Genomic DNA, 71124 nt, shown 5'->3' on the forward strand with positions numbered 1-71124 from the left:
ATGGATCAGACCAATGGTCCAGCTAATCCAATACTCTGTGTCCAACAGCGACCAGTATCAGATGCTTCAGAAAAAGGTGCAAGAAAACCCATAGTGGGCAATTCTGAAATAACCTTAACCTGTCCATAGGGCAAGTTTCTTCTTAGTCTCCAATTGTCTTATGTCCTGATTGGGATGGGAGTCATGGCCTCAGTGATACCTCATGGTAATCAGTTCCACATTATGTAAAAAAGTCCTTCCTTTAGTCAGTTTTTAAAGTACTGCTGTTCAATGTCTCCTTGTTCTTATGTCCTGGGAGAGAACAAATAGGACTGCCTGATTTACCTAATGCATAAGGAAGATTTTCCCAGCCCCTATATGGGTTTTTCCTGCACAGAGAAGTATGTGGCCTGCATTGTATTATGTATCCTACTTAAGCTATATGGTTGACAAAGATTAGGTTGAGGAAAGGATGTTTTTTCAATTCCCATATCATACTTCTGTTGTTGTTATACTTTTGCACTCCACATCCTATTGAAGTCTATATACAATCTCCCATGTGCCCTAAATATTTGCCATTAAAGAAATCACCATCATAGTTTGTTCCAAACACATAAGAGTGCACATCAGTGGTCCACATAGCTCCAAACAGGACTGGGCAGTCACTAATTTTGGTGACTTATCAATGGTCTCGAAGTTATGTGGTGACATGGCTTTGCATCGCCTCGTGGTGATGGGACACAGCTAGGGGAAGAGAATGGGAACAAGAGAAGCAATGTATATGAAAGGAGTTCCTGTTGCCAGTCAGATGTCTTGCCAGCCAAGCAGAAATATGTCTAGCATGTTGCGTGTGGAGCTGTGCAAGGCCACGTCCCTGTTGCAACTCCTACACACACACACACACACACACACACACTTCCTATAAATCTCATTGTTTAGACTTGCTTAGTTTGAAAAATTGAATTACTGAGTTGATGTAAAAGACAATAAAGTTTCCAGGGGGCTTTCCCTAAGCAGTGTCCAGCACAATTTCTTACACTTTAGAAGATTTAAAGCCACTTCAAAAGAGATTTTATGGCAAATCCCTGTACTATATATTATGCATTGCCAGAGGAAAAAAGGAAGCTGGCCAGGGGGAGAGGGTGGTTTGGCATCTCCTCCTCCCCCTCTCCTGTAAGCAGGGAGGAGATAGTATTGGGGAGATCTCCTTTAAAAGGAGAGAAAGAAGATAGGAGGACTCCTTTCATTCCCTGTTAGGTGCTGTCATAGGTGCTGGAACTAGGGATGCAGGGGGTACTGCCACAACCCCCTGGCTTGCAGTGAAGTGGTTTCCATTATGTACAAGGTTTACAGTTTGGTTCAGTGGCTCTCAGCACCCCCCACTATACAAATTGTTCCAGCCCCCTTGGGTGCTGTAGCTGCTTCCCTCATGGGCAGGAAAGGCTGGGGTCACCACCAACAGCCAGGCACCAGTTCCTTCTGCTGCTCCCACTTCAGGTTCCCCTGCCTGGTAAATCCTCACCTCATGAGCCCAGGCAGTGGAGCAGCACTTCCCAAGGCCAGGGAGAAGAGTGTGAGCTGTCTCTTTGCAGTTGGCAGAGGAGAGGGAACTCCACTCCCTAGTGCTCTAGCCTCTCCTTCCCTATTTCTATAAGTACCACTATGCAGTGACTTTAACCCCATTATGCCATTTATATGTTTTTTCTTTAATCCACGCAGTATTGTTCTGTTGAGTCAGAAAGAATAGCAAGTCTCATTAATGCTGTCAGTCACCATAATACTTAGTCCTGCCTTGAGTGCAGGAGACTGGACTAGATGACCTCTCAAGGCCCCTTCCAGTTCTATGATTCTACGTTTGCTTGGTGTTGTGTTTTAACAGATTATCCACCAGGAGGAGCCAAATTTACATAGACATCATTAAGAAAAAAATAACTTTTTACTAGACCATATCTAATTCACACAGGACAGTGAATAATGACTTGTACTGCATAAGGCAGTGTTTCTACCAGCCACTTTCCCGTCAGGAAGACAATTCATGCTCTAGAGTGTGTTTGCCTAATTGCATTATCTGGCCTGTTCCTAATTATGTGGAGAACAGATGTTTTATGACTAGAAATAAACAAAAAAGAGAAAGAACATCAAAGACAAACTATCTATGACAAAGAGCTATAAAATGAAATAAAGAAACCAACAAATTAAGCAGACCAGTCACTGTAATACTCCAGCCTGCCAAGTCTTAAACTCAATTAGCTGTGGTTCCAGACACATTCGCTGACATTTTCCAGGGATGAAGGTGTGATTAGCTCCATTTGGCTCCTGTTATGGCTGCTGCATAAATGCTGGGGGGAAAGTACAATTAACTACAATTCTTGACAGAGCTAAAGGCATAGCTGTTAAATATGTGTGTAAAAACAGGTTTTATAGCAATATTTTGAACTTTCCATGCTAGGGTCTCAGAGTGGCCCACAAACATTCATTTAGTGTCATACTCAAAGTGGTATTATCAGTATTTTATGGATGAGGAAACGGAGGCATGGAGAGACTTAGTCCCAAGTTTTCAGAAGTGTCCACTAATTTCAGGAGCCCAACCTGAGTCACCAGGGGCCTGATTTTCAGATGTACTAAGTCCCCAAAGTGCCAATTGGTGTCAATGGGGTGGGCATGTGCTCAGCAAATCAGGGCCTAGGATTCTCAGGTTGAATATTTGCCAAAAGCTGGGAATAGGCAACAGGGGATGGAACACTGGATGATTACCTGTTCTGTTCATTCCCTCTGGGGCACCTGGCATTGGCCATTGTCAGAAGACAGGATACTGGACTAGATGGACCTTTGGTCTGACCCAGTATGGCTGGTCTTAAGTTCTTATAGTATTCAAAATGGAGTCATGCAAAATTAGTGGATATGTTTTCAAATGAGTGACTTGTCTATGGTTACACAGATATATGTGACAGAGCCAGGATCAAAGCCCACATCTCCTGACTCTGAGACCCATTTACGTTCTACTTGAACAATACATTTACTGTGTCTTGTGGCTTTAAAGCCAAGGGGTGAAATCTTGGCCCCACTGAAGTCAATGGTACATTTCCATTGACTGCAAAGGAGTCGGATTTCATCCAAGATTTGTTTCATTGTATAATCACAAAATGGGTTTTGCTTCATTTTCAGTTGATTCGCTTTCTGTAGCAGAGGTGTGGTTTTTCCTCCAGGTATGCAGATTAGTGCACGATTGCCCAAATATAAGGTTCTTCTTCACTTTCAGACATCCGTTACTATTTTTGATTTGTTCTTTGCGTTCCCACTTGCCTGCTGATACTGTGGAATAAAACTGGTTGAGTTGTTCATTAAGATTAATGATCCAATTAATTTAGCCCTTGTTCTGTTACTGAATCATGCATGAGCAGATGCTGGTTTCTGTGAATGTATTTGTTTTTTAATAGAGCTGGTCAAAATGTTTGAATTGTGAAATTTCAACAAAATGTTGACATTCAAAAAATTTGATGAAATTTGTGTGGAATTTCCCACATTTTCAACCAACTATAGAGCTGATCTTTTTTTAAAAAAAGAATTGACATTTAAATAAAATGTAAAATGATAAAAAGGAATTTTAAAAAACCTCATGATTTTTCCCCTTTCCTCAAACTGCTCTATTATCCACTAAATAATGTTAATAAATCATTTTAAGTCTGTGAGTTGTTCATGTCAGCCACTTGTTATTCACTGTTTGTGATGTGTGATTAGTCACTGAAGTCACATGGTATCGTTTCTGTTCCCTGAATGGATGATTGAAACTTTAAGGTACAATAAATGACAAATAACAAATAATTATCAGTGAATGGCAAATACTCTTGATCACGCACAGACTTTTGTCCTCTTACATGGGTATTTGCATGGAATAGAGCGATTCTTCAGATGTTCATGTAAAGAAAAACATTCATGTGAATGTTTGAAAACACCAGGTAATAAAAGGTATAAAAATGGTCATATCCATTTGGAACTCAAACTAATGTTCTCTCACACTGTATTTGCTGCATTGAAACAGTTCTAATGTAGACTTACTATCACATACAGAAAGTCACAGAAGTCTGCAAGTTGTCTGAAGTCTTGACGGACAATCTGTGTTCTATTTTCAGATATTCACCTTTGGAATACCATGGCTGGTAAAGATAGACACTTCACGTGGAGCACTAAAGTATTAGATGAGGAGATTTTTAGAAATGTTGCCATTGGCACATTCAAATAATAATCCATGAGCAGCAAATACTCCTTGTTATTGCAATGAAAAAATTATTTCCTAACCCTGCATTCTGGAGGTTGTAGCATTTTTCTGGAAATGAATGGTTCCTTTTGGTGCTTTTTTTGTTGTACACTGCAAAATTGTTGGTTTCTCTTATTATCTCTCTTAACATAGCTGGCCACTCATACCTTTATAGTAGTATCTAGAGCTGGTCAGAAATTTACAGGCAAAACATTTTTTCATCAGAAAATATCAGTTTGTCAAAAGCAAAACATGTCATGGAAACATATCAATTAGGTAAAAAAAGAGAATGGAGCATTCTGATAAGGCTGAAACAGAACTTTTCAGAATGTAACCTTTCAGTTTTCTGTTTAAAAACCTTTTATTCCAATATTTTTATAAACTATAAACATTTCAAAAGCTGAAATCAGGAGGACATTTTTCAATTTTATCTAAATAAAATGTCTTAATTCATCCAATACTGATTTTTTAGCATTTCATTTAATGGGAAATCTTATATTTTTTAGGTTTTGTTTCATTTCAGAATGGAAAATGTTTTGAAATTGCAGAATTTTCTGTGAAACAGAAAATCCAGTGCCTGCCTAGCTCTATTAGTATCTCCTCTCAGGGTTCTTAGTATCACACTTTTACGTGCCATTAGGAGTAGCCATCTCAACAAATTCTAAGTTTGCTTAAAACGTATAGTCCTGTGGACTGATTTACTTTTACTATACAACAGTGGTGCTGGAACAATTTGTGTAGTGGGGTGCTGAGAGCTACTGAACCAATCTGTAAACCCTGTATATAGGGCCCTACCACATTTACGGCCATGAAAAACGCACTACGGACCATTAAATCTGGCCTCCCTGTGTGAAAGCTGGTCTTTTGTGTGTGGAGAGACCAGCATTTCTCAAATTGGGGGTCCTTACCAAACGGAAGTTGCAGGGGGGTTGCAAGGTTATTTCAGGGGGGTTACTGTATTGCCACCCTTACTTCTGCAGTACCTTCAGAGCTGGGCAACCAGAGAGTGGCAACTCTTGGCCGGGTGCCCAGCTCTGAAGGCAGTACCTCTGCCAGCAGCAGCGAAGAAGTAAGGGTGGCAATACCATACCATGCCACCCTTACTTCTGCTCTGCTGCCCACAGAGCTGGGCAGCTGGAGAGTGGCAGCTGCTGACTGAGGGCCTATCTCTGAAGGCAGTAGTACAGAAGTAAGGGTGGCAATACCCAGGGCCGGTGCAACCATTTAGGAGACCTAGGCAGTTGCCTAGGGCACTAGGATTTGGGGGGCACCATTTTCTTTGGCAGCGACCGCAGCGGCCGGATCTTCAGCTGCCCTGGTCGCCGCCGGCATTTAGGCGGAGGGAACTGGGGCAGGGGAGCACAGGGAGGGCCGACTGCAGCAAGTAAGGTGGGGTGGCACGCAGGGGAACTCCCCACCCCAGCTCACCCCTGCCCCGCCTCCTCCGTGAGCACGCCTCCCAGGCTTGCGGCGCCAATCAGCTTAGGTGCCGCAAGCCTAGGAGGCGGGAGAAGTGAAGCAGCAACAGTGTGCTCGGGGTGGAGACGGAGCAGGGGTGAGCTGGGGCGGGGGGGGGTGCCTCAGGGCAGAGGGTAGGGCGCAAGGTGGAAGTTTCGCCTAGGGCACGAAACATCCTTGCATCGGCCCTGGCAATACTTTACCAGGCCATCCTTACTTCTGCCCAGCTCTGAAGACAGTGTTGCCACCAGCAGCAGCACAGAAGTAAGCGTAGCACTACCGCAAACCCCCTACAATAATCTTGTGACTCCCTCACAATCAGGGGCGGCTCCAGGCCCAGGGGCAGCTCTAGGATTTGCGCCGCCCCAAGCAGGGCGGCACGCCGCGGGGGGCGCTCTGGTGGTCACCGGTCCCGCGGCTCCGGTGGACCTCCCGCAGGCACGCCTGCGGATGCTCCACCGAAGCCGCAGGACCAGCGGACCCTCCGCAGGCACGTCTGCGGGAGGTCCACCGGAGCCGCCTGCCGCCCTCCCGCGGGACACCGCCCCAAGCGCGCGCTTGGCACGCTGGGGTCTGGAGCCGGCCCTGTCCAGGTCCCAGCCCACCAAGCGCGTGCTTGGGGCGGCATGCCGCGGGGGGCGCGCTGCCAGTCGCCGGGAGGGCGGCAGGCGGCTCTGGTGGACCTTCCGCAGACGTGCCTGAGGAGGGTCCGCTGGTCCTGCGGCTTCGGTGGAGCATCCGCAGGCGTGCCTGCAGGAGGTCCACCGGAGCCGCGGGACCGGCGACCGCCAGTGCGCCCCCTGCGACATGCCGCCCTGCTTGGGGCGGCGCAAATCCTAGAGCCGCCCCTGCTCACAATTCCTTTTTGAGTCAGGATCCCTACAATTACAACACTATGAAATTTCAGATTTAAATAGCTGAAATCATGAAATTTACAATTATTAAAATCCTACGACTGTGAAATTGACCAATATGGACCATGAATTTGGTAGGGCCCTACCTGTATATAATGGAAACCACTTCAAGCCAGGGGGTGCGGAAGCACCCCCAGCACCCCTGGTTCTAGCATCTATGCTATTCATTGTATCACAGCAGCCATTGAAACTGAAGGTACTTGCTAATTTCCTCCACTATCTGTGTTATCATTAATATCACTTTAATTGTGTGTACATGATTTGCCCATCTTTGTGGCATAGTTGTTACTTCTTGCCTCTTGGTCCAGTTCTTTATAAAGCACCGATATTTCTCTACACACTAACATACACACTAACATGCAGCGATGACATACTGAATCTGAGGTGAATCTGAGGTGACATACTATTGAAATGTTGTTTAGATATTGCCAGTAGTGACTTACGATCAGTTTCTAGTTCTATTTGTGGCAACCTGAAAACACAAGAGGAAATTTTTCACAACCAAAGACAAGGCATAAACTACTATCAACTCGAGCAAATCTTCACTCTGTCTCACTCAGTAACCCTCCAATGTATCTTCCTTATATGATGTTATAATAGGACCACAACCCCATCTATTTTTGTTTGCTTCCTGATAATCTGCAGAAGTGCAAACATTTCTGATTCAGCCACTGAATAGTTGCAAGCAGTTAAAAGCTTCCCAAAAGAGGAATCCTGACAACAGGATAGTGTGTGACTGGAAAATCATCTGGCAAATATGGCCTCCCTAGAAGGTAATATTTCCTCAGAATACAACAGTAAAAGCTTTTTGGTTAAAGTAAGAAAGCTTGAAAGTTAAAGGTGAAATATTGTCTAGCAGAAGGGAAAAATTAGTGGGTGATGGGCACAGATACATTGAATATGAAAGTTCTGAGGTTATGTTATGATTTTAAAACGACTAAATATTTTGAGGTTGCAAAAAGCTTAGCCAAGCTAAGGGATCACTTCCATTGGGTAAAATGCAGGCAGGATGTAGAAAACTGGTACAGGAAAAATGATACTTACATTGAAAAAAAACAAAAAAAAAACAAAAAAAAAGCAAGCCTCCCCTAAGATAGGGCGAGCCCCTATGCAGTAGAATCTAATGGGGGCAGCAATGGAGCATATTACTATTGATGAGCTTAGGCCTCTGCCTGAGACACAATCTGGTAATCAGTATATGCTTAGTAATCAATATGGAAACCTTTACAAAATAACCTGAAGGTTACCCAATAGGGAATCAAGAGGCTGTGAGAGTAGCAGGGGTCCTAGTGAACAAATTCTTCACCAGATTTGGGGTCCAGAGGCAGTTACACAAAGCTCAAGAAGAAGCTTTGACTCCAAAGTGTTTTAGCAGATTTGTAAAAATTCTAGGCCTCCATAACCTCGCACCACCCCGGCACACTCGCAATCTGATGAAATGATGAAAAGGAGAATTCAGGGATTCAGCTGATTACCTCTGTAGAGTAGCACCAAAGGGACTGGGCCTGCATATCCCATTCCTTTGGATGGTTTATAGCACAGCAGTCAATGGGAGTACAGAAGGTGGCTGCCCTAAAAGGGAAAACATTGTGTCCTGGAGCGGCTATAGGCTGTAGAACTTGCCCTGGGGTCGGGGAAGGCTCAAGAGAAGGTAGGTATGATCTGCCCCTTGAAGGGCCATGGGCCTGGAGCCAGCCAGCCCTGTCTGGAGACAGAGACTCTTTAAGAACAATTGTTTGGGCCTGGTAGACGGGATCCTCAGCCCCACTTGGGAAGGGGTTGGCTGATTGCCTGATGAGCACTTGATTCCTGTAAAGGCTGGAAGAGTTCAGTTGAGGAAGAGGAGTTACAGGAAGCAGGTTAGCTGCTGTGGCAGGTCCCGGAGCAGAAGAACTTGTGGGAAGATAGCCTACAAGAGAACTGGAGCAGGGAGGCTCTGATAAGGAATCCCTGTGTCAGGGGGAAATAAGCTGTTGGGTTTAGGTTGAATTGTTTTATTGTGAGGTTTGCAGAAGAGTGTTTGTGCAACCGATACATGGTACCCTGAAGAAACAACCTGAACAGACACTGGGTGTGACATTAACATACCTCCCAAAGTTTCAGGTGGCTAAAGTGGAACACAATGCACTCAGGTTTGGCTTGTCTGCCCCTCTGTAGACAGAGACAGAGACAGAGGCATGGCTGGGCAAAACCTGAGTGGTGCTGTGACCCCGTGCACTGGGTCACAATGCTACTCAGTTTGGGGGCCCTCTCAAAGGAGGCCCAGGGAAAACTGCCACTTCCTCCTCTGGGCAGCCTTGAATGCAGGAAAAGTTCTACAGCAACCCTGGCAAGGAGTTTTGGGGCTCAAAGCGAGACAGTCCCACAAAACCTGGGACTGTTGGGAGGTTTGTGTTGATCCTTTCTGGACTGGGAAGACAGGCCAGCAGCCTACACCTTCCTACATAGCTTCCCTTTATGAGGCTATCAACAGGATCACCACCCAGTCTATTTTTAGTTGCTTTCTTTTTATTTAGACTGGAAACACTGGGCATGTAGCAAATAGCTGTTTTAGTTGATTCTACTCCACACGATGAGTTAGAAGCCCCACCCATGCACTGTTTATATTAAGTCATATCCTGAGGACCAATATTTTAGCTGTCAAATTAGGGATAAAATTGCCCATATAATTATCACACCTACACCTTTTTATTTTCTGGGTTTGACATTCCCTGTCTGGCTTTGCAGTCAGGCCCAGCTATACTACTGCTGCTATTAATCTGTCTTTCAGGAATTTCATTGCCTGCTCAGCAAATTATTACATTGGAACTGCAGCTCATAAAATGCACTAACTCCAAGACTATGTGCATGCTGGGGTTATGCCCCTTGCAGGTTTTGCCCAGATGACCACATCATCAGCATAGACTCAGACACAATCTGTCCATAGCTCTCACTAGTGGAATATTTCTGGAACTAAATATATCTCCAAGGAAGTCTCTGAAAACTTAATCTGCCATAGAACCTATGAACTTTACAAATATTTGCACATCCATGATGTGCTCATGTGATGCATCCAATTTTTGTAAACAGCTCTGCCTCTGCCATCTCGGTAATTAATTCCTTTTTGGTATTTAATAATGCACTTAGCTTATGTTCTCAGTAGGATCTTTAGGATCCATAAGTATTCTGAGGGCCCTCTTTAAAAAAAGGCACAGAGAAACACAGCTCATCCCTGTAATGGGCTTATCTATTGGCTTTATGACACTTAATATAACCATTCATAATTATTTTCTGAACTTTAGTCTTAAGAGCACCAGTGCTCACCCCAAAGTACAGAGACCTGGAAAAACTGTCTACCCAGTAAATGCCGCACAGTAATGCTCCAAGCCAGCAGAGAGTGGTGAGATCTGTAAGTATGTGGGCAGACTTATAGGGAGGGAATGCCTCCCTCGTCTAACATTTTTATGATTATTCATGAAGATAGCAGAACATGATTCATTATAACCATGCCTGAAATCCAGACATGTCCTCCCATCATTATGTAAACCTAGCCCAGGGCCACAAAATTTGTGAAGAGCCGCATCTCAGCCTGATTGAAGAAGAAAATGAAGTGGCAAATATAGAAGCCAGAAAGAGTCAGCTAGAGAAAAACTTAGCAGCAGGAAACAGAAAGAATACAGGAAACATAACAATGAATATTCATTGCATATTATCCCCCAACAGTGTACTAAACAAATGAACAAAACTAATCTCAGTTGTAACGTTTCAATTGTTTTCTGTACATATTTTTCTATTTCTCTATTCTTTTTGTCCTTTTTCCATGTGTGCCTCTCATTTGCATCCTTATTGTCATCCCTATAGTCAGCCTCTTTCTGTCCCCCTTTTCCTTTCCTTCCCTTCCCACAGCCACCATCACAGAAAAATTGTCCCTCATATTGTATAATGGGTGCTGGAACTAGGCGTGCTGCTGTATCCACTGGCTTGAAGTGGTTTCCATCATATACAGGGTTTACAGTTTGGTTCAATTGGCTCTCAGCACCCCCATTATAAAAATTGTTCCAGCACCCCTGTATTGTATATTTAATTTACCCAGGGGCTGATTTTTTAAAGCTGAGTCTCACTTCCTGCACTCACAGGAAGGCTGTGGCATGTTCCCATTTGTGTACAGTTATTTGTGGGTGCAAAAGAGAGACTAGGTTAAGGTTCCTTTAAAAATCATAACAGTAGAGTCTGTGTCTCAGTCAGTTTTTCAGGATTACCTGTTTCTTTATGATCTTTGTCTGAAACTTTAACTATTTCAGATCCCTCTGTGTAGTCTGGTTTACTTTTGCGTTGTGTCTGATCAGTACTGTGCCCTCAACCATGAGTGATACACTCCAGCTGTCTTTACAGCTCTCTCTTCTGATTTCTTTTGCATTGCAGTTTATTGTGCTATCTCTGCCGGTGTGGTCCCTATAAATGTTATGACTTGCCCCACAGCTTTCTGTGCATACGTGCACTACCACAGTTTTAAAGCATATTCTTACACAATGATTTTTCCCTATATATACTTGACTACACGCAGGACATAGTTTTAGGGATTGCTTCGCAATTTGTCTCCCTAAGTATTGTTGAGAAAACACCCAGTACAGTGCTTTTCCCTCTTTGTGATTGTGTCCCCCCTACTGCCATTTCAGTCTGTCTGTGGTTTTGCAGGGTCTTTCCCAAAGGTCATAATATGTTTTTCTCTCTGTTCATAAGCTTGACAGATTTCTTAGTGAATCTTCCAGCGTTAGCTGATTCTCTAAGCAAGTGCTCCCAAGCCTCCTTTCTGTTCATCCCCGAGAACACTTGATCTCATATCAAAAAGGCTCTCATGACTCCATTACTTCAGGAATAAGCTTTTAATCTCACATCTGTGAAAAGCATCAAAGGTTTCTGCAGTCTGCTGCATCTGGAAGCAGAGCATTCAGCATTCTGATGTTTCTATTTTAGTGCCGGTTAGCGAGAACAGCAGGCATCATGTTTGCTCAGGATGACGTCTAAATTGGCTGGACTGTATCTATTAGCAAGTTCAAGAATATTGTATATTCCAATTGTTTGAAACCCTGCCACAGTTAATGATAAGGCAACTGTTAGTTTACCAAACTTCTTGTTTGCTCCGATGGCTGTAAAGTAATAATACCGGTTTGAATGCTTGCCAGCTGCTATCCTTATTTCCAATTATTTTCAGGGCTGTTGTGGGCTCTTATCATATCCATGTTGTTCTATTTTTCTCCTCTCTTTACTTTATGGTCGGTTGGGTTGTCACTATGGAGTTCTCACACCCTTGTAGTACCATGTCATGGGTAGTCAGTAGTAATCCAGAGCTGTAAGAAATGGAGGTCTGAGGATTCAGTTCAACTCATTAAGGCTCATTTGTCATGAAAAGTGACACAAGCATTGCCAAAACTTAAAAAAGAGACATACCCCTCGGGTCTCTGTCAGAGGCAGTTGTAATCCATGCAGGCTAAGTCTGCATGAGGTGTTTGATCTCCTGTGTTCATTTGTCAGCAGTGCTCATTTCTGTACTGCTGGCATGTTGCTACATTGCATGATGCCATCTCTCTCCTTTCTTCCAGGGTCAGACACAGGCACTTTTTGATGAGATGTGTCTTATACTATGTGAATGTTTTTCTTGCGCTTGTTTGTATTTCTGATATTGGAGTAGAAAATATATCTCTGTCTCAGTCTGTCCTTTGTTACAGGGGACACACAATCACTCTTCTCTGGGTTCAGACTATGCATTGTACCTTCCTGTTTCTGCTTCCAAATTATGGTGATTGATTCTGTATTTGGTGAGAGTCTGCCTTCGTTTTACATATTTCTCTCTAAAGGGTTGTCTGCTACTGTGATAGTTCTGTGTAGCAGTTTAATATTTTGCTGTTTTAGTTCTTCCTCATGACTCATATTTTTGTGTTTTAAGTGCTGTTCTACCCTCTTGAGCAGGGCCATTTGCTTCACCAGTCAGGCAATTAGCACAGTTGAGTTTGGGAAGCAATGGATCATGTTTTTACATAGACTTTATTTTGAATCCTCTAGCATTTTGTGGTGGAAGGAGCAAGGGAACATACAAAGTTGACTTTTATTGATGGCCTTTAGTCATTATGGAGCCTTACTAGTTCCAATGAGCAGTAATGGCTAACTCTGTTGTAGGATTGTCCTTGGAGGTTATGACAAGAGAAATGTAGCTCACCATGGATGAAATCCATCCTGCGCAGACTGCCTATGCAAGATTGGGCAAGAGGGATAGAGGGGAATGGAGACGCAACACCAGAGGGCTTCTGCATCTCTTGAGGGTGAAGCCTGAGAGAAAGTCCCATTTGTTGGGGCCACTTTTGTCAGCTGGTATAAAGAGTATGTAACAAGGCATTGAACATTGGGGTGCATATGTGCATCCCAGTGTGCCTACTACTGCCCTTGGACCCTTTAAAACTGGGAGCTGTAGCCTCAGGGTACATGGTTAGGACCCAAAATGTGACCAGTTATAAGACTTTTTTGCCTCTTAGCTGAGAGCAGCAAACAAGAGAGACCCAGGGTCAGAGCAGCCCTCATGGTGGTGATGGTGCAGGGGAGATGTTTACTGTAGACAGAAAAGGCTGCTAATGTGTCTTCTCTCCCATGAAAGCTGGGGCTACCACAGGGGAAAGGTGTGTCCTGTCCTGTCCTCTCTCAGCTGGCTGAAGCTGGTAAGGCCTCTGCTAGTTATTACTCAGTAGTTTCGGCTGATTTGTTCTGGTTTTGAGTTTGTGTTTTGGAAATAAAGCAAGCCCTGAACAAGAGGACATGGAGACCTGTAGCTGGGCTTTATTTTCTGTCCCTGCCTGGTGAATCAGCACACTGGCCTAGAGAGTGGCATTGAGGGTGAGCCAGGGCAGGAACCAGGGAATCCATGATTAGGTGTTTGCAGTGCTCCCAGCATAATACAAAAGTGGTATGGGGGACCCTCATCCAAATCACCAATACAGTTTTTGAATAAAACTGGGCATCACACAACCATTGTGTCAGCTCATTGCTCACCTTCCTCCTATCCCAACCCAATGCTTTCCCTATTTCTCATCATGCTTTCTTTTGCTGTCCTTCTGGTAGCTTTCAGCCCATCTGACAGTGTGCAGGGCCAAGTCAAATTGGATTAATTTTGTAATTAAGATGTGAGGAACAATATCAGATTCTTTCCTAATGAGGAAATATCATATATTACAGCTCTTGCAGCCCCTTTGATCACAAGTTTTGCAATTTCCCAGTCTTCCACTGACAAGCTGTGGTAAGCTCGATGTGTTGTCTGTGTGTTTGTCTGAAATTATGTGGGGATATATGCCATCCTGGAAAGTTTCATTTATGTATTACAGTTAGGCAAGAGTGGGTTAGTATAGACAGAGAACCTGTGGTATAGTCAAATGACCTTCCTGCATCAGACTGTCTCACTGCACTGTGAAGTCATTACAATGGATGACATACTCCTTTAGGGCTGCATTAAGCCATAAAGCTCATCCCCGAGTAAGGGGCAGAAGGAGGAGCTCTGGGGAAAAAAATACCTCACAGTCATCTTTCCTTCCCTGCTCCATACTTGTTTCCAGGATAAGGGAGAAAAGGAGAGAAAGTAATTACTGCAGCTCATAAAAAGCTTTTCTTCTCCTCTCCTGCTAGCTAGCATGTATGTTGGGTGGGTAGGAGGAATCCTCATTCTTCTCTGGCCACCACCTCAGGGGAAACATCAGGCATGCAGCACCTACTCTTCCCTGCTGCCCACAATTCAGGGAGCCTTCTTTAACTTCTTTCTCTGCATGGCCACATTCTGGCATGGCACAATTGGACCCTTATGGAAGGTTCTGTGCTTTGCTCAGTTTGCTTAGTCATCCATAACTTGAAAGAGCTTAAACTGAGCTGTTTGACCTATCCCCATAGTTTCTCAGAGCCTGCCTTGCCACTGAATTGCTAGGTGAAGCACTGGCATTCATGTTTGCCTCAGGGTATTGAAAGGTAATGGAATTTATTTACAAGTAGAGCTGTGTGAATAACTGATTTTTCAAACCAAAAACATCTTTTCTTTCAAGCTGACCCCAAAATAATTTTTTCAGTGGACCAAGAAGAAAAAAAAATCATTTTGGTCAAACAAAACATTTCATTTTGTTTCTGACGGGGTTTTTACCTTTTAATATTTGTAAATTTAGAAACTGTCTTTTTTTAACAAAAAATTTGAAAAATTTCATTCAGAGAATGTCAAAATGTAATGTTTTGATTTTTTCAGAAAGTTTTTAAAGGTTTTTTTCCAGCTTAAAGTGTTCAGCAAATTGGACGTGAATTCGCAAAATGTTTTGGCCAACCTCAAATCTGCATTTTTCAGTAAAGAAAAGTTTCTCCTCTATTGACTATTAAGATTGCCAGCGTGGCCCCTTGTTCTCAGCTGGTAGAATGGGCATTTCTGGATACCCATCTAAGCACAACAAAATTGTTTGTTAAATGAAACATGCAACCATAGAATGTTCTAGAAACATTTGTTACTACTAAATATCTAGTTCAGGCACTCCTTAAATATTCCCGTGTCTACCCCTACCCTTCAGCTGAAGCAATTCACATAGCTTCTGTGCATAGCATAGTGTGATTATAAGAATATAAGAACATAACATAAGAACGGCCGTACCGGGCCAAACCAAAGTTCCATCTAGCGCAGTATCCTGTCTACTGACAGTGGCCAATGCCAGGTGCCCCAGAAGGAGTGAGCCTAACAGGTAATGATCAAGTGATCTCTCTCCTGCCATCCATCTCCACCCTCTGACAAACAGAGGGTAGGGACACCATTCCTTACCCATCCTGGCTAATAGCCATTAATGGATTTAACGTCCATGAATTTATCTAGTTCTCTTTTAAACACTGTTATAGTCCTAGCCTTCACAACCTCCTCAGGTAAGGAGTTCCACAAGTTGACTGTGCGCTGCGTGAAGAAGAACTTCCTTTTATTTGTTTTAAACCTGCTGCCTATTAATTTCATTTGGTGACCCCTAGTTCTTGTATTATGGGAATAAGTAAATAACTTTTCCTTATCCACTTTCTCAACATCACTCATGATTTTATATACCTCTATCATATCCCCCCTTAGTCTCCTCTTTTCCAAGCTGAAGAGTCCTAGCCTCTTTCATCTTTCCTCATAGGGGACCCTCTCCAAACCCCTAATCATTTTAGTTGCCCTTTTCTGAACCTTTTCTAGTGCCAGTATATCTTTTTTGAGGTGAGGAGACCACATCTGTACACAGTATTCGAGATGTGGGCGTACCATGGATTTATATAAGGGCAATAATATATTCTCAGTCTTATTCTCTATCCCCTTTTTAATGATTCCTAACATTCTGTTTGCTTTTTTGACCGCATCTGCACACTGCGTGGACATCTTCAGAGAACTGTCCACGATGACTCCAAGATCTTTTTCCTAACTCATTGTAGCTTAATTAGCCCCCATCATATTGTATGTATTGTTGGGGTTATTTTTTCCAATGTGCATTACTTTACATTTATCCACATTAAATTTCAGTTGCCATTTTGTCGCCCAATCACTTAGTTTTGTGAGATCTTTTTGAAGTTCTTCACAGTCTGCTTTGGTCTTAACTATCTTGAGCAGTTTAGTATCATCTGCAAACTTTGCCACCTCACTGTTTACCCCTTTCTCCAGATCATTTATGAATAAATTGAATAGGATTGGTCCTAGGACTGACCCTTGGGGAACACCAGTAGTTACCCCTCTCCATTCTGAGAATTTATCATGAATTCCTACCCTTTGTTCCCTGTCTTTTAACCAGTTCTCAATCCATGAAAGGACCTTCCCTTTTATCCCATGACAGCTTAATTTACGTAACAGCCTTTGGTGAGAGGCTTGTCAAAGGCTTTCAGGAAATCTAAGTATACTATGTCCACCGGATCCCCCTGGTCCACATGTTGGTTGACCCCTTCAAAGAACTCTAATAGATTAGTAAGACACGATTTCCCTTTACAGAAACCATGTTGACTATTGCTCAACAGTTTATGTTTTTCTATGTGTCTGACAGTTTTATTCTTAACTATTGTTTTGACTAATTTTCCCGGTACTGACGTTAGACTTACCGGTCTGTAATTGCCGGGATCACCTCTAGAGCCCTTTTTAAATATTGGCGTTACATTAGCTAACTTCCAGTCATTGGGTACCGAAGCCAATTTAAAGGACAGGTTACAAATCTTAGTTAATAGTTCCGCAACTTCACATTTGAGTTCTTTCAGAACTCTTAGGTGAATGCCATCGGGTCCCGGTGACTTGTTAATGTTGAGTTTATCAATTAATTCCAAAACCTCCTTTAGTGACACTTTAATCTGTGACAGTTCCTCAGATTTGTCACCTACAAAAGCCAGCTCAGGTTTGGGAATCTCCCTAACCTCTTCAGCCGTGAAGACTGAAGCAAAGAATCCATTTAGTTTCTCCGTAATGACTTTATCGTCTTTAAGCACTCCTTTTGTATCTCGATCATCAAGGGGCCCCACTGGTTGTTTAGCAGGCTTCCTGCTTATGATGTACTTAAAAAACATTTTACCACCACCTTTGGAGTTTTTGGTTACCTTTGGAGTTTAACGGGTGTGAACTCTGCACGGACTCTGATCATGGAATCACTAGTGCTATATCATCATAGGTAAAACAGGCAAACACTGCTTTTTCAGAAGCTACAATGAGTTTCATAAGTACAACAAGCAAGCAAAAAAACCTGAATAATGAAAAAAAGACTCAAGTTAGCACCATATTCTATATCTGCCATTTATTAACAGAGCTGCCCACTCCCGTGTCTACTCTTTCATTGAATTTTAGCCATCACATTGTTTGCTTTGCACCAGGCTGACATAAACCAGCTTCCTCATAGGAACATTTGGGCAATGCCCTTGGCCATAACAGAGTGGCCAAACTATTATCTGGCTCCTGATACTGCTTCCCTTCAAGTCTGTTTCTTCCTCTCTGGTTGAAAAGAGCTTGTTCCTTGGGTAAACAATACAAAAGGAGTGGAAGTTAGCAGATGAGCATTCCGCTCCATTTAAACAGCATAGGATAGAGCATTGAAATCGGAAAGTTGTGAATGAGAGCTGGAGACGATAAAGTGTTCTGCCAATAAGGAGACGCGGGGAGAAAACAAGCAAGCAGGGAAGGAATGGCAGTGGGAGGCAGGGAAGGGTTTTCCTCTCCTAGCAGATCTGCATAAGAGAAGTGGAAATGAGGTGTAGAAAAGAGAATGCCTAGAAAGGGGGAAAAAACCCACAAGAAGGAACAAAGAAAATTACTGCCATGGGCTGCCCCAAGAGACAGGTGTTTACGTAAAGGTGCGTTGAGGTGGGGGGAGCAACAAACACAACAGCACTTGTTTGGGAATTTCATTTTGAGTTAGAAGAGGAAATATAAGAGGGGGATGAGAGGGAAAGTGATGCACATGATGTGGCAATGCAAAGGTAAGAGTGGTGCTGAGTGAATGGGAAGGTGGTACTTGCACTCTGATACTTAAAGGATTACCCTTGCTATGGGGAGAATAGGGCAGGGGAGTGGTACATCTTTTAGGTGACAAATCTGAGGAACTGTCCCAGATTGAGGTGTCATTAGAGGAGGTTTTAGAACAAATTGATAAACTGAACAGTAATAAGTCACCAGGACCAGATGATAATCACCCAAGAGTTCTGAAGGAACTCAAATGCGAAACTGCAGAACTACTAACTGTGGTTTGTAACCTATCATTTAAATCAGCTTCTGTACCAAATGACTGGAGGATAGTTAATGTGATGCCAATTTTTTTTAAAGGGCTCCAGAGAACACCCCGGTAATTACAAGCTAGTAAGCCTGACTTCAGTACTTGGCAAACTGGTTGAAACTATAATAAAGAACAAAATTGTTAACACATAGATAAACATAATTTGCTGGGGGAATAGTCAACATGGTTTCAGTAAAGGGAAATCATGCCTCACCAATCTACTAGAATTCTTTGAGGGGGGGTCAACAAGCATGTGGATAAGGGGACTCCAGTGGATATAGTGTATTTAGATTTTCAAAAAGCCTTTGACAAGGTCCCTCACCAAAGGCTCTTAAGCAAAGTAAGCTGTCATGGGATAAGAGGGAAGGTCCTCTCATGGATTGGCAACTGGTTGAAAGATAGGAAACAAAGGATAGGAATAAATGGTTAATTTTCAGAATGAAGAGAGGTAAATAGTGGTGTCCCCCAGAGGTCTGTATTGGGCCCAGTCTTATTTAACATATTCATAAATGATCTGGAAAAGCGGGTAAACAGTGAGGTGGCCAAATTTTCAGATGATACAAAACTACTCAAGATAGTTAAGTCCCAGGCAGATTGCGAAGAGCTACAAAAAGATCTCTTAAAACTGGGTGACTGGGCAACAAAATGGCAGATGAAATTTAATGTTGATAAATGCAAAATAATGCTCATGGGAAAACAATCTCAACTGCACATATAAAATGATGAGGTCTATGTTATCACTCAAGAGAGAGATCTTGGAGTCACTGTGGATAGTTCTCTGAAGACATCCACTATCCATTAAGAAAGAGATAGATAATAAGACAGAAAATATCATATTGAAATGGAAAGCTCACTCTCCCATTGAACCTTTTCTGCCAATGGACTTTGTTTTTTGCCCTACCTGTGGTTTCTTTAGTGAAGATAACACAACGCATCTGCTACAGCTGACATGGAGCTGGTTTCAGCACCTGGACCAACAAAGCATTTAAAAGAGCCCAAAACACACAGCATCATCCACTTTCCATTAATGTAATGCAAAACAAAGACATTTTAAAATTGAGATGTTTAAAAAAAAGAATCTATACATGCCAAGGAGGAAGGTAATTTTCATCATTGTTTAAAGAGATCAGGAACTAGTTTCAAACTTTGGCTTCTATAAGCCAGTAGTTAAAATTATCAGTTGTTATTATTAAGACAATGTTGTTTATTGACAATTCTAATTTACATATCACCTGATAAAAGCCTGGTGGGATAGAAGGGGGATGGGAAGTGAACAATTACTACTTCATCCATTGGGAAAGTTTTCTATAACAGAAAAATTAAAAATCATCGATAATGTTAAACTAAAGAGTGTAATAAGTACTAGCAGTGTTAGTATTTTACAACAGTGGGGAAAAAAGTTGCAACTGCAATGTGTGTGTACATAATTAAAATTAGAGTACAAGCTCTTACAGGGAGGGGCAATAACGATTTGTTTGCATGGCAATGAAACATGCTGTCAGTGCTGAAAAAATAATTTACCCCCGAACATACTGGCTAGCCAGTTTCCTGGGTTAAAGGTGAACATCTAGAGATGTCCTTGCTGTAGATGAGAAAGGATGTGGTTTCGTAGGAAGTGGGACTTATACAGAATTCAGACTCACCCCGCTTTACCCACGGAATGAGAAACAAAACTTGGAGAGTGACAGTAGCGACTCTGTCCTGGCACAGATCCCAAAATTTGGAGGCTCTGCATTTGGCAGTTAGTTGGGTGTTTTAAAATGAAAATAGGGCTGTGGAGAAAGAAGGGTGAGAGACAAGAATGGACTTCAATGCAGAATTCAAAGGATGAATAAACTCATCCCAAAGTATGCTTCCCTTTAAGCAAGCAAACTTTAAAGAAGAGGAACTGATAACTGTTCAAAAGAGTTAAGTAGCAGCCAATAAGATTATTCAAATTCTCCATTAACATGACTAACCTTTAGCATAATAATAATGAAAAAACTCTGATCCCTTAGTCTTCCAGACATTTAAAAATATTTTAAACATAAAAAAAAAGCAAAATACTGCTGAGAGAAAATGTTATTTCACTTCAAAGGCCTGGTATTTAGAATGGACCTTGCTTGGCCTCCTTTTTTTGCCTAAGCAAATGCCTGAAAGCCAAAGTGAGGACACAAATTGTCTGATGTCTGAGCAGATTCACTTAAGGCAGTGGCTCTTAACCTTTCCAGACCACTGTACCCCTTTCAGGAGTCTGATTTATCTTGTGTACCCCAAGTTTCTCCTCACTTTAAAACTACTTGCTTACAAAATCAGATATGAAAATACAAAAGTGTGATAGCACACCATTACTGAAAAATTGCTCACTTTCTCATTTTTACCATATTATAAAAAATAAATTGGATTTAAATATTCTACTTACATTTCAGTGTATAGTATATAAAACAATATAAACAAGCCATTATCTGTATGAAATTTTAGTTTGTACTGACTTCGCTAGTGTTTTTTGTATTATCTAGATTAGTTGATGTGCCCCCGGAAGATCTCTGTGGACCCCCAGGGGTATGTGTACCCCTGGTTGAGAACCACTAGCTTAGACCATGTCTACATGAGATGTTAAACTGGATGAGTATGTTTGCACTAAATATAGCAAATTAACTAATCGAACTGAAGTGTGGCCCACACTGCTTTATTATACTGATGTAAGGTAGTTTGTTAATCACTGTGTCCACACAGCTCTGCACTTCTCTGAATTAACCGTACAGCCTTCTGAGCAGATATCTCATGGTGCATGATCTACCACTTGCCTCTATGCATTCTGGGATTTTCTTCCATTATATTGCATTGCATTATAGCAGGGGTCCCCGCCGTGGCGCCCGTGGGGGCATCTTAATGCACCCATGTCATGGCCCCCGGGAGAGCACCCGCCGAAATGCCGCAGCAGCATTTTGGCGGGGACGCCTCTCAATGACGACGCTTGTCGCCGACAAGTGACGTCATTGAGAGGCGTCGCTCCCGAATTTCAGCGGGGACGCCTCTCGATGACATCGCTTGTCAACGGCAAGTGATGTCGAGAGGCATCGCCGCCGAAATGCCGCCGAAATTCGGCAGTGGTCCTTTGGCTGGCGCCCAGCCAAAAAGGTTGGGGACCACTGCATTATAGAATGCCTACCAGAAGCTACAGGAATTCTGAGACTTCGGGACAAATTAATAAACTCTCATGATTCCTCCCCGGTATTCCATAATTCATCTGTATTTTGCTACCACCATTTTTTATTTGCTGTCAGGCAGCATGGATGACACATTGCTGAGCACTGTGATAATGATAGTCATTAGAATAAACAGGATGATGCACATATTGGCAAATACACAGCTGACTGGATTTGGGTCAGAGGGTTTTGGATGCCATGGAAATATGACTACTGGTGGAGGAGGGGCAGAAGGATGAAATTGAGCAGTTACTTCTGCAGCTTTACTCAGTAGAGTACTACTTCTTGGCTCAGTCAACTAGCACTGACTGGGGGAACAGGATAATGATACAGAACTGGGATAACCAGCGGCAGTTGCATAACTTCAGGATGTGGAAGACTATTTTCCTACAGTTCTGTGCAGAGCTCACTCTGGAGCTGCACCGGCAGAACACCAACATGAGCTTTCCCCTCAGTGTGGAGAAAGGTGGCCATCACAACTGGGAAGTTCACCATGCCCGCTGGCTCCTGGTCAGTAACTAATCAGTGTGGTATTGGTAGATCAACAGTTATGGGTGTTGTCATGGAGGTGTGCAGTACTATTCACCAGCAACCACACACTGCACCATAGTAACTCTAACTCAGGAACCAATCCATGCAACAAACCTCAATGCCAACTCTGCCCACATATCTACACCAGAGACATCATCACAGGACCTAACCGGATCAGCCACAACATCACCCGTTCATTCATCTGCACATCCACCAATGTAATATACGCCATCATGTGCCAGCAATGCCCCTCTGCTATGTACATCAGCCAAACTGGACAGTCCCTACGTAAAAGGATAAATGGACACAAGTCCATATTAGAAATGGCAGTATACAAAAACCTGTAGGAGAACACTTCAGTCTCCCTGGACACACAATAGCAGATTGTTTATTGCCAACGAAGCATGGTGCTAGTGCCCCGGATCAATGGTTACAGGTACACTTACACATGTATGCCCATGACAATAGACACCTGTAGCTCAGCCCAACATGCACAGCAAAATAAACCAATGTTTGCATCAGCCAAGTTTCTGAAAAAGTTTAACAATGCTGAGGATGTGATTAGAAATGCCTTGCAATCTCTATGCATTTTGGAATTCCTGTGGAGCCTGATTTTGGCAATTTACCTTAACAGTTAACTGTACCTAAAATCTCATTTGTAGCAATGTATTATGACCCAAAATACATTTTTCTACTGCTGTTTTTGTCTGTTGCTACAACATGCTTACCATGCAATGTGTTTGAGTTGTTTTCATGCACTGTGATGCTGACATGGGTGGAACAATGATAGACAAGGAGGGAAAGGAGTGAATAGCATGCAGTTCTGAAAGAATGGGATAGGGGCAGTCCAGGTGGCTGATGACTGGGGGATTAGGCACTTGAGGGAAAGCCTTTATAGCTTTAACACTCCAGCCTGGATGCCAGTTTTTTGGGGGGTGGGGAGGTTGCAATTAAAAGCAGAGCAGGCAAAACATGGAGACAGACTGTCGGAAGCTGGACGTGATCACTCAATAATTGCCTGTTTTGTTCATTCCCTCTGAAGCACCTGGTGTTGGACCCTGAAGACAGGATACTGGGCTAGATGGATCATTGGTCTGATCCACTATGGCCTCTCTTATGTTATTACTGTAATTAGAAAAGCTTAAATCCCCTCTCCCTGTACAGCTAATTGTAATACAGCACAATACTTACTAGCAGAGGTCCCCTTTGAAGTATTTTCAGGGTGGCTGTACTTGTGGGACTCTTATGCAGTCTGAGTTCACCATGCCCTACAGTTCCTGGCTGTCTGGAAAACTGTGCTCCTGCTCAGACCCCATACTATATGTGAGGTCTAAAGACACTTACTATGCTGTCCTGGGGTGCTTGCACTGTTGTCTGGTTTGCTTTCTGGAAAAAAAATGTCCACCACATCATTCTTTGGGGGTGGGGGAGTGGAAACAGTCAAGCTGCTCATAATATGGACAAGTAGTAGGAGCATTACCAGAGGTCCTGTTCTTGTCCCTTGTCTTCAAATACTTCTGCAGAAGTTCCTTTGTTTTGACTTGGTACTGGGACAAGATCTGGGAGCAGCCACTCACCTTCATTTGCTCTGACAGCATCTTGTAGATGACTGCATTCCAGTTACACTTCTCTCCAGCTAGGACTGGATATGCAGCTCCCCGTAGGTGGTAATCAAGACCAGGAACTGTGAAGGGATCCATGCCAAAGTGGGCAGCGTTGGGGCAGCAGCATCACTACTATCCTGGGAATACAACTGAATGTGTTAACTCAGCACTACGTGGTATTGAAGCGCATGGTGAAGATGATGCTCCCCCTCTGGCGGTGGAGACACAAAGGTAAACTGATTCAGGCATAAAGCAGTTCACTATGGGATAGCAGGGAATGCTTGATAGAAGCTAGGTAGTTAGGAATGTGTCCACATGAACCTTAGAGGAATTATATCCTGAAGAGTTACTCCTGTTTCAAAGAGGATTAATTACTGTTACCTAAGAAACCAATTTTGATTAAATGATACTTGTACATGGATACAAAGCACTTAAAAAAAAACCAAAAAAACAACAACCCCAAACTAAAATTAATCTTATACAACTTCCCAAAGTAAAAGCCCATAGAAATGTACATCTATACCTGCAAAATGGCACCTCCAGGCAGTTGTGGTTATAAGGGAAACTGAATACAAAAAACCCCATCAAATCCTTAAAACCACAACCTTAAGTATCAAAGTAGACACCGTAGCAAGTGTCATAATTTAAGATTAGTGCTCCTCTTTTCCTTCAAAGAATCCTGGCCAACAGTGATTATATTCACTTTAACATGGATATATCTTCAGAATATGAATTAAATATAAATTGTAAAGTTGAACTGCTTAACTTCTATTTAACAAGTGTTGTGAAAAGTTATTCAGGGCAGCTTCTACAGAATTAGTGTGTTTTCTTCAGTACCTCCATCTAGGAGGCATTTATTTTTGTAGTAGAAGCAGAAGTGGTGGGGTTATTATATACCACTGCTAGAGAACTAACCACAGTGCATTGGGGCTCACATCATCTATCCCGTAAGACAGATAGAAGTAAACACCACACATTTGAAGGTTAGGTTGCAGCAAGACAAACTATAGGAAGGGTATATATTTGCATTAAAATGCAATGGTACTGTGAAGTTGCTTTAGGCAAGTTAGGAAGCAGGAGTGCCTCAACAAGTATCAGTTACTATTCTACAACAGTGTTCTCTCCCACAGCACTTAAGTTTAAATGTGGTCTTCACTTAACTTCAACTATAAACAAAATTTAGGCAAGAAGTTAGTTCTACCTGACTTCGGAAATAGTTCCTCCCATCTACTCCTGGGGGAATTCTGGGCCACTGTGGATGCACAGACTTTATGTCCCCCACAGATTTCTTTGCTTCTCTGCAGAAAAATGACTCTCTGTTGGGGAAGCAAAGGGAAGTCACAAGAGTGGTCAGGCAAGCTCCCCCTCCCCCAAGCAGTATGTTTTGGGTGCCCAGGGAAGCTAGCAGAGCAGTAAATCACTATGGGGCAAGGGGCAGGATGGGAAATACCTGGCTGGTAGCTGCTACCCTGCACTAGGCTCAGCTGCTAGTCCCAGCTAGGCTGGGGAGGATGGGGCCAGGTGAGACCCATCCCCAGATTTCTCCCCCAGCTGCAGGAAGCTCTGCAAACTCTCCCCCCTCTTCCTACATCCATCACTCCACAGCTGCAGGGGGAGGGATCCAGGTACAGGGAGCTGCTCCCCCATCCATCCAGACCCCCTCATACCCAGACTCTCCCACCAAGCCTCACCCCCCCACAATGGGCCCCCCTGCCCGTGCACCTGGACCACCCTACCAAGCCACCCACACCCAGATCCCCACTCCACCCCACCAAGCCCCACTCCCCCAGCATCTGGACCCCCCTGCCAAGCTCTATCCCTCCCACACCCACCTGCTGAGCCTCAAGCACCTTCACCTGGACTCCCCTGCAGATTCCCATTACCATTGCACCCAGAACTCCCTAACAAGGCCTTGTGCATGCAGATTGCCCCACACAGAACTCTCTCAACCCACACCTGGATCCTCCAAACTAAGTCCCTCCACACTTGCATCCTGCCTTGCTGATCATACCCACCCACACCTGGCACAGAGGGGCAGGGCCCTGGGGTGTTTCTGGGGCAGGCCTGGTCCTTGCGCTGTGCCAGGGTTGGGTACAGCCTTACCACTGAGTCTGTGTCCCAGGGGTAGAGGGGAGCTGCACAATGATCTCCCACCTCTGTGCCGCCAGTGGACTGTGCTCCCCATGGCTATGCTGGAACCTCCACATTCATTTGACAAATAAAATTTGCAGAATTTTAAAATAGTATGTGTAGAATTTTTATTTTTTGTGCAGAATTTTTAATTTTTTGGTACAGAATGCCCTCAGGAGTACTCCCATCCTCTTCTTCTACATTCTAAATCCCACCACCAAAAAAAAAAAACCTTGGGAGTTCCACAGTACTGATTTATACCATTGCATCAGATATTTGTGCATATTAGACACATTCATTTCCTTATTTCAGATTGAGTATGGTCCACTGCATGTCATATTCATAATAAAAAAGGTGCAGGCCTCAAATTTAATAGAAAACAGTTTGAGCTTGACAGTTGGTGTTACCCAGGCTCACCCCTCTACCATCCATGAAGATTAATAGGAAGATCAATACAGGATATATACGGTAATAATAATAAAATGTACAGGAGAGACAAGCTTCAGGGTAGGTAGGATTAGAATTAAAGACAGCAATGTAGTCTAGTAGCCAAGGCCCAGAACTGTGAGTTGAGACCTGCATTCTCAAACTGGCTCTAACTTGGTGTATTACCATGGCAAAGAAGTCACATCACTCCTGTTTTCCTACCCAACCTTTTGTCTGCCTTGTCAATTTAGAATAATATTTTCAGAGCAGGGACTGTCTCACTAGACAGTGTTGTACAAAGCCTTACAGAATGTAGCTTCAATTCTGGCAGTACTGTAATGTGTTAGAACTCTCTCCCGTAGCCAGGCTTTTAGGGAAAGAAAGACAAAATAACGTTCCTTGTGTGCTGCAGAACAAAGTGTTACCTTATACCAAGTGATGTCTGTATAACTGATTTTTTTTATTGAAGTCTATTAGAAGACTGTTGTAGATTATGTCATATGGCGTTCAACAAGTACAGTTATTCTGCTTCAACTCACTGCATACATTTTGAGTAAATCTCCAGCCTCTACATAAATCCTGGTTCATTTGATCCTGTATATGTGCATCTTTTATGAAAGAAAGATCTTTTTTATAACTGAATATTGTACACAGAGGATCAGTGTTAGGTTTAACGAGTTAGGATTGTACCAGACCCCTATTGAGAGACATACATTAAACATTTCAATATATATATTATGTTTAACAGTAGAAAAGTGTAATGAAGTCTAAATAATGTAACAGCTTAAATACATTTTGTAAGGGAACAAAAGACAGCATAAGAGAGGACAAAAAGAGCATACTGACCTATCTAATGACATTTAGTCATTAATATGCAACATACAAAGCCAATGATGACTAACAACCAACACTTGTTTGGGACATTATAATTTGTTCTCTCCTCCCCCAAGGTCTAGTTTGCCATTCACATTCCAGACAACATCCTCAATGTGGGGTGGGGTGGGGTAGGGAGGAAGGAAATGAAGCAAGCTCTGCTGTAAAGATCAAGTTTCTTCTACCCACAGAGGGAAGACCAGCATATTTTGTTAAGGCTGCAGGCAGTTAAGGCTGCACAGCATTTATACAATGAAAATAGTGTGTACTATAAACAAATTCAGTGGTTGTAGTAACCTTACTTGGTAGTATTAATGTTTATTGGAAAACGCAAGTAGCTTAATGACCAACCAAGACAGGAAACTATGTTTTTACAACATATATAATATTAATTGGACTCAGAAGATTCCTTAAGTAAGTTAGTTATAATGGAGAACTCCAAGTGGGAGTTAAATACCTTCCTGACTTTTTTTATAATTATAATGCAACATAGAAGATATTGAACATGGTGACCTAAAACTGCTCCAGGGCCTCTAGAAACAAGATCACAACAACAACTAATTACTAGGCGAACACATGTAATCAAGAAAGTTTCTACAATAAAAGCCAGAATGGTAAGTTTTTTAATTCAAGGAATACCACTAGGTGTATAAAGGGCCACTGATGCTATTTGAGTTGAGAAAGCCCTCAGTTTCATGTTCTGCTTATTTAGATATAAAACGTTAAAGAGGGACTGAAAATGTGATATGATGGCCTCTATGCCAACTTTAGTAATGTGTTCAGCAGTTAGTTGTCTAAAATTTAGTCTGAAATACCACCTCATCTCCTTTTAACTTTGCAATTCAGTTATTACAATACAGAGAAACATTTAAGAGACTTTCTTCTATCATAAAATTGTGGATGCAAGAGAACATGCATTCACTGATTGAGTTCTTTCAAAGGATTTACAGTAATTGATGTTGTAATGCCAAGAAAGCAACTATTGTTATGCATACAACATGCAGGCCAGTTAGTTTTCTCTATTAGTACACCTATTTACAAGCTACCTTAATCTTTATGATGTTTTCAATTTACTAACCTATATAAAACATGAATGAATTTCCCCTGATGTTGATATTTAAGTAATCCAGTACATGTGACCCAACTGAAACTACCACAACAGAAGTTAACATGAGTGCCAATTTACTGAGCCACCAAATAGCTAACAGTGATTTTCTAGTCTCTTCAGAAGTTCATATTAGAATTCATCATGTGATTAGAGGAGATTTTTGGTACCAGACAGTAGTATTGCCTGCCAAAGATGTGACCTTTTGATCAGGCATCACAGTTCTGACTGAAAATACTTCCATGCTTTGCAAAAGGCAGAGTTATAGTTTCATACTGCAAGCTGAAGTCTTCCATAATGGAATTTTCTTATGCAGTTGATTTTTCAGTGATGGCAGAAAGATATTATTGCCCTTAAAGTTGTGCAAAAAAATCCCCCCCAAAAGCAGAAGACTGTCAACATGAGGGAATTGAAGACTGCATTTGTATAAGTTACGATGATATCCCAATATGCTTAACCAAGTTATCTTAAGTTCTGGTTGATTATGGCTTAAAGAGTTGCATTTGAAAGTTAAAAATACATATATATTTGCCTAGAATGTTAAGTGAAGAATGACATTGTCTAAGCAAAATTGGGAAAACTCAAGGATAAGAATTTATCAAGTTAGTTTCCTATTACTTAAAGCATCTTCCTTCCCCTAGGGAGGAAAAAAAAAAAGGTCAAAACACCACACATACATGCAGAATAACCGTATCTACTTTGCAGACAAAAATTCATTTTTATCAATTCTGATATTCAGCAAGATTCCGATCTTTATCTAGTAAGATAGCCATATAGATATTTACAAGCAGGCTTTGTTTCATGACTAGTCAAAACAATGTGATGATTAATAGAGAGTTATCTATCCCTCCCTCTCACCTACCCCTACCAAACCCAAAATATTGTTCTAGCAGCATTCATTGATTCAATAGTGCAAACTTGTTTCAAGTCCCTCTTTCCATGTTGTGCCATCTTCTTGGAAGACTTAGTTCAATAGCACTTTCCACAGTTAATAAAACTTTGGGCAATTGAGGGAGAAATTTACTTGCACACATTTTAATTCCTATAAGCAGACACTCTGGTTTGCTCACCAAAGTATATTTTCGTCTTCTGATCAGACTAGTCATTGTTATGACAACTTTGGTAAACTGTACATAGATTTAAAATTCAGAAATCCTCATTTTGACATGCACCTACAATGTGAGAGTTGAACTGCACCACAATAATTGTAATGTCATCTCTGTACATCCTAGCCAACTCTTCTGGAAGACTAAGCATCTTGGACAGCCGTTCATGATCGACAGCGCCAAACTCATTATTTCCCACTGCATGACGTATCAGATGAGTTGCTGCATTCTGATCTTCAAATACCGAGGAGATTCTGGCTCTCCTTTCTGTTAGAAGACCGTGCATCTGTCCCAGAGTTACCTTATAACCACCAACAGCTATTGGCTGTTGGTGATGAACTCCAGTGAGATACTCTCCTACAATTCTAACCACATCCTGCCTATGCATGGTCTCCCACAGGCCATCTGTAGCCAACACCAGGAATTTATCCTGAGGCCTTAATTTGTGATGTATGACCTCTGGCTCAGCTGTGAGATATGGAGGAGTGTGATAGTTAGGAGGGATAAATTTGGTATACTCATTGTCATTCAACTGATCTGGTCCCGATTCTATAACTCTCTTCTGAAGTTCAATGCTCCATTTGAATTTCACATCACCAAAAGCTCTGAAAGGCATCAATAAGCCTAACAGCCTATCTTGTTTTACAACACTTTTCTCTTCAGACTTTGGGTGCTCCAGTTTTACTCGTTCTATTTCACTTTCATTCTGTGCATTATGATCATAGGACAGAGTGACTGCCGACCAAGATCCATCTTCTTCTTGAACACCAAGCATTGCCCTGCTGTCACCAGTATTAGCAATATGCAAATCAACACCATCTACGTGAGCCACGCAGGCGGTTGCTCCTGAAAAGGCCACTCGCAGTACCAAGTAATTGAGAAAAGAGTTTGGATCACCCACTTGAGCTTCTAATGAAATATCATTATCAAGCCTCTTGAAAGCATTAATTAAAGCCTCTTTTACATCAGTAGTCTCTCCAGTGTTGAGGTCTATGAGCTCCTGCCAGTAAGTTCTTAAACTGTTGAAATACAGTTTGGAAGCTTCCTTACTAAAATAATCATTGGGATGTTTGTGCCACTGTAGGATGGGCAACAGGGCACGGCCACTCTCCACTGCATTTTCTATTTCAAGTAGAGTCTCATGAGGTAACAAAGAGACAGCAATGTAGTAGAAGAGTCTTTCACTGACAGCCTGAGCACAAGCACAGCCTGCGTGGCCATCAAATACACCTAGAAGCATTCCTCTTGTTTGTAAGCATGTTGCCGCACTCCTCCTGTCTTCTATTGGAGCATTAGCAGGCAACTGGTTGCTATCAAAGCCAAGAATAGAACTTACATTTTTGCCATCAAATTCTGGGACTTTAAAGCTATATTCATTTGCCTTCAGAATGCTGTTGACCTGTGGAGGAGTGAGGTAAAATCTCTGTGGTGTGGAAACATAGCTCCTTGCATGGATAAACTGATGAAAATTCTCTTTTGGACAGAGTGTTGCAAGTTTCTTCTGAGGTGCACATCTCAAATGATTGTGAGCCAAATGAGGTGACAAACAACAAAGATGTTTGTGATGGCAGTAGCACACTGCATTGTATATCCTGCCAATCTCACAGTTACGAATCAATGGAAACAGTTGAGTTGGTGCTGGCATGGCATCAGAGAATAATGGCAGTCTGGAGCTTCTGACAGGAATTGCTGAAAGACAAGAGGGAAAAACCACACACTAGTAGGTTTAGTGAAGTAGTTAGCTTATCTATGCTAAAGCTTTCTATGATACAAATCTATCTATAGAACAAAATAAGTTAGCGTTTCAAGACAGTGAAGAAAATAAAGTTGATGAAATTGTACACCATTATACACCCACACCCGGAGTCCTTCTAGGGAAGGAGAAGAGAGAAAGGCAGTATAACAAAAATGCTTGCAGAAGTGTATCATCTTGTTCAAGAGCAATGTGAACTATACTGTACTTAAATATTTGATTTAGATATTTTGGTCTTTGATACCAGACACAAGGTAGGAAGTTAAATGAGAACCATCCTTGTATGGTTAGGAGGGTTGCCAAAATAAATTCACAAAGAAATTGGAGGCTAGCAAGCCATTCCTTAGAAGTCTGCTTTCATTTCCCAGTCTCACTTCCTGGGCCACAGGATGCTGTGGAGGGAGCAAAACTAATCCCAAGTTAGAAGTGCTGAGGTAAGAACAGTGCCTCAATGCTGGCAGATACAAGGAGCAGCTCTGAAATTCTTCAAACTGAGGGCACATCTACACTGCCCTGCAATTCGGATTAAGGGGGGCACAAATAGCAGTGCACACCAAAGTGCTGCGCTTTAAGTCACCCATGTGGATGCTGCAGGTGCAAACTGAGTCCGAGTCCCAAGTGCACACTAAGTAGTCCTCTTTGAAGTTTCTACAGAAATAGAATTAAGTCCTGAGAGCATTAATTAAAGCCTCTTCTACATCGGAAGCCTCTCCAGTGTTGAGGCTCCTGCCAATAAATTCTTAAACTGTTTAGATTAGTTTGGAAGCTTCCTTATTAAAATAATTATTGGACATTGAAGGGAACATTAGTGCAAATGTGAGACCTTTAGGTTTATGCCCACAAGGGAGAGTTACAGAGCAACACTTAGGCCACATCTACACTACCTGCCGGATCAGCGGGTAGTAATCGATTTATTGGGGGATTGATTTATTGCGTCTCATCTAGATGCGATGAATCGATGCCCATACTCCACCTCAGCAGGAGCAGTAAGCGGAGTCTACAGGGGAGCTGCGAAGGTCGACTTGCCGCCGTGATGACAGCCAGGTAAGTCGAACTAAGATACTTCGACTCCAGCTACGCTATTTGCATAGCTGAAGTCGAAGTATCTTAGATCGATTCCCACACACACACACACCCCTCCCCAGTGTAGACCAGCCCTTAGGTGCACACCGTGGGGCAGTACAGTAACTCCTCACTTAAAGTTGTCCTGGTTAATGTTGTTTCGTTGCTGATCAATTAGGGAACATGCTGGTTTAAAGTTGTGCAATGCTCTACCGTCATTTGGCAGCCGCCTGCTTCGTCCACTGCTTGCAGGAAGGGCAGCCCATTGCAGCTAGCTGGTGAGGTCTTGGAACCGGGGTGGACCGGCAGCCCTCCCATCAGCTCCCCGCTCCCCTAAGTTCCCTGTGCAGCAGCTGCCCAGCAGGCTAGCAATTGCAGCTGTCCCTCCTCCCACTGCCACGTGCTGCTCCTGCCCTCTGCCTTGGAGCTGCTCCTCGAGAATCCTGCTTGTTGTGCGGGGGTGCGCAAGAGGGGGACTAATGTCAGAGTGTCCCTCTCCCCCCTGCTCCTGCACCCCGCTTACCCTATCTTCCATAGAGCAGGGGGGACACAGGGCAGGGCTTGGGAGGGAGGGAGCTTGCTGGCAGCAGTTGTGTCTCAGCAAAGCTGATCTAATTAACAACGCAGCGTACATAAAGGGGAAATGTGCATCTCTCGCTCACACACATGGTGTGTGTGTGTGTTCAATGTTGTCTCCCCTCCCTCCATTCCTGCTGCCTTTTAGAGTGTGAGAGTTAACCCTTGAGGGCTCAGCCAATTGCTAGTTCATTTTGCAGTAAGGCATTCCCTAGGAAATATCCCACCCGCTGACTCCTCCACCTCAACCAAGCTTCACAATCATCACCACCACATTATATATATATATATATATAAAATCCATCCTAACCCTCTCATTTACATTAATTCTTATGGGGAAATTGGATTTGCTTAACATTGTTTCGCTTAAAGTCACATTTTTCAGGAACATAACTACAACGTTAAGTGAGGAGTTATTGTATAGACATAGTCCCCTATCTAAATTAGGCCTTCTAGAGGAGCCTACACAAAAAGTTATGTGCACTGACAGTTCTATTAACTTTAGGAATGTCCCCTTAAATTGAGAGTTTGAAAACCAAAGATTATAGCATAAATGAGCCAAGAGATTCATACCTGGAAATTAGGTCTTATAATAATGGCCTTCTGCCTTGTAGAAACAACTTGAGCGCATCTACATTTGCAATTAATAGAAACTATATTTTGTTCCAGTGTCTTATTCTCAGGGGAAAAGTGTCCCGAATAAGATGTTAGTGTTCTTTATAAAAAAACAAACAAAAAAACCTCATTACAAAACTAGTGTCTCACTTATAAACTAAAAAGGGATTTTTTTTTAAGTTAAGGCTTTTATTTGCAAGCGTTGTGCAAGAGGACAGGATGACAGGTTTCAAATCCCCACTCTGAGATTAATAAAGTGGCTTCTTGCTAGAAAAGTTCAAGACAGGAGATCTACTACAAAGGAATCAAGAATCAAGCAAAAGTATTCTACATAGCAACTGAATAGATTACTCAAGAATATCTCCCCTATGAAGAAGCTAGGTTGAAGATGCACTGACCACCACCACATCCCTCCAGATAATGGTCTCTGCTAAAGTCATCCAATTAAAAATCAGTACATAATTAGTAATGTTACTAATCAGAGTTGTGTGATGCAACTAACTTCAACAGTATTAAAGAATACATTTGCCCAGCTGCAAAGCTAGTCACATAATGAACCAAGTATTTGTTGAATAAACTGACAAATACCGATGCCAATATAACATTTGGTGATTACAATTCAATCAGCTCTATTACTTCTCAGTTTCATTCTACTTTTTCTTTTTTCTATAAGATCATGGTATCCTCTTCATGTGTTATCAGCACATTTCCTCTTCCTTCTCTCCCTCCACACTCTCCTCTCTTCCTATTTTCCCCTCAAAAAGTTCCTCTCTCTCTGTCTGTGTATTTTTAATGAAACACACACACTTCCTCTTTTTAGCTTCAGTCTCTCCCACCTATCCCGCTCCCAGCCACATAGCTCAGAAGTTTTACCAGAGGCCTAATAAGCTGAACACTATTCCTCTTAGTAACAATAGGCTGCCACCCCAATCCTAAGTGAACGTGCAGCAGAGCAGCCAGGTCTCTCTCCAACCACAGACTACTTTGAAAGGGCAGGGTGCTAAAATTCTTACCAGCATGTTGTCCCCAGACTCAGCGCAAGGGCTCCATCATTTAGGTCAGCCTCCAACTAACAGACATCTGATAAATTTGAAGCTGCCCTCCCCCACAGGCTTTAGAAGGGATAATATTCCCATTATTTTCTCGGCTCTTGCCATAAGGTAAGTTGGTGTGAAGGTCTTCACTACTCTACCCCTCCTTCAAATTTCTGTATACAGCTATGGTGGTGGTGGTCTCTGATACTCTACTTTTCTAATTCTGTTTTTGGATCTTCATTCACTGTGAACAGCTTTAGTGTCTGCCTCAGTGAAAACTGACTCAATTATTGTCTGTTTCCATTGCACCTTATGAGGCTCCTAAAACCAGGTGTGAAAACTCAAAACTTCTGTTATTGTTCCCAGCTTTCCCCAGCTTCAGCAGATGTACTGAAACACACTTGTCTGTAGACTTAATAAAAAAAAGCACTGCACTGGTTTACACACAATTCATATCTGGACCATAATATGGTCTAGGTTGCTTGATTTATTTATTTTTTAAATTAAAGTGAAAGCTTACAAACTTGTCAAAGTTGACGGCATTCACCCAAGAAAACTTCCAATCTGACCTGGGCAAGTAGGTTGGAAAGGACAGGCTTTAACACACACACAAAGCATTCCATTACCACTTTGCTAGCTAACTCTAATAGTCCCTTCTACTACAGAAGTATGCAGAAAGTTCTATATATGTATTACTTTTGAGTGTCATGTTCACATAGCATCTTTTTTAGCAAGACAAAAAAGTCTCAATAGGTTCTTTAGGTATACTTATGGTCAGAAAAGTGGTATGCATTTGTTCTTCATCAGATGTTTAGTGCATCAACATTTTATGATTGCTAGTTTCAAAGTCAAATTGTGTTCAGTTTCACAGATCACCCTACCCTAGCAATTTTGTAGAAAGAACTCTGCTAAGTTTTTGTTGTTTGATCCATGATGAAGCAAAAATACAAATAATGTTTTGCAGCTGTATTGGCTCTGCAGTGCCACCAGAGGTTAAGTTAGTGAAAACCTTATCTGTATCAGTTGAAAAACCTCACACCCATCAACAACACAGGGAAAACATATAGAGAGAAGATGTGACATTAAAAGAGAAAAGCATTGAGAGGGCAGGCCCACGTTTTTCTTTTTTGTTTTTGTAACTACAAACATACTTAAGCTTTTCCTTGCCCTGTATGCTTTACAGCAGATCACAGCCTATACTGACATGTGCATGAGCAGCCTATTTTGAATGTTAGCATAATGAGCCAGGATTTATTAAAGTTAACGGTTAAGTGATGTGCTCAATTCACTGATAAGGTATAGAATTACAAGTCTGCTCAGTTACCCCTATAAACACTGATGCAAAGTATGGCCTCAGACCACAACTAGGCAGCCTACTTTCATGATGGTCCTCACAAAGTATTTTAAGAACCAAGTAGTGAAAATTTGGTACAAGACAAAGAAACAGGAAGAACTCAAAGGCAAAATTGGTTGGAAATATTACTAGTCAGCTTGTCAAGTGATCAGAGCCAAGCCTGCCTTAAAAGAGCCTCCAGGGCTTAAATGGCCTGGAAATAATACTTTTCAGACCATAAATGCTTTATAAACATTGTGTTTATAGCTATGCAGATTCTGGATTTTTTGAATAGTGCTTATCACTACAGTAATGTACTATTTAGGTATTAATATATAATTTTATAACATTTTAAAGGCACTGGAACATTTGTTTTAGTCAATATATTAAAAGTCACCATATTTTGGTGCTACATAAAAAAAATTGGTTCCTCCCTAAAAAATACTAATGATTAATTAATTGCATCAGAAACTCCCATATCTTACAATATGAAACCAACCCCAAGCCAGTTTCAAAAGCCAGTCAGAGCTGTTCAGGAAAACAAACTGATCAGTCTAGTCTATTGAGAAGGGATGTTGGGGAGAGAAGAACCATTAGGCAGGAGTTTTAGCTGGTCAGGTGTCAGCTAGCCCTTCTCTCCTGCAGGCAGTGGTTCTCAAACTTTTGTACTGGTGACCTCTTTCACATAGCAAGCCTCTGTATGTAACCACCCTTCTAAACTGAAAACACTTCTTTACATACTTAACACCATTTTAAATGCTGGAGGCAAAGTGGGGTTTGGGGTGGAGGCTGACCGCTCCAGACCCCCCATGTAATAACCTCATGCCCGGAGTGGTCCCAGCCCCCAGTTTGAGAACCCCTATCCCTTCCCTAACTCCCACCCGACCCCACTCCCAGCTACTCAGCAAGGATGAATGCGATACATACCGATCCGCCTGGGCCCAGGACACACACACATTCTCCTGTCACAACAAGAAGCCGCCAACATCCACAAAGCAGCAGGAGCAGCCCAGGGAAAGCAAGGCAGAGAGGTTACCAAGGAGAGCGCGGAGAAAGGAGCAGCCGCCGCTGTCCAACGTTGAAGGGAGACACGCGAGACACGCACAGGCGGTTTGTGCCGCCAGCGAGCAGCCTTAGCAGCAGCAGCAGCCGCCGCCGCCGCACATCCTTGAGGATGGAGCGCGAATAACCCTACAGCGGCCCCCGCACCACAGCCCCCGCGCACATCAGCCTCCCCCGCCGCACCGGGAGGCAGCGCGCGTCGCCCCGCCACCCACCACCCGGCGCGACGGCACCCGTCCCGTCACGCACACCCCGCCCCCGCCCGGCTCCGGACGAGCGGCACAGCGGCCCCCCGGCCCGGGCACTCGCGCAGCCCCCGGCACGCCCTGGCCCCGGGCTGTGTGGACACGCACCTGGCCAGCTCTGGGGACCCTTCCCGCGCAGCCTACGCGCCCAGGAGCGGGCGGGGGGATGGCGCGGAGCTGCCAGACCGGCGCGGCGCGCCCAGCTCCCGGCTCCTCCGCGCACCCAACCGGCAGCGACCGAAGAACGCCCCGCAGGCGGCTGTGATGACGCGCCGCGGATTATAACCCCCTGTTGCTAGGGCCGGGCCGCCCATTGGCTGTGGGGGGAAGGGGCCACATGACGCAGGAGGCGCGGAGGCCCGGACTCACCGGCGGTGCCGCGAAGCGGTCCCGGCGCAGCGGCCCGTCCCCTCCGAGCTCCCGGGCGAGACCCGGCCAGAGCGCGCGGGGCGGCGCGAAGGGGGAGGGGCGCCCACAGCTCTGCCCCTTTGAGGCGGGCGCCCGCCGCGCGAGAGCCGGGTCCCTCCCCCTGAGCCGCCGCCTAACGGGAGATGGGGTTGCCTCGCCTCGGCCGCCCTAGCGCGGGCCCCCGCCCGACCTCTCGGCAAGGGCAGCGGCTGGGCCGGGCGAGCCGTAGCGCCTCGACTCGCTGCCTGCGGGGAACCCCCCCATGTCCCAGGGCCCTTTTCCTCGCACGCCTGCCGGAGTCCCGCTGAGGCGCAGCCCTGCAGCAACGTCCCTCCCCGAGGGCACAGGCGCGGAGAGCCCGAGCCTCTCCCGCTGGGCCCCTCGGAGCTTGCCCGCTCTCCTTCCTCAGCTTGGGGCAAACGCAGCCTTGCCGCCCCCTGCTTTCACCGCGGGGAGGGGGTTCTTGCAGTGCTCCCCCAGCCTAGCCATTTTCTTCTGGCCATTTACTAGCGATTTGGCTGGAAAACTGAGCTACTCGTAAAGCAGCATTGAACATCTGCCCTTCCGTGGCCCCTATTGTACGGGCCTATTTTTAAATACCACCCTGCTGAAAATCATCAGAAGGTACCTCCTGGGCTGGGCAGCAGACTGGAAAACTAGAGCGTATTGCAAATTAGAGAAAACTCCTCTTCCTTGAGTTTGCACTTCTGGTTTATGGACTGGCCTCAGACTTCCTGCTGTAGTCTTCTCACATGTGTCTAAACCACTGTGCTCTTCCACAAGCTGCTAACGCACTCGCAACAGTCAGCAAGTGCAGAAGTTTGGGGGGGGGGGTATTTTTTCCCTCTTCACAGATTTTATGCATAAGGAGAGAAAGGGAGAAAAATCCTTTCCATCAACTTTCTCCCTCTTTGTACAACATTCCAATTTAATCAAATCTATTCGGAATTAAATTTTGAGTTTACAGAATTAGAGATGGTATGTTTTAACAATAGATGTGTAAAATTAGGATGGGCAGATATTAGGAGGATCGCTTCTGGGATTTCTACCAGCCACAAAAATGGGTGATGTGAATAAGACTGAAAAGTTAAAGCTAAGGAAATGTCTGGCCATGTCTATTTGCTTGCTAATGTGAAAGTGTCCACGTCGAAAAATCTCGAGACACAAAATTATCTTCTCAACCCTGGAAGCTGCTCCTCTTGATGTGATTGAGGAACAGAGGGGAAGGTATGGGGAACTTTACTCAAAGCATTACCGTTACTGCAGCTGTCCTTTGAGGGGAAAGCAGGTGTACTGTTTGCGAATTATAAATTAATTTTAAAATTACAATGCAATTTTCCTGTGGTCTTCACAAAATACTTTTTTAATAGGAAAAAAGTATTAATGCTCACCTTAACATCACAGCAGACTATTGGAGCCTGCACAATAAAGCTTGGATATTCTGTCTTTTTATTTAGCTTATTCTTGTTTTGTCCTCAGTCAGGACCAGAGACTTTTAAGTACTTAACATGAGCAAAGCTTTTGTTGACTTGCTTACCTCTATACACATACATGGTCTTTTCACTGTCTCCACCCATTCCTATCTTTAGGCTGGCAGAATGCCCACTCACAAGTTTGAACCTTTGCTCTGGCATACTCTGGATGCATTTAAATAACTAGACTGTGCAACGTTAGAAGTAACATTCTTTTTGCAAATGAAGTGCTTCTATGATAAAATTAAAACATTGGCACTACCTGCATTTTTATCCTTCCTTGTATCTGTTAGTATATTAACATTTGTGAAGTGAAAGCAGTAAATTAAATGACAGGTTGTATTACTTAAGTCCCTTTGAGATGTCAGAATGTATGTACTTGGAAACTACTGCTCACTAACACTTTGTATGAAGGTCAAATAGTAGAATATAATGGAAAAATCCTTAAAAATACTGCAATTGTCCAAAACATTACAGTTTAAAATAGTAATATTGTGGTGTGCTGGGTGATTGTGGCATAGTATCTATGTAGGAATTTATGCCATGTCCATTACTGTGGTATTATTGGATTGTATGTTTTTTAAAGCACATTTACTGATCAACAGGATGACCTTTAAGGTGAAGATTATTATAGGAAACATATATGAATAACCTAGCTGTGTCTGATAAACACCTCTGTACATGAAGGATTTCATCAAAGAGCATAGAAGATTAATCATTTATATTATTTCTTTGTAGCACATAGATAAAAGTAGATTAGCAAAGTGTGCTATGACTATGAGGGATCAGAACTGATTAGCATATAGGCAGGCACAATCAAGACATTAATTCCCCCCTATCAATGTGTGAAAAGATGAGAGAATGGAGTCAGACTGCCTCTGAGTGTACTTGATTGATGATGATAACTACATTCTTTATGGGCATGCAGAAATGGGTTAGTATAAAATCACCACTGATCTCATGCTATACATGGATGGAAGCATGAATTTTGGTCATGTAATGCCCAGCGGGCATTAGTTACTGAATAGTTCATTGCTGCTTCAGCAACTCAGACAGCCAGTATCTGATAAATCCTTTGAGATACAAGAAGCATCCAAAAATCATGGCTAGTAGCCACAGAGCAACATTGCAGCAGCAATGGTCCAGTTGTCATTCTAAAATGTTCAAGGTAGGAGCCACCATCGTGTTAGAGGTAGAAATGGGCCAAAATAAGTGTTACTGTATTTGAGTATGTTCCTAAATCTCCAAGTCCATTCCACTACAAATTGGAATATGAGAGGGGCAGTCTTGCCCACTTCACAGTGGCAAGATAGTTTCCTTCTGGCTGTAAAATTGGCCCACCAGCACAGAAGAGGCTAAAGAGAGCCTTTGGGCCCAGCTAGCCCCTGCCTGTTATAGCAGCAGCAAATGCCAGGCCTGGAGGGGAGAGAAAAGATGGGAGCCTGGTTCAGTTTGTGGCTGACTTGTCAAGAGGGAGGAACTAGCTGCTTTCCTACCTGAGGGAAGGTTCGCTAGCCTGCCAGCAGAGGCAGCCACTAGGAACCAAGCGTTGTCTTTCTAGCCAAAAGAGAAAGAGACCTAGAAACACCCGGCCTAAGGGGAACCTGGATGACCGAAGCATGGAAACCTTGTGGGGGTAATGACCCCATCAAATTTATGGCTGCCCCACCCCGAGGAACCTGGGACCACAGCAGGCTGCTGCCTAGGGTGCACAAGGAGGCACTACTAGAGACAAGCCAGGAACTTGGACTGTAGGGGTCATGCTGCAAACTGAAGGGGCAACAGTAGAAGTAGCACAGGATAGTGAACGTAGACTCGCTGCTGTGAGCTCCCCAACTCAGGAGTTGATTTACTCAGGGCCCTGAGCTGGGGCCCAGTGGAGTAGGAGGGCCTGGGTTTCCCTACCCCTTGCCGTAAAGACTGAAGCACCTTGAGCACAGAAGTAGGTGCCAGAAAGTCAAGCACTCCAACCAGTAGGCCAACTGGCCCTTCAAGCCCTCTATTACAGAGGTACATAATCATCAGCCCTCTCTAGCCATGTGGTAGTTGAAGTCTGGTGGTGCCATTTGGGCTTATCGAAAACTGAAGGACTAGATGTTGAGAGGTCCTGGCTCAAATTTCTTTGCCATTCTCCTTCCTCTTTTGTAAGTAATGTACAGAAGCAGGGGCAACCTACCAGTTGAATGACTCGTGTCAATGTCATACAGGAGATCAGACTGGTTAATCATAGTCATCTTGAACTCTGTGAATTAGCTGAGCTGATATTAATTAATTGTCAGTTTGGGGAATGTGGAGCTCTTGCAGCCTTGGACTAAGGCCTGGTCTACACTAGGACTTTAATTCGAATTTAGCAGCGTTAATTCGAATTAACCGTGCACCCGTCCACACCAGGAAGCCATTTAGTTCGACCTAGAGGACTCTTTAGTTCGAATTCGGTACTCCACCCCGATGAGGGGAGTAGCGCTAAATTCGACATGGCTATGTCGAATTAGGCTAGGTGTGGATGCAAATCGAACTTACTAGCTCCGGGAGCTATCCCACAGTGCACCACTCTGTTGACGCTCTGGACAGCAGTCCAAGCTTGGATTCTCTGACCAGCCACACAGGAAACGACCCGGGAAAATTTGAATTCCTTTTCCTGTCTGGGCACTTTGAATCTCATGTCCTGGTTGGACATCGGGGCGAGCTCAGCAGCACCTGCAACGATGCAGAGCTCTCCAGCAGAGGAGTCCATGCAATCCCAGAATAGAAAGAGGTCCCCAGCATGGACAGACTGTGAAGTCCTGGATCTGATCGCTGTGTGGGGCGATGAGTCTGTGCTTTCGGAGCTGCGCTCCAACAAACGGAATGCAGAGACCTACGAGAAGGTCTCCAAAGCCATGAGAGACAGAGGATACAGCCGGGATACAACGCAGTGCCGCGTGAAAATCAAGGACCTGAGACAAGGCTACCAAAAAGTCAGAGCGGCAAACGGACGCTCCGGAGCACAGCCCCAGACCTGCCGCTTCTACGAGGCACTGCATGCCATTCTAGGTGGGTCTGCCACCACTGCCCCACCAGTGACCGTGGACTCTGAGTATGGGATAGTGTCGAGGGGCAGTTCCTCGGCGATGTTCGCCGATGGGGAAGATGAGGAAGGGTTTGTGGAGGACGACGCAGGCAACAGCGCTTACAATACCGCTTTCCCCGACAGCCAGGATCTCTTCATCACCCTCACAGAGATCCCCTACCAACCCTCCCCGGCCGTTAACCTGGACTCAGAATCATAGAATCATAGAATCATAGAATTCAAGATCAGAAGGGACCATTATGATCATCTAGTCTGACCTCCTGCAAGATGCAGGCCACATAAGCCGATCCACCCACTCCTTAGCAAGCGACCCCTGCCCCATGCTTCGGAGGAAGGCGAAAAACCTCCAGGGCCATTGCCAATCTTCCCTGGAGGAAAATTCCTTCCCGACCCCAAATATGGCGGTCAGCTGAACCCCGAGCATGCGGGCAAGACTCTCCAGCCAAACCCTCTGGAAAAGGTTACATCATACCATTGACCCATTGTACTATTTACCAGTGTGGCACTTAATTGACCTATTGACTAAGCCCGTTATCCTATCATACCATCCCCTCCATAAACTTATCTAGCTTAATCTTAAAGTCATGGAGGTCCTTCGCCCCCACTGTTTCCCTCGGTAGGCTGTTCCAGTATTGCACTCCCCTGATGGTTAGAAACCTTCGTCTAATTTCAAGCCTGAATTTCCTGACTGACAATTTATATCCGTTTGTCCTCGTGTCCACATTAGCACTGAGCTGAAATAATTCTTCTCCTTCCCTGGTATTTATCCCTCTGATATATTTAAAGAGTGTAATCATATCTCCTCTTATCCTTCTTTTGGTTAAGGAAAACAAACCGAGCTCCTCAAGTCTCCTTTCATACGAAAGGCCTTCCATTCCTCGGATCATTCTAGTGGCCCTTCTTTGTACCCGTTCGAGTTTGAATTCATCCTTCTTAAACATGGGAGACCAAAACTGCACACAATACTTTATATAACGGGACTAGCACCTCCTTATCCCTACTAGAAATACCTCGCCTAATGCAACCCAAGACCGCATTAGCTTTTTTAACGGCCACATCACATTGCCTACTCATAGTCATCCTGCGATCAACCAGGACTCCTAGGTCCTTCTCCTCCTCCGTTACTTCCAACTGGTGCGTCCCCAGCTTATAACTAAAGTTCTTGTTAGACATCCCTAAATGCATAACCTTACACTTCTCACTATTGAATTTCATCCTGTTACTAATACTCCAGTTTACAAGGTCATCTAAATCTCCCTGGAGAATATCCCGATCCTCTTCCGAATTGGCAATACCCCCCAACTTGGTGTCATCCGCAAACTTTATCAGCCCACTCCTACTCTTGGTTCCCAGGTCAGCAATAAATAGATTGAATAAAATCGGACCCAAAACCGAGCCTTGAGGAACTCCACTGGTAACCCCCCTCCAACCGGACAGTTCCCCCTTCAATACTACCCTCTGCAGTCTCCCCTTTAACCAGCTCCTTATCCACCTCTGGATTTTCATTTCGATCCCCATCTTTTCCAATTTAACCAGTAATTCTTCATGCGGTACCGTATCAAACGCCTTACTGAAATCCAGATATATTAGATCCACCGCATTTCCCTTGTCTAAAAAATCTGTTACTTTCTCAAAGAAGGAGATCAGGTTGGTTTGGCACGATCTACCTTTCGTAAATCCATGCTGTAATCTATCCCAGTTGCCATCGGCCTCATGCTCCGGAACCACTCTCTCTTTTAAGATTTTTTCCATGACTTTGCATACTACAGATGTTAGACTAACAGGCCTATAATTCCCCGGGTCACTTTTTTTCCCCTTCTTGAATATAGGAACTACATTAGCTAATCTCCAGTCAGTCGGTACAATCCCCGAATTTAGGGGAAGGATCAGTCGGTAAGTGCTATAAACATGGAAACATTTATTTTTTAAAAAACAGGAATAAAAAATATGTAAAAACTATATAAAACCTTTTGCTTAAAAAACTATATAAAGAGAAGGTCCACACAGATAGGGATGGAACAGAAATCCTCCTGGGACAGTTCCACGAAGCTCTCGGAGAGCAGCTCGAAAAGTCTCCGCAGGAGGTTCCTGGGGAGAGGTGCCTTATTTGGTGCTCCGTGGAAGCACACTCTTCCGCGCCAGGCCATCCTAATGTACAGCGGAATCATTGCCTCCACCAGCATTGCAGCGTACGGTCCTGGTCTGTGCAGGGATTTGAGCAGCATCCTCTCTCTCTCTCTCCGAGCGACCCGCCTCAGGCTAATCTCGTTCAGCGACTGCTGCATCTAATTAGGGCAATTAGTGTACTGTTACTATTGTGAATGCTTGACTTTTACTTTGCATAGCAATGACCTTCGCTTAACAGCCACGTGTTGGAGGCCACAGAGGAAAAGCATACAGTGATCTTTCCCGTGCACAGCCGCGAGGGGCTGGAACAGGGTCAGACTTTATGCTTTACAGATTGCCTTCAGCGGGAGGGCACAGCTATCCATTAACTGTTAAGCAGCCTATAGTGTAGTGCTTACCAGGCCTGGCTGCTACACGGATTCAGCTGTACCGCCCCGCTTGTCCGATCTCCTGTGCAAGACCGCAGCCAATGAAAGCGTATTCCGAAATCTCGAACTTGTCCTGAGAGCTCGTGAGACTAGGTGCCCTGTATGGTCTTGTTCACAGAAACTGACTAGACTGTGTTCAGTGTTCGCAAACATGTATCTTTTCAAGGAAATCACTTCCTTTTTCCCATCACACAGCTGCGGCTCTTTCACGAACTGCCCCGGCATCCCCCTCACAGAGGCTGGCGCAGATTAGGCGGCGAAAGAAAAAGACTAGGGACGACATGTTCTCGGAACTGATGGCTTGCTCCAGAGCCGAGGCGGCCGAGCAGAGACAGTGGAGGGAGACCCTGTGTCAGCACCAGCGCTCACACAGCGAACGGGAGGACAGGTGGCGGCAGGAAGACCAGCAGGCGACTCAAACGCTGCTTGGGCTAATGAGGGAGCAAACGGACACGCTCCGGCGCCTTGTAGATGTTCTGCAGGACCGCAGGCAGGAGCAGAGAGCCCCCCTGAACTGTATCTGCAACCGCCTTCCCCCGCCACAAAGTCCTGTCCCCCCCTCACCAAAAATCACAAGAAGGAGGGGCGCTAGGGGCCGTGAAAACTGTCACTCCACCCCAGCAGAGCGCTCATGTACCAAACAGCTCTCATTCCCTAAAGTGTGAGAAGTGCTTCCCTTCCTGGATCACCCAGTCCCAAATCCAAGTTTCATCCCCCCACTGTGTAGTTGAGTATTAAAAGTAGTTTGTTGTTATTCACTGTTTCCGTCACGTTTTCCTTGTCAGAAGACTTTGTGTGAAGGGGGGGAGGGGTTTTTTAATTGCATAGGACAGCCTCCATTACCAGGTTACAGACTTGGGGGCAGGATCAACAGCAGGACACACAGAGACTGCAGTCACTAGGCACTAGGGTCATTCTGGGAGGTGAATGCTGCTCCGGGTCAGTCTGTGAGGTGTATGCCGCCCCAGGGTCCTAGCGCCTGACATCCACAAATGGCAAGGCAGGCTGCCCTTACCATGCCCTTCCCCCCTAGCCACGAGCCTCTCCGATGCCCTGAGCCCCAGCAAGAGCCCTCATCCACGGACACATACTCACCCTTCCCACACATCCCTCACCCCTTCCTACGCCCCAACCCCCAGTCCAGAGCCTGCATCCAAACTCCGTCCCAAAGACGGCACCCCTCACCCCTTCCTGCAAACCCACCCCTTCCTGCACACCCACCTGCAACCGTCCTGCCCCCAGAGACCGCTGTAGGAGCAGGAGCCTGTCATTCCTCTAGTGTAGAAGCGGTCTGGACATCAGTGCACACCGTACCCACCACAGTCCGCGTCCATGTTTCAACCCTTGAACAGGAATTCATAATTAAAGAAAACTTTATTAATAATCAGTGTTCCATTAAAGTTATTTTAAAACGTGTGTTGGAAGGGGGGAAACCTGGAGAACGGGGTATGTAACCGCAGATCGAAGTCAACAGTCACTGAAACAGGCTCAGGTTCAGCTTCTCTGTAAATCAACTGGAGAGTCATAGGTTACCCTGCTCTCCGAGGAACCTATCTTTCAAAGCCTCCCGGATACACAGCGCTTCCCGCTGGGATCTTCTATCGGCACGGCTGTCTGGCTGAGCGTAATCAGCAGCCAGGCGATTGGCCTCAACCTCCCATCCAGCCATAAAGGTCTCCCCCTTGCTCTCACAGAGATTGTGGAGCACACAGCAAGCAGCAATAACAACGGGGGTATTTTTTTCGCTGAGGTCCGAGCGAGTCAGTAAGCTCCGCCATCTCCCCTTGAGACATCCGAAAGCACACTCCACCACCATTCTGCACTTGCTCAGCCGGTAGTTGAAGAGTTCCTTCTCACTGTCCAAGGCGCCTGTATAGGGCTTCATGAGCCAGGGCATTAGCGGGTAGGCTGGGTCCCCGAGGATCACTGTAGGCATCTGCACATCCCCAACTGTTATTTTGTGGTCCGGGAAGAAACTACCTGCCTGGAGGCGTTTAAACAGACCAGAGTTCCTGAACACATGCGCGTCATGAACCTTGCCCGGCCACCCCATGTAGATGTTGGTAAAACGTCCCCTATGGTCCACCAGTGCTTGCAGCACCATAGAAAAGTAGCCCTTTCAGTTAATGTACTCGCTGGCCTGGTGGGCCGGTCCCAGGATAGGGATGTGAGTGCCATCTATAGCCCCACCGCAGTTTGGGAATCCCATCGCGCCGAAGCCATCTATGACGACCTGGATGTTTCCCAGGGCCACTACCTTTGAGAACAGTTGCTCAATGATTGCGTGGGCTACTTGAATCACAGCAAGCCCTACGGTAGATTTGCCCACGCCAAAGTGGTTCGCTACTGACCGGTAGCTGTCTGGCGTTGCAAGTTTCCAGAGGGCTATGGCCACTCGCTTCTGCACAGTCAGGGCTGCTCGCATCCGGGTGTCCTGGCGCTTCAGGGCAGGGGACAGCAAGTCACAGAGTTCAAGGAAAGTGCCCTTACGCATCCTGAAGTTCCGCAGCCACTGTGATTCATCCCAGACCTGCAGCACTATGCGGTCCCACCAGTCCGTGCTTGTTTCCCGGGCCCAGAATTGCCATTCCACACCATGAACTTGACCCATTGCCACCATGATCTCCACTGCGCGGCGTACCCTGCTTTGTGAGAGGTCTGCGCCACTCTGTGACTTCCTGTCCTCACCGCGCTGCCGGAGCCTCCTCGCCCGATTTCTCAGCAGCTGACTGTGGAAGAGGTGGACGATAAGGTGCGAGGAGTTGACAACGGCCATAAGTGCAGCGATGATCGCAGCGGGCTCCATGCTCGCAGTGCTGTGGCGTTCGCGCTGTAACCGACCAGAGAAGGGCGCGAACAGATTTCCCACCGGCGCTTTCAAGGAGAGAGGGCGGGAGTGACGGTTCAATGATGACAGTTACCCAAAACCACCCTCGACACATTTTTCCCCCCAGCATGCATTGGGGGGAAATCCCAGGATTCCAATTGGCAGCGGGGAGTGCGGGAACTGTGGGATAGCTTCCCACAGTGCACCGCTTCCAAAGTCGACACTGGCCCCGTTACTGTGGACTCACACAGTCGAACTAGTGTATTTAGTGTGGATACACAACTTCGACTTCATAAGGTCGATTCCACAAATTCGAATTAAGTTGATTCGAAATAGTCTTGTAGTGTAGACGTACCCTTAGTCAAATGCAAAATAACAATTAGCTGGGAGTACAGAGTGGGATTCTCTTCCTGACAACCATACTTCAAATGTGAGGGTTATAGTCCTAGAGCAGCTATTTGAAAGGGGTTCTTGTCTCCACCTCTGAAGAAAATGATACCTCCATAGTCTGCTCAGGAAAGATGAAGTACAAAATAAGAGATCATCATATATAGCACTTTTACTCTTCAGATCACTTACAGCCATTAATTCTTTTGAAGTAGCAAGATCGATATTATCTAAAGCTGATCAGGAAATGTTGATGAATTATTATTATTTTTCAGAAAATGCCACAAGTTTGATTAAGGTTTTTCAGGTCCAGAATGGAATTTCTGGTCAAACTTAGAGAGGGAAAGAATGCCACCCCCAAATAACCAAAAGATCAGTGGTTAGGGAACTCACCTGGTATGCGGGAGACCCTGGTGAAAGGTCCTGCTGTGCTCAGTTCAGAGCTAGGACGTTAACTTGGGTCTCTTGCATCCTAAGTGAGTGCCTAACCACCTGCCTTCAGCCTCTTGTTTTCTTTTAATCTCTCATATTGAAGCTGTTCCACTGTGTATAAATAATTAAATATACATTGGGCCAGAGAGAGACCAACTCTAGAGCACTGACTCAGGCAGAACAGGGACTTGAATATCAGTCACCTACATGCAGTTGATTGCCCTATCCCCTGCACTATTGGCTGTTCTGGGACAGGAGCTTGCTTACTCATTTTTTCATGAAAAGTTTCAAAGTCTCATTTTCACTCTGCATCAGAGCACACAAACTTTTAAACCTCAGCTTTTTTGTGCATAAAACAGAATTCATATTTTCTGGCCAGCCAGAAATGGGTGGGGAAATTAAGTCACTCCACCTCTCTCCCTCATTCAAGGCCAAGGTGGATACTAGCATGAGCTGTCAGAGAAGTGACGAGTCTCTGACTCCCACTGTTGTGCTCAAACTACATATCTCGCTGAGAGCAAGATAGTAAGTGTCCAGATAGCAGTGCAGGTAAAGTGTGATGTAGACTGGAAAAGTTTGATAGTTAAGCTAGCAAGAGATAGAAAAGGATTTGACCATAACAGTCTAATATAAATTCTACAAACAATAGATAATCTGTGGCCTTCAAATTCATGCTAGTTTATTGGCTTGCCAAGAATTGAGTTTCTCTGTGTGAATGGAATGTTAGATTTTCCCCTCTTTTGTATTCTGGCTGACCAAAACATTTTGTTCTCTTTGAGCAATGCTCATTTTTGTAGGAAATGTGCCAAAGAATAAAAATATGTTGTTCTATGATTGGTTAGCATTAGATGTCACTTACTGCTGGGGATGCAAGATCCCAACACTTCTTATTACTTAAGACATGGAGCATCTAGCTGTTTCTCTGGATGAATGATTTATCATCCAAGTATACTGAAATACATCAGTTCCTTTCTATTGTGTCTGCAGCCAACAGTGGATTGATTCTGCAATGCAGAATTATAGGCAGCGATGCATTATTACAGCAGTCAGAGTGTTTCAGTATTCAACCCTGAAGCCTCTGACACAGATTTCCTGAAGAACTTTAGTGTAGCTCATCAACACATGTTTTCAGTCAGGTGTTTGTAATAAACTTCTGGTTTAAATATTCACATAATTTTACTGAAAGTAAGTTCAGGAACACTGGGTGATACTTCAACTGATTTTGCATCCCCTGCCTTCTTAATATTGTTGCAATATCCATCTTTGCATAGAATAAGAGGCACTATGCTTAAAAATATGCCAACTTGCTCCTATGGCTTCCATGCCAAAAAGCAGAACAATCTACTATAAAATCTTTCTCAAAATTCTGTGCACAAACCAAACTTTTCTACTTAGGCTGTCATACCAACTGACAGCCCAAAAATGGTCTTACGCAGAGGATCCATAAAATATTTTGTGGGGAGTGGGAGTGGATGTCTGTGTGTGGCCTGAGGAAATATGGGAGAACAGGGCAAAGCCAAATACCTTGGCTACTATCCTGGAAAAAACAATGCATAAAGATGCAGTAGCACCTCCATATAGCATATTAATTAATATATGCAACTGTGCAACTAGGGCTGAGAGTCTTGCCCAGATAATATTCCTGGTTTTGGATGGGAAGGAGGGCTCTTTAGCTGCTGCATTTTTTTTTAAAGTTGACAGATATATCGTATCTGTGGTTTGTCCCATTGCCTTTTATATGATATAATCTTTCAAAAAAAGTTAACTAAATTTGCATCTACTACTAGCTACTATCCAAGGGAGGGATTTGTTTGCATTTTTCCTAAGGAAGATTAATATTATGCTTAGTAATAGACAAAATATGTTGCGTTTATCTAATCCTCCTAAGACTGAAAAACATCCAATATTTAATCATTGTGACAGAGACCCCTTAATGGTTCTCTACTTTGTCAGCAGCTCATCTGGCCTCACATACTGACTGCACCTAACACTCTTGTTATAATCTGTCTCTAAAAAGTATCATGTAAGAGATAACTGGAAAATTAATAATTCATCGATAATTAATATTCTTGTGTGATGTATGTATGGGGTATGTACGAAGAGTTATGGATAGGTACTAGACTTACAGTTTAGAATGTGTTTGGCAAGCAATTCATAAACCCACTCTGCCTTAGACAATGGAATGTATTTGCTTGTCTGACTAGCTCGGTTGTCAGGCACAGACAATGAAGGCATATTTACATAAAATGTAAACAAAGCCATCAACCATGTGAGTAGGAGAGAGAACCTCAACTATAAAGATGGTATCTGAACCTCAAATGATAAATAATTGAATTGATTGTATACAATATTACTGTATTATAACAGTGTATCATGCAGTCTTTTATGAAAGCTAATGACATTAATGGTGATTAATAGCATTGTAAAATGTATGTATTAACACTATATGAGGAATTGTGGATACTTGCTGAAATTATATTTCAAAGTCTGTGACCAAACAAAGAGAGAAACAGGTTCTCACCCAGACAATATAAATTAAGTATTATGGAATCAATGGAAGCCCTATTCATATATGAATCAGCATTGAGATGGGATCCACAGGAAGGGAAGAACAGCATGAGGTCACTCTGCCTCTTGAAACTGAGTCAATGAACTCAGCGATATGAGGGGACCCAAAGATTTTCGTTAACTTTCACCTAGTAAGATGATGGAAACCAGCACCGTGTACTGTTATGGAAGGTCCTGACTTTGACAAAGTCAGCCCTGGCTGGAAAGAAGAAAGATTCGTAAGAAATCAACCTTGAACAAAGACTGTAACTTGTTAAGTTAGTTCTTAGACATTAGAAAGCATATTTTATTTTTATTTGCTTGTTTTTTACTTTTATTTGCATTTTTGTCTTTATCCCTTGTACTTAAACTCCCTTAAAGCCCGCCTCTTTTTGATTAAATAGACTTGTTTTACTTTTCATCTAAACCCAACCCAGTGCTGTATTTGAATTTAAGCAATTGTTAATTCCAGTAGAAGTAATAAGCTGTGCGTTGCTCTCCTGTAACTTTAGCGCCCTTGTGGCCTTAAAGGCGAACGTAGGAATGCAGCAGTCAGGACTGGCTCTAGGCACCAGCAAAGCAAGCACAATTCCAGGGGCGGCATTCTGGCCATTCTCTTTTTTTTTGCTTGGACAGCATTCTGGCCACCCATTTAAAAAAATTTTTTTTTTGCTTGGGCAGTTGCGCTCTTGGAGCTTGGGGTGGCAATTTTTTTGCTTGGGGCAGCAAAAAACCTAGAACCAGCCCTGGCAGCAGTGAAAGTCCCTTTCACCCCAGGAGCACTTGTTCCAAATTCCCCAGAGTGAACATACATACACACACACTGGAAGAATACAATGAATATAGGAAAGGGAAATATTTATTTATGGGGGAAAGATAGGGAGAGCGGTAAAACAGGATTGCATTCAACACAAGGTCCCACAGGACCAATAAAGGAGGGTTTCAGGGCAGGTGGTGACACAAACCAGCAGAACCCCAAAACATCACTATCGTTATCTTGTTATTTTAAAAATTGGATGGCTCAATTGGACATAATCTTTCATTTCTACTCCAGATCAGTGTAATCAAGAGTTGTTACCATCTGGAAGGCTGTTTGGTGGCCTGTGTGGAGTGGTTTGTTGGTATTAGTTTAGTTCCCTGTGGACAAGTATACCTATTACAGAAACCACCAACATAAACGGTACCACTATGGACTTGCAGCAAGGGCAATCTAAGGAATGAGGGCCAGAACGTGTCTGGCTCTTATATCAGTCCACAAGGGGAAGAGATGAAGAAGCTACCCCAAAGTGGGAAAGGAAGAGGTGGCCATGACACCTCATCCTTGCATTGACCCAGAGAGCAGAATCAGTACAGCTCAGTAGAATACCCTGTACTTAATGAAAAGGGATAGCAGTGGATGTCCTCTTGCCCCCATGGACTGGGGAGTTCAAGAAAGAATTTTTCTTCCGCAAAATATGTGTGGCTGCAATCCAGAGCTCTTTCTAAATGGGACAACTAAGGCCTAAATGAGCATGGAGACTGAAATATCCTCTCTGCTAGACCTGGTGCTCCCAGTCAGGCTAGAGGCACATCGGTGGGCAGTCTGAGGAGGCTCACATTACTGCTGCACTTCAATTTGTTCTGTAAATAAACAAAGGATTTCAGCATTCAGGGGCTGAGCACTTTCAACTTCCATTGAGTTGAATGTTAGGTGAGGGCATTCAGCACCTTGTGGGGCTAGGACTCCAGGATTCACCAGTAAAATGCTATCTGAGCCTTTTCTAATAATATGTGTCACGGACTCATAGATCGTGCCCACTTGTGGCCCCATGCGGTCCATGGGGGGTGCCCCTTTCAGTGAGCAGGGGCGGCTCCAGGCCCCAGCAAGCCAAGCATGTGCTTGGGGCGGCATGTCGCGGGGGGCGCTCTGCCGGTCACCGGGAGGGCAGCAGGCGGCTCCGGTGGACCTCCCGCAGGCTTCGGTGGAGCCGCGGGACCAGTGGACCCTCCGCAGGCATGCCAGCGGGAGGTCCACCGGAGCCGCAGGACCGGCGACCGGCAGAGCGCCCCCCCGCAGCATGCCGCCATGCTTGGGGTGGCGAAATGTCTAGAGCCACCCCTGTCAGTGAGACAGCCCTTCTCGGGGGTCCACTCTCTCCCGGGGTCAGGCCCCTCCACCTCCTGGAGCCGCACCTCTCTGAGCCTTAGCTCACCTGTTTCTTGGCGTGGGCCCTCTCAGGGAGTCCACGCGCTCTGGACCCCCCCGGGCCTCCTCAACCTGAAGGGGTTGATGCTACCCTGCTCTCTAGACCAGAGTGCAGGGGCGGCTCTAGACATTTCGCCGCCCCAAGCAGGGCGGCATGCCGCGGGAGGCGCTCTGCCGGTCGCTGGTCCTGTGGCTCCGGTGGACCTCCCGCAGGTGTGCCTGAGGAGGGTCCGCTGGTCCCGTGGCTCCACCGGACCCTCCGCAGGCACGCCTGCGGGAGGTCCACCGGAGCTGCCTGCTGCCCTCCCGGTGACTAGCAGAGCGCCCCTCACGGCATGCCGCCCCAAGCACGCACTTGGCGTGCTGGGGTCTGGAGCCGCCCCTGCCGGAGTGACTCTCAGCTAGCATAAAACAGGAGGGTTTATTGAGAGTTGAACACAGCACAGGAAACTCTCAGGGCCTCAGACCTGGCCTCCCTCAGCACAGCACATCCCAGTCCCCCTGCAGCCAGGTGGGCTCTGCCTGCTCCTCTTCTCCAGCCCAGAGGCCCACCTGCTTCCCAGCTGGGCCTCCAATATCCCCGGCCCCAAGCCCTGCCTCTGCCCATTGTCTTCTCTCTAGGGAAACAGGGTCGTAAACAGGATGGCTTGGGTCGCCTCTCCTCTCAGCCCTCCTCTGGCCCCCTCTGGCTGGAACCGGCTGGTCAGGTCACCGGGGTCCTCTCTTCGCAGCCCATTGTCCTCCCACTGGCCAGAACCACCTGTGACTCTTGAGCTGGGTCTCCGGGTCACCAGGTCACCGATCGCTGGGGTCTCCATTCTCCAGGCCATCAGCTGGGGTCCCGAGTTCCCTCTCCGGTCCTCTGTAACAACAAACTCCCTCTCCCCTCACCTCGTTAGACCAGTAACACCCGGGGACACTGAGTCCCACCCCCTCTGCATGCAACCCACTGGAAAACACGGAAAAACCAAGAACCCCCCCTCCCCCACTTCATCACAGTATGGTTTTGCAGTTCTTACTGAAATTACTAATACAGTTTCACTTGGCAAAGCCTTCCAGTTCACTTTGACCAGCTTCCTGATTTATGCAGCCCAAACCCCTTCTCTTTCCTGCTTCAAAATAATTCAAAAAAGCTATATGTTCAGTGAAGCAGTATGGTCAGACACCCACTCTGTTTTCTATTGTATTGTACTGCATTATACCTGCTCATGCCTTTGGTCTATTAGCTGTTAGAACTAAGGACTTTATTATTCATTTGGTACATTTAAGATGGTATATAGTTGATAATTTTGAATCCCATTAGAGTGATGATAGAAATGTATTCGGCTAGCACTCTAACTTGCTGACATTAGCATGAACAAAAACTTTGTTCAAAAAGGGATTAAGGTTAAATGTGACATCCCACCATTGCAAACTCTACAAAGCAAGTAAATAAGTTATGGGGCACCTCTTAACTACACCCTACTGCCAAACAGCCTGCTTCTACCTACAGTAACAAACTGCACACTGTCACACACAACTTTCTGTCTTCAGCTGATATAGAAAGAGCCACATTAATTTCTTTCACAGTATAATGCAAAATCTTAATTAAAAACTTAACAGCACTATCAAATATCCAGGGTTGACATATGAGCAAGAGTTAAGTGTGCTGTGCATTATGTATTTGTGGAGGAAGTTTGAGGGTGGGAGTAGGTGGACTAGAATACACAATATTTAGCCAGCCTTCAGCCAGTGCAGTTGCCTCTATGGAACCAAGCAGCAGAGACGATAGGCCACCAGTATTGGGGAAGCAATTGGTACCACCTCTCAGCTAAGTACTGTCCAGTGCTTTTTTCTTAGCATGGAGGTCTGAGTTGAAGATGCTTATGGAGATAGAGGATAGCCCAGAAATTCAGATTTGGAGCCAGGCTTGGATTCTGAACCACTACCTCAGAATTCAAAGTTCTAAGGGGCTGAGGTTTTAGTTAAGGTCCCATCTGCACTTATAACAATAGGAATTAGAATATTTACCAGACAAAAGTGGTCTGTCACCCACTCCTATTTATTTCAGTGGGAGTAGACAGATAGTTGTAGACTCAAGATTTCTGAGTGCTTTGGAAATAACACTAGACAAAACCTAAAAGGATTTTTATAGGAGTTCCCAATTTAAAACCTACACACAACAACCCTGTGCCCCCACCCTTTTCTTTTTTTAGAAACTTCTTTGATATTAAGGGCTTGATGAGTTAGCTATAATGTTTTCCTTCTTGGTTAATAAGTACAGCTATTATCTTATGTAAACCCCTTTCACATAAATATTTACTCTGTGCTTTAGACTTTGTCTATTTAGTTTATATGAATATTTAAAAAAAAATCAAATGAAAGTTAGTTGTTGTGCCCCTTGCCCCTAACTTCTGCTTACTTGTCTGGCTGACTGTCCTTGTAGTGCGCTGGAATTATTCAGACTACAGATTCATCTCTGGAACATGCTTTTGGACCACTGTCGAGCTCTTTTTGAATTGACTGTATGTTATATAATCAGTGTTTTATTTTGCTTTTGATCATTTTGAGGGGTGCTGATTTCTTAAATTTTGGCAGCCTTTAGCGCTTATGTGAGGCTCTTTTTTGCACTGTTGTAGAAGTTGGTGAGCTGCAAAGGTCATGGGAATGAGTTATTTAAAAACTGACACATGCTGGGTGCCAGCCAGTATAATATAGATAGAAGCTCGAGGGGGCATTTTATGGTTTAAATTTCAGCTTTGGCTGTCACAGACTAATCAAGCTTTGTCAGTACAGTTTGTTAACAAACTGCACTAACATACAGCAGTAAGTATTCCTATTTCTCTTATGTGTATTTACACGGATATAACATTAATGGTACTTTAAAATACCAAATATATTAACAAGCACCACCATCATAGCCACATTTTAAATAATAATTCAACTTTGATATTTACTTGAACCTTTGTTTTTCCTTTTTATCTTTCAAAGGCAAATGCTAGATTAATTTCTTAATCTACAGTTTATCAAAACACCTGTCCTAAGCATCAAACCAACAACAGAGGGCCACATCCATCCGTCAATATCTCACCAGAGCTCCCACAGTGAGTCTGACCCAATAATATAAACAGCAAAGAATCCTGTGGCACCTTATAGACTAACAGACGTTTTGCAGCATGAGCTTTCGTGGGTGAATACCCACTTCTTCTGCTTGCATCCGAAAAAGTGGGTATTCACCCACGAAAGCTCATGCTGCAAAACGTCTGTTAGTCTATAAGGTGCCACAGGATTCTTTGCTGCTTCTACAGAACCAGACTAACACGGCTACGCCTCTGATACTTAATAATATAAACATAATTCAAAGGAGAAATATGAAAATGGATGAACTTGGAGGTGCTAAATGAACTTTTCCTCATCCTCTATGGTGAATATATTTAGACCAATACTGAACTATCTGGAAATATTTTGGTTTGCAAAATCCAACATCTGCCACTTTGCTGGTAATCTTTATCTCCAGTTTCATGTAGCAAAATGTTAGTAATCTTCATGTGATTACATCCGCCCTTAGCATAAATAAGATAACAAGGGTGCTTGCATCTGGGAGTATGAATAAAAATAATTTAATCAAATCCATTGAGAATTTATAAAAAACAAACCCAATGATTTTCCTTTCCTTTCCATTGTAATTAAATACATTCACAGATTTAAGATATGTGATTGCATGTATGTTACATATCAAAATGATAGAGACACCTTACATAGAATCCAAATGGTAATACCTGGGATACATATGAAGAGTAGTACTTGAACATATTAACTAAACCTGTCTGTCTGCAGCGGCAACGTACTTTTTCTTAAGATACGGAAGCTTAAAGAAAAGAAAGCAGTAAAGAGAAATACTCCATACTCCAGTACAGCATACCTCATACCAATACCTCATACTCCAGTACAGCAGTTTCCCTCTCACCTTACTAGAGGTCAAGCAACTGGAACACAACATGGACTGCAGACAGATCAGTCCTGGCACGCATACAACACAGCTGTGTATCTAATGCTGTATGCCAGCTACAAGCTTGCATTTTCTAGATCGTTGAGGACATCAGGATCACTATAGTCATTTCAGGGAAGGACAAACATGCCCAAAGGATGCAGTTGTAATAATCCATGCTCCTTGAAGCTTTAACTTGCACATATACTGAGGCGCAGTAAATGCAGAAGTGTGTTGTACTATAGCGATATGAAAACAGGTGTGATGTGATGTGAAACGATAGCAGTGATGTGAAACCAGACAGTTCTCAAAGCTATCAGCACACATTACGCACTTTCAAACAAAAAGGGGTTTCTTGCCATTCGTTTTTCTTATGGATTTAAATGAAAAGCAAATGAATCCCTTGAATAACTAGAATTGTGTTTCTTCTCATTAACTTTTTATTTGGAGCCCATTGTCTTTCTGGAGTTAGTGTAGCGAGCTGGAAATGATGCTTGGATCAGAAAGCCTTGCTCATCCAGGGCCAAATCCTGACTCCCTGTGCAAAGCAGATACATAGGACCTATGTAAGGGTATGTCTACACTACGGGATTATTCCGATTTTACAGAAACCGATATTTGGAAACAGATTGTATAAAGTTGAGTGCATGCGGCCACACTAAGCACATTAATTCGGCGGTGTGCATCCATGTACTGAGGCTAGTGTCGACTTCCGGAGAGTTGCACTGTGGGTAGCTATCCCATAGTTCCCGCAGTCTCTCCCGCCCATTGGAATTCTGGGATGAGATCCCAATGCCTGATGAGGCCAAAAATTTGTCGCTGGTGGTTATGGGTAAATGTCATCAGTCAATTCTCCCTCTGTGAAAGCAACGGCAGACAATCATTTCGCACCCTTTTCCCTGGATTGTCCAGACAGACGCCATAGCATGGCAACCATGGAGCCCGTTCAGCCTTTTTTCACTGTCACTGTATGTCTACTGGATGTTGCTAACAGACGCGGTACTGCAGCGCTACACAGCAGCATCCCCTTGCCTTTGAAAGTTAGCAGAGACGGTTACCAGCTCTACTGTACCATCTGCTGCCTTGCAAGTTGACAATGATGGTTACCAGTCACACTGTACCATCTGCTGCTGTCATGGGTGCTCCTGGCTGGCCTCGGTGAGGTCGGTTGGGGGCGCCTGGACAAAAATGGGAACAACTCCCCAGGTCATTCTCTTCTTTAAGTTTTGTCTAATGGAGAGTCAGTCCTGCCTAGAATATCAGGCAAGCCTACTAAAGAACCAGAGAGACAAATGGCCGCTCCGGGTCAGAGCCCCAGACATCCCGCAGAAATAATGAGCTGCATGCCATTCTAGGGGGTGCCCCTGCAACAATGCCACCTGTTGCTTCCCTCCTCCCCCACCCCTCCTGGGCTACCGTGGCAGTTATCCCCCCATTTGTGTGATGAAGTAATAAAGAATGCATGAATTTGAAACAACACTGACGTTATTGCCTCTGCAAGCAGAGATCAAAGTGGGGAGGGGAGGGAAACCTCCAGCTGCTATGATATTCCGGGCAGAAGTGAATCTCCATTAGACAAAGCTTAAAGAAGGGAATGACCAGGAGTCATTTTCATTTTTGCCTAGGTGCCCCCGGCTGACCTCACCGAGGCCAGCCAGGAGCACTCACGGGACGACAATGACGGCTATCAGTCCTACTGTACTGGCTGCCGTCCGCAAGGCAAGGGAAGGGAAGGGGAGCTGCTGTGTAGCGCTGCAGCACCACGTCTGCCAGCAGTATCCAGTAGACATACGGTGACATTGAAAAAAGGTGAGAAACGATTTTTTTACCTTTGCTTTCACGGAAGGGGGGGGCAACAACATATACCCTGAACCACCCATGACAATGTTTTTGACCCTTCAGGCTTTGGGAGCTCAGCCAAGAATTCAAATGGATTTCAGAGAGTGCGGGAACTGTGGGATAGCTACACTCATCAGTCGCCCCTCCCTCCGTGAGCATCCATTTCATTCTTTGGCTTTCTGGTGTGCTTGTCTCAGCTCCTTAAGTTTCATGCAGCACTGTGTTGAGTCCCTGTTGTGGCCTCTGTCCATCATAGCCTTGGAGATTTTTTCAAATGTTTTGGCATTTCGTCTATTGGAACGGAGTTCTGATAGAACAGATTCATCTCCCCATACAGAGATCAGATTCAGTATCTCCCATACAGTCCATGCTGGAGCTCTTCTTTGATTCTGGGACTGCATGGTCACCTGTGCTGATCAGAGCTCCACGCTGGGCTGTGGGAATAGAATGTGAGATGCTGAGATTGTTTAGGCTTCTGGGTTGGGAACTGTGTGTGAAGGGCTGGCCTTGGGCTCATTCTTATTGGCCAGCTAATTGTAAATAGGATGATAAGTCAGACAGGTGTGTAGGATAATAATTACCCTATGGGTTACAGCTGTGGCTGTGTGGGTTTAATTAATTAATTAGCAATTGTGATTGCTTACCATATTGTATATAAGAGCATGCTGGGAATGAATAAACGCATATGCATACACACACACGCTCTTTCTCTCTGCTTGGGATCACATTGAATGCTGAACTTTGTTCCTGCTCTCTTGCGATGCAACACTGGGCAAACAGGAAATGAAATTCAAAAGTTTGCGGGGCTTTTCCTGTCTACCTGGCCAGTGCATCCAAGTTCAGATTGCTATCCAGAGTGGTCACAATGGTGCACTGTGGGATAGCTCCCGGAGGCCAATACCGTCGAATTGTGGCCACACTAACCCTAATTCAGAATGGCAATACTGATTTCAATGCTACTCCCTTTGTCGGGGTGGAGTACAGATATCGATATTAAGAGCCCTTTATATAGAAATAAAGAGATTCGTTGTGTGGACGGGTGCAGGGTTAATTTGGTTTAATGCTGCTAAATTTGAAATAAACTCATAGTGTACATCAGGCCTATGTGTAGGCAGAAAAAGAGTCTTTTCTCCACCCCAATCTGATGATAGGAGTGGAGCAGCAGCACAGCCATTTATGTCCAGTATCCTTCAACTACATGTGGTTTTGGCTAGTAAATTTACAGTCATCCTCCCTGACCCACTTCCAAACTCTCTGTGCTGTGGTGAAGCAATGCTCCAGTGCACATACACAGGGCACAGCCCCCCTGCCTAGACTGTGCCTGAAGGGACGAGACTTTCTCATAAAGCTTTTCTCTGTAATATTTACTACAGGCAAGGCTATCTGAACCTTCCACTAAAGCCAGCTACATCAACCCAAAGGGGAAAGAGTTTACAAATACTTTAATTACAAGCATTTTTTCTCTCCCCTCTTTATCTTTATCCTCTCTCAGCTACTGATGTCCAGGTGGTAAAGACATTCTCTCCAGTAGAGACAACCCTACCAAAACCAAAAATTTGCATAACAAAACCATGCCTGATTAATTTATAAATACCTTCTCCCTCATTCCATTTGAATAGGGGTCTCTCAGCTTAAGTTATGTTTTGAGGCTTTTCTAGCGACACCACACAGGGGATGTGGCCTTATCTTAAAGTCAGACACAAACCGAAATGCCTGCCCGAAGAGCCAGGGATTTGTGAGATCCCATGTTATAGACCAGCAGGCAGAACAAATTGACCTAGAAGCAGACAGTTCACAAGTAGTTAAACCAGGGGCTCACACAGTAGTTGACAAGTATTTTATTGCTCATTTTGATTCCCCAAAGTGTCACCGGCTGCTCATAACAAAATAGCAAAAGAACACTTTATTAGCCCTAGCCTCTGATTTTGTGTACTTGAGTCCATAACAATATTCTTGTCACAAAGGCAGAAAACAAGAATGATACATAGAGCAGAACGACAGATATGGGAGAGGAAGGTCAGCATGATCTTTGTTGCATTCTGAAAGAAACGAGCAAGGGAAGTAATCGTCTCACCCATCAGACCAAAACGCTCTGTACTTTGTTGTTGGGAACCCGAAAGGAAGATTTGGAATCTCAGGGTGTTGGGCAGAGTTTAGGTTATTACAGCCAGTTGGAGGTGGATTAAGATTTATTGGCGCCCAGGGCACAAAGAACATTTGGGCCCCCCACGCTCTCCTTGCCATAGGGCCCACGCCCCCGCCCCCAGCCAGAAGCTGAAGCTGGGCCGTGGCAAGAGCCACCCAGAGAGTGCAGGCTGCTGTGGAGACCTCTGTGGACCTTCCACTTCCCGTGGGCAGGGGCTCAGGATGTATGAGAGCAGCCCCAGGCCCATGTTCCTGCTCCCCGGGGCTGCTTTCAGGCCCTCGCCCAGGGTAAGTAGAGGGTCTGGAGCTCCCCACAGCAGCCCAGGCTCCCTGTGCGGCTTTTACAATGGCCCGGCTCCAATGTCCACCCAGGCCAGGGGGTGGGGCCTCAGAGGGAAGAGGAGAAGCAGCACAGTTCTGGTGCCAGTGGGCCCCTCTTCTTGAGCGGGGCTCCTAGGTGTGGGCCCCATGGGCCTGTACATTAATCCTCCACTGCATCCAGTCCTATAATCAAGCTGTTCTTGTACAGAGGAACACTGGGAGTTGCTTACATGAAGGCAACTCCATTGAAGCCAATGGGGGTGCATGAGCTAGTGAGAGCAGATTTTTGGCTCAGTATCACAATCTCATGTTATACACCCAGAGAAAATCATAGCATTTTACCCTGTGACTGGTATTTCTTAATTTAATTCCTAATTTCACATTTTAACTCTCCTTTGCCTCTCACTCTGAAATTTTACTTACTTAATATTCTGCCTTTAACTGTCTGACTATATGTCCTTGCAGTCAACGTGAACATGGAATGCGATGTTAATGTCAAATGGCTTCTTAAAATATAAAATACACACAAAGTTCAATTTAAAATAGTTTATAATCTTTGGAACATCTGCAAGGTAACATTATATGCAATTTATTCTTGTCTAGTTAAGGTCAGTAGCTTTTTATGCAGACTGCTAAATACAGTGAATGGTAACCATAGTTACAGCTGAATTTGAAAATTAACTTTATTTTATTATAATTCCAGCCTCTTATTGCAATTCTTCTTGCTCTGATACAGTTAAAAATACATATCTACGTAATTAACTCTGATAGTCAAGATTTCTCTCTCATTCATTTAAAATTGCATTTGGCTAGATAATGGCTTAAAGACATTTTTAGGTCAGGAAATGCAAGAAGGTAGCTGCCAACTACTGTGAGCAGTAGTACAATATATTGTATTCCTGCTTTTCTGGTTTAAATTGGGTAGCTTAATATGTCATAAATACATATATATACATACCATAAAATAAATAGATTAAGTTGCACATTTTCCAGATTTATTTTAACAAGTATGTATTGCCTGTATGTAATTGCATTATATTAGCATTTATTTTCACTAAAGGTCTGATCCAAAGGCCATTGAAGTTAACAGGAGATTCTTTCCACTGATTTCAGTGAGATTTGGATCAGGTCCTAAAATGGAATGTAGCAAGAAATAAGAGTGTATGACTTTACATAATATATACAGCAAAACAAATTCCTATTCCTTTGGATGGAAAAATAACATTCATATCCTTGTCTCAAAATGACATCTCCATGAACTTTTCTATAGTTGTGAATAATTGATAATAATCCAGGACCACATGTCATAGTGAAAATAAATTGAGCCACCAGTGATAATGTCATTAACTTCAGGGCTTTTAGTGTATCTGGATCTATTAATTTCATGGGGAAACAGAAGCCTAATCCATAGCCACATAAGAAATCACAATCATTAGTCAACTTCCTCCATATGGCCTAGAGATTAGAAGTTTTGACCTTAGGTTGCAGAAACACAGGTTGCTACTTGGTGCATTAAAGAATTTTGGTCCCTGAGTGAGAACAAACATGAACAGCAGTAATACCTTCCATCCAATAGAGGGCTGTGGGACACATGCAGAAGCCAGTCATTACTCTGGGAGGGCATGTAAGATTTTTCCTCTCTCTGTAAATGTTTTCCTTGGATTTTTCTGATGCAAAAGGATTGCACAAATTACATTAAACTATTGATTAACTGTCCACTTGGCACAAACCCACATAAAGTAACACTAGCAAATACAGTTGTTAAGTTTGAAGGCTCCCAAAAGTATGGATTTATATTGTTACACACAGTTCTGGTAAAACATTAAGAAATCCTACAACTATCACACTTTAAATATTAAAATTAAGCTTTAAAAAGTAAAAAAATATAAATGAGTAATAAAGGACTCTGACAATATTAAATAAATTAATTTAATACATATTTAATTAATTTGCAACACATGTACTGTGATGGCATATACTTCACAGCAAAATAGAAATACTGTTGTTCAGCTATCCCTATTCTAGGCTTCTTTCCATCCTGAGTCTGAGTCATCTGATGAGTCATATAAGTAAAATGCGCAGGAATTCTGCCACAGAGGAAGAGCACATTTCCCCAATTACTCATAAGTAAAATATTTTTGGAGCAGAGCCTGGTGTGTGTTAGGAATATTAAGGGTGTTTCTGTTTAAAAAAAATAATAAAAGGATCAATCATTGCTTCAGCTGCCATTGAATTATTTCAAAAAGCATGCAGCCCAGATTTCCTTTTTAAATCACTTTTCATGGCTCTGTACGAAACAGAGTACAATACTGTCAATTTCAGGATCAAATAGAAAATGATTGTTTACTCATTCATCTCTGCATCATATTTAAAATCTATAGCCTGAGGACAAATTGGACCTGCACACTTGTCTGAAATGTGGGCTGTAGAAAGCTTATGGGTTTTAGAATCTTGAAGATGTACTTAGAAGATAAGGATTTTGAAGAAAGAAATACATCCCTAGCTCAATTAAAGTTTCTATTGTTGTACAAAATAATGTGTTGAATTCAAACCCTAGCAGCACTCTGATGTGTGGTCAGATTTCCTATACTAGCTAAAAGCCTGATGAGGGTCAGGGAAAAACCATGCTGGGGGAAAATCACAGCTCTTCAAATAGTGCAGGACACCTTCTGCCCTCAGACATTCATGAACAACTCTCACTGACTCTCAAGACATCTGCGGTTTGAGCAACTCAGAGATCAGAACTTGGGCTACTGCAGAGGTAGAAATTCAAAGAAAAAGAGATAAAAGTTGATCACTGTTGTATCTTTGGGTTCGATTAACCATGTGTAAATCAACACAGAACCAATTATGGAACAGAATAGTCCCCAAATCAAAGTATTTTCCCTTAGTACATTACATCATAACCTCTAGTATTTACAAAGATTACTGCTTGTTAGGGAAAACAGTAGCATTATAATTAGGCTATGAAAAATGAATGAATCTCTGCATAAAGAGCACTTCTGATAGGCTCACTGATAACCTTGTAGCAGGGTCTCTACCACAGTTGCCAACTTTCACGTGGTAAATAAGCACCTCAACTTTCACAATAAGCCAAAAATCAAGCTAATCCCATTTCAAAACAAGGCCAAAAACAAGCCAATCTCCGAGAACCCCAACACTCTATGTGACTAGATCCCCCAGCGTGCAGTCTGGGACTGTGGTGGGCCCCCTGTGCACCCAACTCTCTCCCCACCTTACCCCTACTTGCCTCCCCCTTGCCCCTGCTCGCTGGGAGCCAATAAAAAAAAGAAGCAACAAGTTACAAGCCAAACAAGCAACAAGCCAAAAATTAGCCAACAAGCAACTCACAAGCCAATTAAGCCAAAAACAAGCCCAATTTCTGTGTTTTTTCCCCACAGGTTTGGCATGTCTGGTCTCTACTCAACACTGGGATGCTTCCTTTGATTGTGTCTAGGGAACAGCCCTGCTCAGTCTGAGGGCTGGTCTACACTAGGGGTGGGTATCGATCTAAGATACGCAACTTCAGCTACATGAATTGCGTAGCTGAAGTTGAAATATCTTAGATCGATTTACCTCGGGTCCTCACGGCGCAGGATTGATGTCCGTGGCTCCCCATGTTGACTCCGCTACCGCCGCCGCTCCGGTGGAGTTCCAGAGTCGACAGGAGCGCGTTCGGGGAGCGATATATCGCATCTAGATGAGACGCGATATATCGAGCCCCAAAAAATTGATCGCTACCCGCCGATACAGCGGGTAGTCTGGACGTACCCTGACATCCTTTCCTGTCCCTCATTCACGCTGTGGCCCCTCTTACACTCCAGAAGTTGTGGAGGACTCCCTCTTTGTCACTGGCCCTCCAGCCAGGTCCCTTTAGGGTTTGTGATGTTCCCTTCTGGAGTAAGTCTCACCAAACTGGCTGTGTGGGTATCGTTCCCAGAAGTCCTCTAATTCATAGCTATGCCACTTCCCCAGTGGCTGGTATGGGAACGTGGGCCCACCCACTGCTCCAGGTTCAGTTGCGAGATGCTCAAATCTGCAGCCAAGCTCCCCACGGTTCCAAATCTTGCTGCTGTTTTGCTGAGCCTTTTCTTGCTCTTGCACTCTTCTGGGTAAGCCCTTCCTTCAGGCCCTGGGTCCCAGGACTTTTACTCTCCCCCTGAGTTTCCCTGTTTCCCTCTCTAAGCCCAGAAAGTGACTGCAGGCTTCCACACTGCAGCCCTATGCTTTTTTTTTTTTTTAATAGTGACGCAGACTTTACTGAATAGTCTATAGTCACTGCCAACTACAGTTCCTCAGGACTTACCGGTTTATAGCCTCTTGCTCTTCCCTGTGTCTTTCAGTAATGCAACAGCATCTTTTAAATAATACTCCAGTTCCCCAGTGTTTTTAGTAAGTCACATGATGTACATTTGTTTTGCCTTAAGATGTTTGAATTGCTCAAAACGGTTTCTCTTTATCAAAGCCCTTACCTACTCATAAAAGGGGGGCAATTGTTTCTTCCACCTTACAGAGCACGCATAGTCCATCTTTGTGTCTATTTATTCAAAAAAGATTTGCATTTAAGCCGCAATGGCCAGTTACTACTAACAAAAGCACTGCACTAGTCCTATCCAGACTCTGAAGTATGTTGTAGTCCTCAACTCTAGGGGACAATTCAAAAAATTCCGGTTTTTCCCATTAATCCAATTTTTCCCCCCATTCCTATTTCAATTTTTCTGTAGTAGGCTTTTGAATTCCTGTTTACTCAAGAGTATTTCTATGTTAATCTTTGCATTTCCTGCAGACTTTTTAGCTGCTTTGCCCACCATTTCATTCCCTGTTATCCGAGTATGCGCTGGGATCCAATTAATGCTGCATGTATGCCTATCTTTACTAACTCTGTTATTAGAAATACAATGTTATTGATTAAATCACCTCTACATGCTGAGACACCCTTTTTTATTGCCATAAGGCCAGAGATGGAATGTGAAACAATGACCACTTCTGCTGGGCATAAATCCCAGATCCAATTCAGTGCTAGCATTAATGCTACTAGTTCGGCTGTCATGACACCTACATAGTCAAATATTGTATTAGATGTACTAATTCCAAATGTTGGTATATGATATGCCCTCCCTATTCTTCTAGTTTTTTCTTTTTTACCAGTATGTATTTGACAAAATTGACTCCACTTTTCATCTATTCATCACTTCATTTTTAATACCTCTCTCTTTTTTACCCATAAGTTTCTAAAATAAATCTAAATCCACATTTGCACATACAACTTTCCATTCATAATTAATTTTCCCATGACTTAAAGTTTTGACTTTGTTCAGCTTTCCCTCATCTTTCAACTCCTGCATCCACACTTCAACTCAAATGGCATCTGGAGTTCTAATGTCATGTGCTATAGTTCACCTATCAAATTCCCAACAATCCCCATAAATGTGTTTGGTACTTTCATCATTGTAGTTCCCATTACCTTTGGCCCAAAAAGTTAGATCTAGTAGTTTCATTTGTAGTGTAACTGGCATTTCACTAGAAGCTATCTGTAATGCATATATAGACGTAATAAATGCGCTGTACACAATTCCTAATGCTTAATTCTAATTTTTTATATGCTGATTTTGATGCCGACCCAAAAGCTTGGCAGCCATAGTCAATAACTGGTCTGATTGAGGCTCTGTAGACCATCAGCAGTGTTTTCTTATCTGCTCCCCAATTAGTCCCAGCAGGTTAATCCTTCCTGTACATTTATAATTAACATAGTTTATATGATCTCTCCAAAGTAATTTAGCATCAAATATTACCTCTTAGAGTTCGAACCTTTTAACTACACCTCTACCCTGATATAAGGTGACCCAATAGAACGTGGTAGAGCTCTGACACGCTGCTCTGAGCAGCGTGTTAAGGGTGCCAGGCCAGGCCAGATGGGTTCAATAAGGGGCAGAGGGTCTTGGGGGGCAGTCAGGGGCTCCCCCCCAGGGTCTGGGGGGCAGGACTGTGAGAGGGCACTTTTGGGGGCCCTGCAGTCCCAGAGCGGCCCAGGGGATTAGCAGGGGGCCGGGAGCAGCCCGCTCTGCTTCTCTCGCCCCAGCCCCAGACGTGTCGCTCGGGAGAGGGGGGTTGGGGGAAGGGATCCCCCGACACTCACCAGCAGCAGCAGAAGTAGAGCAGCCCGGCCCCAGCTCGCTCCACTTCCCACCGTTGGTGAGTGCGGAGGGGTCCTTTCCCCAACCTCTCTGCACTCACTGGCAGCAGGAAGCGGAGCAGCCCAGCCCCAGCCAGCTCCACTCTGCCAGCTCCCAGTCATGGCGCTGCTGCCCGCTGCAGGTGAGTGCAGGACCTTTCCCGAGCCACTCCCCAGCAACACGGCTGGGGCCAGGGCAAGGAAAGCGGAGCAGGCTGGGGCTGCATCACTCCGCTTCCCACTGCAGGTGAGTGCAGGGGGGCATCCTTTCCCCAACCTCCCCGCACTCACCAACGGTAGGAAGCGCCGGGGCTGGGAGCTGGCAGAGTGGAGCGAACTGGGGCCGGACTGCTCCACTTCAGGGGGTAATGGGGGGATAGATAGGGGTCAGAGCAGTCAGGGGATGGGGGGTTGCGTAAGGGGTGGGGTCCTGGGGGTGATTAGGGACGGGGGTCTCTGGAGGGGGCGGTCAGGGAACAAAGAACGGGGGAGAGGCAAAGCAAGTTTGATATAACGCAGTGAGATTTTTTGCCCCCCAGGACTGCGTTATATCGGGGTAGAGGCATATACGTATTTGTTCTCCATTCAGATACAGTTCACCTTCCTTTGCCTCATATTAAATGAGGATATTGATACAATAGGCATCATAGAAACTTGGTGGAATAAGGATAATCAATGGGACACAGTAATACCAGGGTACAAAATATATCGAAAGGACAGAACAGGTCATGCTGGTGAGGGAGTAGCACTATATATGAAAGGACAGGTCTACACTATGAAACTAAGTCGACCTAAGTTACGCAACTCCAGCTACGTGAATAACGTAGTTGAGGGGAACGTCACAGGGGGATCCAGTGGATATAGTGTTCTTAGATTTTCAGAAAGCCTTTGACAAGGCCCCTCACCAAAGCTCTTAAGCAAAGTAAGCTGTCATGGGATAAGAGGGAAGGTCCTCTCATGGATCAGTAACTGGTTAAAAGATAAGAAACAAAGGGCAGGAATAAATGGTCAGTTTTCAGAATGGAGAGAGGTAAATAATGGTGGTGGTGTCCCCTAGGGGTCTGTACTAGGACCAGTACTTATTTAACATATTCATACATGATCTGGAAAAAGGGCTAAACAGTGAGGTAGCAAAATTTCAGATGATACAAAGCTACTCAAGATAGTTAAGTCCAAAGCAGACTGTGAAGAGCTACAAAGGGATCTCATAAAACTAGATGATTGAACAACAAAATGGAAGATGAAATTCAATGTTGATAAATGCAAAGTAATGCACATGGGAAAACAATCTCAACTATACATATAAAATGATGGGGTCTAAATTAGCAGTTATCACTCAAGAGAGATCTTGGAGTCACTGTGGATAGTTCTCTGAAAACATCCACTCAATGTGCAGCAGCAGTCAAAAAAGCTAACAATTTTGGGAATCATTAAGAAAGGAATAGATAAGACAGAAAATATCATATTGCCTCTATATAAATCCATGGTATGTCCACATCTTGAATACTCCATGCAGTTGTGGTTACCACATCTCAAAAGAGATATATTGGAATTGGAAAAGGTTCAGAAAAGGGCAACAAGAATGATTATGGGTATGGAACAGTGTCTGTATGAAGAGAGATTAATAAGACTGCGACTTTTCAGCTTGGAAAATAGATGACTAAGGGGGGAGATGATAGAGGTCTATAAAATCATGACTGGTGTGGAGAAAGAAAATAAGGAAGGGTTATTTACTCCTTCTCATAACACAAGAACTAGGCGTCACCAAATGAAATTAATAGGTAGCAGGTTTAAAACAAACAAAAGGAAGTATTTCTTCACATAACACACAATCAACCTGTGGAACTCTTTGTCAGAGGATGTTGTAAAGGCCAAGACTATAACAGGGTTCAAAAAAGAGCTAGATAAATTAATGGAGGATAGGTCCATCAATGGCTATTAGTCAGGATAGACAGGTATGGTGTCCCTAGCCTCTGTTTGCCATAAACTGGGAATGAGCAACAGGGATGGATCACTTGATGATTACCTGTTTTGCTCAGTCCCTCTGAGGCACCTGGTATTGGCCACTGTCAGAAGGCAGAATACTGGACTAGATGGACCTTTGGTCTGACCCAGTATAGCCGTTATTATGTCTTTATGTTTGTAACTTTCCTTCTCCTTTGGCAGTGGAGTTTTGGCAATGGAGAACTTGAAAACCCATGCATGTCCCCAGTCAGAGGTCTCTAAATGCTTTGTTGAGTCTCTTTTCTGCCACCTCAGTATTCCTTCTCCTAATTTATAGAGCACAGTCATCTGTGAAGAGAGTGACACCTACCCTGACACTTATTTGTTTTGGAAGACCATTTATCATAATACAACCCTACCTTGATATAATGCTGTCCTTGGGCACTAAAAAAATCTTACCATGTTATAGGTGAAACCGTGTTATATTGAACTTGCTTTGATCCACTGGAGTGCACAGCCCTGCCCGCCCGGAGTGCTGCTTTACCGCGTTACATCCGAATTCATGTTATATCGGGTGGCATTATATTGAGGTAGCTGTGTATTAAATAAGGTTTGGCTGATAAAAATGGTACGCCACAGAGAAGTGTTAATATTATACATATTTGACATATTTCTCATCTCTGACCTGCGTGTTGCTTTTGCTCAAAAATTCTGTAATCCCTACATACATTCTTCCCCTTATGCCTAGTGCATCTATTTTGTACAATAAGCCTTCCCTCCATGGCATAGCATACACCTTTTCAATATCTGGGGAAACAGCTATCATGAAACCCATGTTTCTCATACTTTTTTGTATTTCAGTTTCTAATTTAGCAGTGTGATCAATGGTGCATCTTCCTCTCCTAAAACCACTCTGCACCTTATCTGTAAAACCATTGTTTTCCAAATAGGCAACCAATCTTTCATTCACCCTTCTGTCCATAATTTTACCCAGACAGGATGTAAGGGCAATTGGTCTATAGGCATCCGCTTTTGTGGATAGTTTTCCTGGTTTTCATATTGGAATTACTAGTGCATGTTTCTACCCAACCAGTATCACTCCTTTTTCCAATATGGTGTTAAATAATTACAAGATAGCATAATGTTTATGTATCTCTCTGAAAGCAGTTTAAGGATTATGTATATTATCTTTACTTGGGATGTATTCTTGCTGATATCAATAGCTTTCTCAAGTTCTCACATATAAAATCATTCATTCAGTATAGCATCTTCATGTTTACCCCAACTCCATAATAGATCATAATTCTCTTCAATGAACTGTTTTTTAATCTGGAGGAAAACTTCACTTTGGTTTTCATCATTCTCACCCCTTGGAAAGTTTCTGCTAAAACTTCTGCTTTCTCACAATCAGAATTCTTGTCAACTGTCTGAAATGGGCCACTCTCATTACCACTTCAAAAGTTATTTTTCCCTCCCTTGGTATCCTGCTGTTAATTAAATTGTCTCATTAGACTGACCTCACACTTGATAAGGCAACTCGCATCTGTTCATGTATTTATACCTGCTCCTGCATTTTCCACTGCATGCATCCGATGAAGTGGGTTTTAGCCCACGAAAGCTTATGCCCAAATAAATTTGTTAATCTCTAAGGTGCCACAAGGACTCCTCATTGTTGTAGCTTATGAGCCACCTTTGACCAAAGATTGCCTTGCGGGATTGCCATTACCTCGGTCAGAAAGACAAATCAAATCCAAGCCATGGGAATTGTTCCTGTCTCTCATAGTAAGAAACTAAGACCCAAGAGTGAGACTTCTAATCAGACTGTGATCTTCGGATAATCAGAATCACAGGTAAGTAATACTC

General features: G+C 44.0%; 1 protein-coding gene across 6 annotated transcripts; it reads right to left on the reverse strand.

Moving 5' to 3' along the window:
• Positions 1–26665: 26665 nt before the first annotated feature.
• PDP1 (pyruvate dehydrogenase phosphatase catalytic subunit 1) lies at positions 26666–38809 on the reverse strand. Of its 6 annotated transcripts, XM_045006870.1 has the most exons (3): positions 37099–37325; positions 36611–36645; positions 26666–30999 (listed from the first exon to the last, which is right to left on the reverse strand). In XM_045006870.1, the coding sequence occupies exons 2-3, from the start codon at positions 36639–36641 to the stop codon at positions 29351–29353; spliced, it is 1680 nt and encodes a 559-aa protein (XP_044862805.1). In that variant the 5' UTR covers positions 36642–36645; positions 37099–37325; the 3' UTR covers positions 26666–29350. The 6 variants fall into 6 exon arrangements, with proteins under 6 accessions (XP_044862805.1, XP_044862810.1, XP_044862807.1 ...); XM_045006875.1 differs by lacking the exons at positions 36611–36645; positions 37099–37325 and adding an exon at positions 38790–38809; XM_045006872.1 differs by lacking the exons at positions 36611–36645; positions 37099–37325 and adding an exon at positions 37360–37413.
• Positions 38810–71124: the final 32315 nt, after the last annotated feature.

Source organism: Mauremys mutica, chromosome 2 (assembly GCF_020497125.1).
Source record: "Mauremys mutica isolate MM-2020 ecotype Southern chromosome 2, ASM2049712v1, whole genome shotgun sequence".
NCBI classification, from domain to species: domain Eukaryota; kingdom Metazoa; phylum Chordata; order Testudines; family Geoemydidae; genus Mauremys; species Mauremys mutica.

What these genes read in the sequence shown, in the direction of transcription:
- PDP1 (XM_045006876.1), bottom strand. Translation starts at nt 36,671, where the DNA reads ATGTTGGCGGCTTCTTGTTGTGACAGGAGAATGTGTGTGTGTCCTGGG. An exon ending in TCCTGGGCCCAGGCGGATCG is followed by an intron (nt 31,000 to 36,610) that starts GTATGTATCGCA and finishes CTTGTCTTTCAG; the next exon opens with CAATTCCTGTCAGAAGCTCC.